The 70409-nt window shown below is 52.5% G+C and overlaps 1 protein-coding gene across 2 annotated transcripts; it reads right to left on the bottom strand.

The window, feature by feature from the left end:
• Window positions 1–28964: 28964 nt before the first annotated feature.
• Window positions 28965–69822, bottom strand: TOM1 (target of myb1 membrane trafficking protein). 2 transcript variants are annotated; one of them, XM_005206773.5, is made up of 16 exons: window positions 69717–69795; window positions 51824–51908; window positions 49179–49257; window positions 47895–48044; window positions 47480–47614; window positions 47223–47369; window positions 43900–44016; window positions 41567–41700; window positions 39531–39564; window positions 39043–39136; window positions 38263–38383; window positions 35639–35714; window positions 32202–32255; window positions 30947–31006; window positions 29976–30015; window positions 28965–29897 (listed from the first exon to the last, which is right to left on the bottom strand). In XM_005206773.5, exons 1-16 carry the CDS (start codon window positions 69766–69768, stop codon window positions 29743–29745), a joined length of 1533 nt encoding a protein of 510 aa, XP_005206830.1. In that variant the 5' UTR covers window positions 69769–69795; the 3' UTR covers window positions 28965–29742.
• Window positions 69823–70409: the final 587 nt, after the last annotated feature.

The raw sequence follows: 70409 nt of genomic DNA, 5'->3' as shown, positions 1-70409 counted from the left end.
AGAACAAGCAAGTCCTTAACCCAGGGAGTGTAGGGGGATGGGGTGGAACGGGGAATGCCACGGTGGTGTGCAGGCTACATAGAGCCCAGCCTTGGTCTCCGCAAGGTAGACGAGCCCCAAATCATGAAAACCATCCTCAGTCTGGACTGCAAAACACTGAATCTTTCTAGGTTGCAAGAGGCCTGATAAACAAGATTGACACCCCAGCGACAGAATGGGAGAAAAACGTTTGGACTTCTTGTAACAGACAAAAGATGAATATGGCTAATAAAAGGGCTCCTTATAGAGATGTATAACTGAATCACTTTGCTGTCCACTTGAAACTGACACAACACTGTAAGTTAACTGTACCTTAATATCAATAAAAACAAAGCGGAAAAGGAGAGGGGAGGGAGAGCTCCCAGAAGCAGGAAGACAGTCACCAGGAAATGTTAGCATTTAATAGGAGTTGATTATCATTTCCCTTCTGGGAGAACTGGGTACCCCCATGAAAGAGCAGGAGAAGAGGGCCTGCCCGGGCGCAAGATGAAACACTTGTTCATTCCTTATCTCTTCTTCTCCTCCTCCTCCTGATTTGGCTGATAAGGCAACTGAGGTGCTGGCAGCACTTCTCTGGTTAACACTCGTGATTAGCTCCACGTAGCCCTTGGGATAAAGTGCAAGCTTTTCAGTCTAGCCCTCTGCCCTCAGCCCAGGCCACGTCTCCAGTAGGAGGGATCCCACCCGTCTCGTTTCCTTACACCCTGTGTGCTAGTTTCAGGAATACCTGACTACTCCTGAACTACAGAAGCTCCCATCCCTCTGGGCCTTTGCTCCAGTGGTCCCTCTTGCCTAGAATGTTCTTTCCGGTGCTTTTGCTTGGCTACTCACCTTTCAAGACTCAGCCCAGAAATAGACCTCCAAGAAAGAGGTAAACCTATAAAGCATACAGAATAAAGCATAAAGGAAAAACTTACTGACCTCAGATTTGGCAAAGATTTCTCCAATACAACCAAAAGAAAAGAGCAGAAAATATTAAAAAAAAAAAAAAACAAAAACCAATAGGACTTCATTAGAATTTAAAACTTTTGCTTTTTTAAAAGACACTGTGACCGGGACTTGCCTGGTGTTTGAGTGGCTAAGACTCTGTTCACACCAAGTGTAGGGGGCTGGGGTTCCATCCCTGGTGAGGAACTAGACCCTGCATGCCACAACTAAGACCCAGAGCAGCCAAATAAATAAATACTAAAAAGAAAAAGATACTGTGATGCAAAAAAAAGAGGTGTCTTTTAATAGACACCTATTCTATTTAATAAAATAGAAGAGAATATTTGCAAAAATACATTCAACAAAGGATTTGTCTTTAGAATATGTAAAGAATCAATATGATTCAATAACAAGGCAAATAAGTGAATCTTTTAAATAGGTAGAAAGTTTCAGCAAATAATTCACCAGAGAAAATAGATGGATGCTAACTAAGCACATGAAAAGACATTGAAGTTCATAGGTCATTTTGTTGTGGTTGTTGTCCAGTTGCCAAGTCATGTCCAACTCTTCTCAGCCCCCCAGATAGCAGCACAACAGGCTTCCCTGTCCCTCACCACTTCCCAGAGTTTGCCCAAGTTCATGTGCATTGAATCAATGATGCCAACCAACTATCTCATCCTCTGTCGCCCTCTTCTCCTGCCGTCAATCTTTCCCAGCATCAGGGTCTTTTCCAATAAGTTGGCTCTTCACATCAGGTGGCCAAAGTATTGGAGCTTCAGCTTCAGCATTAGTTCTTCCAATGAGTATTTAGGGTTGATTTCCTTTAGGATTGACTAGTTTGATTACCTTGCAGTCCTAGGGAGTCTCAGGAGTCTTCTCCAGCATCTCAGGTCATTAGGGAAACGAAAGTTAAAACCGGTATGACATACCACTATAAACCGATTCGAATGGCTAAAATTAAGGGCTGACTCTTCCGGCTATTGAAAATGCAGACAAAGGAGAACGTTTACTGCTGGTGGGAACATGAAATGGTACTTGCCAGAGGCCAAAGGCCAGAGTGTGCCCCACCACACTCTGGTGTAAGGGTTATGCTACTTTGGTATAAGGGTTGTTTTGAGCTGAAGACAACTGAGAAACAAGAAATGTCAGAAAACCACTTCTCTGCTTTTCCCCTGATTTGTCTGAAAGCAGGCTTAGACAACTCTAGACTCGTAGCCTAGGGATGGCACCCCAAAGAACGGGCATAACAAACCTTTCCAAATTAACCCTTATCTTCCACGACTTTCCCTCGTATGCTTACCCTCCCGCTGCTTGCTGCCCCCAAAGCCTAAACTCTTTTTTCTTTATCTTGTCACCTCTCTACACCCTTATTCTGTTAAGATGCTACATAAGCCTCAGTTATAAGGATCTTTTGACTAATTCACCACAGTGTTTCTCCCACATGAATGAACCCTCTGCGTTTTAACACACTCTGCTTCTCTTGTCAATTTATCTTCCCTCAGTTTAATTTCCAGGGCCCCAGCTGGAGAACCTAGGAGGGTAGAGGGAAAGGTTTTCTTCCTCCTATACAGTACAACCACTTGGAAAAACAGTCTGGCAATTTCTTAAGAGCCTAAACATACACCTGCCATTCAACCCAGCCATTCCACTCCTAGGTATTTATTTGCAAGAAATGAATGCATATGTCCATACCTGTACATGAATAATCACAGTAGCTTTATCTGCAAAACCCCAGACTGAAAACAACCCATCTACAGGTAAATGGGTAAACAAACCGTGGTACGAACATGCACTGGATTATCAGCAATGAAACAGAATGAGCCACCACTGATCCATACAACATGAAAAAATCTCAAAAGGATTCTGCTGAGGAAAAGAAGTCAGACCTTCCCCTAAAAGAGTACTTACTGTATAATTTCTTTTATGTAAACTTATATATAAACAGGGCATTCCTGGTGGCTCAGATGGCAAAGAATCTGCCTGCAATGCAGGAGACCTGGGTTCAACCCTTGGGTCAGGAAGATCCCCTGGAGAAGAAAAATGGCAACCCACTCCAGTATTCTTGCCTGGAGAATCCCATGGACAGAGGAACCTGGCAGGCTATGTCCATAGGGTTGCAAAGTCAACACGAATGAGTGACTAACACTTATATATAAATTATATATGAAGTGTATATAGAAATACGTAAAATTCTGGGAAGTGTAAACTAATATAATCAGCAGTTCTCTTGTTGCAGGGGAGGATAACAAAGAACGGTGAGGAAACTTTTGGGACTGATGAATAAGTTCATTACATTGATTGTGGAGATAGCTTCCCAGTATACTCATGTCAAAATTCATCAGTTTGCATCCTTTAATATATAGAGTTCATTGTATGTCAGTTACATCTCAATAAAGCTGTAAAACAAACCAACTTGGCTCAGACTTTTCCTGAAGTTCTTCCCCTTGTCTTATGGGTCCCTGGCTGAGGTCCCTGTCCCCCAGTAGCCTCCATCCTGACTGTAAGATCCTTGAAGATAGCAAGGATCGTGACACTCCCTATATCCAGTCCCTTCATATTAAATGATCTTTTCATATTAAATGAAGGAGGCTTAGCAGGGTTAAATTTCCTGCCCGTGGTCACATAGCTCACCTGAGACATGAGGGAGGCCAGGTGTGTCTGGCTGTAAAGCATACTGAAGTTCTACAACAATGAACTGTCTAGAAATCCTGGGCCTGAGGTGGTGAGGAATGAAGAAAGACTAATATCTTTTTCTAACATTGCCCAGTCTCCATTAACACAGGTCCAGGGACTGAAGACCACAGCCAGACCAGGCAGCAGTCCAGTGTTAGGGAGCTCAGACTGCTAAAAAGCTTGGCCAATATGGAGCCTGACTATGGCTCCAAGACCTGGTTGGACCCGGTTGAGTCTGATCACAGCACTTCCACAAAGGACTGTAGTCATATCTGGGATTCATGACTTATCATGTATATATTTTTCAACACTAAGCTTTTATTTCCTTGTCTGGCAAAACAAGGAGTCATAACAGCATCAGCTCAAGGGGATGTGGTGAGAATTAAATCAGTTCAAGATCTGTAAGAAGCTCGAAGCTGGGCCTGGCACAGGAAGCCTGAAGTGAGTGTTAGCTGTTGTTTGGTCTGAGAGTGGCATCTAGTTCCCCTTTCAGGGCCCCCAAGAGCCTTTTTCCTATCTAAAAGTTTCTGGATGGTTCTGAATAGGGTCAGGCTCACTAATACCTGACAAACTTTGCTCTCAGTTGGGAGTTTTGAACAACAGATTTCTCATCTTTTTTCTCAAATAATCATCTTTGAAGTAATTCCAAATACACAGAAGTTGCAGAAATACTACAGAGAATTTCTGTATGTTTTCACGGAGATTCACTAGTTGTTAGGTTAGAATTTGGTCCCTTTTGTTTAACCATTCATTCTCCCTCTCTTTCCATTATATATATGCTCTTTTTGACATTCATCTATGAATTTTTTTTTCCTGGCTCATTTAGCATGTAGTATATCCAGAAGACTGTCTCTGGTAAGCTGCGATCCAATTATAAACATCAGGAAATGTGACTTTCACACACATTCATTATATTAAAGCTATGTTCAAATTTCAACAAGTGCCCTCAAAGGTCCTTAACTGCCCTTTCCCTCAGTCCAGGTTCTAACCCTTGCATTTAGTTGTCCTGTTTCTTTGCCCTCTGCCTTCCTGTGTTCCATGACCTTGTCTGGCCATGATCCGGACCAGCAGTTTCGCAGACGATCCAGCTTTTGACTAGAGCCCCATCTCTTAAAGAGGACCATCCCGCCGACCCCACTGGGCTCTGCAATCTAAAGTGTGAAGCCCCCAGAGCTGTTCCTGGCCGCAGGGAAGTGTTAAGTTTCCTAAAACAGGGATGGGAGGGAGGCGGGCTGGGGAGCCGCGGGAGGGGGGAAGGGGAAGAGGGCTTGCTGGGGGCGATTCAGCCGTCAGCCAGGACCGGCTTGATCCTGGGAGTCGCCGCTGCCTGCCTAGTAACTGGGACTTTGCCCGCAGGGATTAAGGCGGGAGCAGTTGGAAACCGTGACTCGGCGAAAACAGATCTCGGGACCGTGACTCAGCGAAAAGCTGCTGGGGACCGTGACTCAGCAAGACGTGCTGGGAAAGGATTGCTCAGCAGGGCAGGCGGAGCCCGGTCACGTACGCTGGCGCCCAGGCCGTCCGCAGGAAGGGGACAGCGTTCTGCCCTTGACCCCCTGACCCCTCCTTACCACCTCACCTTCCTGAGCTCAGCTAACACCATCGCCAAACGCACAGGCCTGGCTACTGGGAGGCTTAAATGAGCTCAGAATGGCAGGGGTTCACAGGGTACCTTAACAAATGACCTGGAGACAGTAACTTGGCCATTCACTGCCTCCAGCAGCGTGGGAACTGCTGGAGCCCTGGGAAGGTGGGGTTGGCACAAATGAGTGATCAGCGATTTCCTTCTGCCCAGTTCAGTAAACACTTGGTTGTCTCTCTGGGTCTTCAGTTCCTCCATTTTAAAACTGAGGAACAAAGATAAACTCCCTTCACTTAATGCCATTTCATGAATCTGTTATCATCTTTGAATTTTAAATAAATACATTTTTTTAAAGAATCTGTTTTTACCTATCAGTTATGAAAGTACTGAGCTTCCCTGGTGGCTCAATGCCTGCAAAAGCTGCCTGCCATTGCAGGAGATGCAGGTTCGATCCCTGGGTGGGGAAGATCCCCTAGAGAAGGAAATGGCAACTGTTTCCAGTATTCTTGCTGGGAAATCCCATGGACAGAGGAGGCTGGGGGAGCTACAGTCCATTGGGTCACAAAAGAGTCGGACACAACTACAGCAACATCTGAAAGCACTGCACGGCCACTTGGCTCACTGAAGTTTATAATTTCACACTTGGAGAAAATTAGAGTTAATATGCTAGGCAAAGTGTAGCATACTCACAAAGGAGTAAATATACAATATGATGAAAGGTAAAAACAGTGACCACAGTTTAAGAAGTAGGTGTCTTTCTTTACAGCCTTTTCCTATGCAAATTCTGTATGTTGTGATAATGTCTATTTTGTGCCTCCCCCCTTTAATTAACTGCTTTCTCAAATTATCACAACCCGCTTGTAAGCCTCATTTCAAAGGCTACACAAAAATCCACTGAGTGGGCATATTCATTCCTTCAAAATATAGTTAATCTAAATAGCCAGCACCTACAATAAACCTTTGGGTTGCTTTCTGTTTCTTTTCTCTTTCTTCCTCCCTGCCTCCGTCCCTCCCTCCCTTCTTTTCGTCAGAAGGGAAAGATGAATATTTAAAACAAACAAAAATAACCTTAGTGGATTTCACATCCTAGAGGAGGGGCATAATTCATATCAGAGATTTGCCTTTTTGATTTTTGAGCACACTTTGCCTGCCTCACACCCATCCTACAGGGTCTGAAAGGAAAAGGTGAAACAGAAGGAGAAAGAGTGAAGAGGGAGGGGCTTCTGAGAAGGTCCTTCAGCCTCAGCTGGAAAGTCAGCCCACGAAAGTCAGAGAACAGTCCTGCTGCCACATTGAGGTTTAGGGTGAGAAAGTGGTGAGTGGCCACTGGGCTTGTGGGCAGAGGCAGCAAATGTGCAACTTTAAGGCACTGCCTATGCTGTGTGCCCTGTAATTCTCTACCACCACCACAGATCCTCAGGCACAGGTTCAGGCACAGGTCTTGGTAGGAATGAAGGAGAAGAAAAGAGATGGCAGTCGCAGAAGCAGGAAAGAAAGGCAAGAAGGCTGGCTAGGGGGACTGTGAGCTCCCCCAACAAGCAGTGCCTTGGGTGGAGGGGGGCGGCGCTGGGAGCTTTGCATTTGAAAATTAGAAAATAGGGTGCTTCCATATAATCCAAGAAGTTGGGGTGTCAGGGAGGTACAGGCTGGGTTACCTAGCATTGTGAATATCAACAAAAGGAACATCTTTAGGCAAAGTGTTTCCTTATATAAAACAAGTAAATGACAAGGCCCGTGAAGCACAGGGACAAGTCCACACTGCAACTAGAGTAGCCCCCGCTTTCCACATCAAGAGAAAAGTCTGAATGCTGCAAGACCCAGCACAGTCAGAATAAATAAAGGAAAGAAAGATACCTGAATTATAACTAGGCTAAGAAGGTTCTTTGGGACACCATCTCGTCTGCTGGATTTTCAAGTAAAGTCACTATTCCTTGCCCCAGCAACTTGCTTCTTGATGTACTGGCCTGTTGTGCGGTGAGCAGTATGAACCTGAACTTGGTAGCACGTGGGGAATGTTGTGTCCCTCCAGAATTCATATGTTGAAGCCCTAACCCCCAGTACTCAGACGATGACTGTGTTTGGAGATGAAGTTAACACGACGCCTGGAGGGTAGCTGTAATCACTGTGACTGGCGTCCTCCTAGGAAAAGGAGAGATACACAGAGCCCTGGGGGCACGCAAAAGGAAGGGTCACCTGCAAGCCAAGGGAGAGGCCTCAGAGGAAACCAGCCCTGCCGACATGCCCTTCCAGCCTTCCGAACTGGGAGAATGAGTGTTGCCAGCCAGTCTGTGAACCACGGTCCTGGCATCCTTAGCAAATGAACACAGGGTCCCAGACTCTAAAACCCAAGGGACCCTGAGAGATCAGGCTTGTCCAGTTCCACCTTCCTCTACCTCTTCTCTCCCCATGCTCCCCTTGAAATTTTTTAAAAATGTATTTGGCTTTGTTCTGTCTTAGTTGCAGCACGCCAAATCTTTGTTGCTGTGCTCAGGCTTCTTTAGTTGTGGCAAGAAGGCTTCTCTCGAGTTGTGGCGTGCAGGCTTAGTTGCGTTGTGGCATGTGGGATCTCTGCTCCCTGGTCAGTTATCGAACTTGTGTTCCCAGCTTTGGAAGGTGGATTCTTAACCACTGGACCACCAGGAAAATCCCTCTTTCTCCCTTAAAAAATTTTTTTTAAGTCTATTTCTTTTAAGTCTTTATTGAGTTTTGTAAGTCTTTATAATATTGCTTCTGTTTAAAGTTTTGGTTTTTTGGCCAAGAGGCATGTGGAACCCTGGGGCCTTAGTTCCCGAACCAGGTGATCAAACCAGCACCCCCTGCATTGGGAGGTGAAGTCTTAACCTCTGGACTGCCAGGGAATACCTTCTTTCTCCCCTTTCACTGTGGAAGCATTTCAGACCTCTTAAGAAGCTGAACAGAACAGCATACCCTTCCCTGAGGTCACACACTGGTGACACTTTGCTGCTTTTCTTTCTCTCCCTCCTTTTCTCTTCTACAGCAGAACTTGGGAGATCTTTGCAGGTTTGGATCCGGATCACCACCATAAGGGAAAGATTGCGATCATGGGAGTCACGTGATTTTTTGGGGTTTTCCCAGTGCATATCAGGGGCTTCCCCGGTGGTGCTAGTGGTAAAGAACCTGCATGCCAATGCAGAAGACATAAGAGACATGGGCTTAATCTCTGGGTTGGGGGGATACCCTGGAGGAGGGCATGGCAACCCAGTCCAGTATTCTTGCCTGGAGAGTCCCATGGACAGAGGAGCCTGGCGGGCTACAATCTATAGGATCACAAAGAGTTGAACACGACTGAAGTGACTTAGCACGCAAGCTCGCACAGTTCGTATCAGGTTCTAGTTACACTGTACCGTAACCTGAGTGTGCCATAGCATTATGTCTTAAAAAAAAAAAAGATGTATATACCTTAATTTGAAAATTCTTTCCTTATCACACTAAGTGAAATAAGTCAGAGAAAGACAAATACCATATGATGCCACTTATATGTGGAATCTAAAATATGACACAAATAAACCCATCTATGAAACAGAAAGAGACTCACAGAGAAAATGGACTGTTGCCAAGGAGGGAGAAGGTGTGCAGGAGAGATGGAGAGAGAGGTTGGTGTTAGCAAAAGTAAGCTTGTACATAGAGAATGGATAAATGGCCAGGCCCTACTGTACAGCACAGAGAACTACATTCGATATCCTATGATACTGACATATGTACACTACTATGTATAAAATATGTATAAAATTTCCCCTGTATAGCACAGGGGAAAAAGAAGAAGGTACAATCTGTCTTTAGGACATAAATTCAGTTAACCTTAAAAATGCACTCCAGGACTTCCCTGGTGGTCTAGTGGTTAAGACTTCACCTTCCACTGCAGGGGGTGTGGGTTCAGTCCCTGGGTGGGGAGCTGAAATCTTACATGGCCAAAAACATAAAACATAAAACAGAAGCAATATCATAGCAAATTCAATAGAGACCAAAAAAATTGCACTTCAATAGACACTGAAATTGAATGTGTTAGTCGAGTCAGTTCAGTTCAGTTCAGTTGCTCAGTCGTGTCCAACTCTTTGCAATGCCATGGGCTATATAGCCTGACAGGCTTCTCTGTCCAATGGATTCTCCAGGCAAGAATTCTGGAGAATTTCCTTCTCCAGGGGATCTTCCTGACCTGGCCTTGCAGGCAGATTCTTTACCATCTGAGCCACCAGTGAAGCCCATAGACGTTAGTTGCAGACAAATACCGTTGGATTCCACTTCCACAAGATTCCTAGAATAGTCACATTCATAGAGTCAGAAAGTACATTGGTAGATGCGGGAGGCCAGGGGTGGGAAGTTAGTGTTTAATGGGGACAGAGTTTCAGTTTAGGAAGGAGATGGATGATGGCAAGAGTTTCACAACGGTGTGAATGTACTTAGTGCCACTGAACTGTACAGTTAAATATGGTTAAACAGTATGTTTTATATTATGTGACTTTTACCACAATAAAAAAATTTTTAAAAATCCTGTGATAAACCATAATGGAAAAAAATATTTAAAAAGGAATGTATATGTGTGTATATTTATAATGCTAATTTCTTAGCTTTACAAAAAATATATAATATATATAACATATATATATATAAGATATATATATATATTCACTCTGCTGTACAGCTAAGAAATTAACACAATATTGTAAATCAACTATACTTCAATGAAAAAAAAACTTTCTTTCTAAAAAATGCTAACCATCACTTGACAACACAGGGTTGACACAAACCTTCAATTTGAAAAAAAAAAAAATGCAGTATCTGCAATCCCAGTGAAAAGAGGTATGCCTGTACTTTTTTCCAGCACTGTTTATAAGTAATTGAAGATCTCATGACCCTTTATCTGTGAGAGCAAGGGGTCACAGTATCATTATCACAATAAAGTGACCACTGACTCTGTGACGTCCTTCGTCTGTCCACATTCCATTTCCCCAGGAAGCCCCCAAAACAGTTCTTTAAATTACAGCTTCCTCCTTTCTAACCCAGTCAAGGTCCACGTCTTCCTCTTGGTTGTCTTTTTAGTGTCTTTTGTGACATTAACTCACAAAGAATTGTTTTGAAGGGTCAGGTCAGTTGCCTTGAAAATGTATGTTTCGTGTTTTAGATTTGTCTTTTTTTCTCTTGATTAGATTCTGGCAAGAAAATTAGAGATACCAAGGGAACATTTCATGCAAAGATGGGCTCGATAAAGGACAGAAATGATATGGACCTAACAGAAACAGAAGATATTAAGAAGAGGTGGCAAGAATACACAGAAGAACCGTACAAAAAAGATCTTCATGACCCAGATAATCACGATGGTGTGATCACTCACCTAGAGCCAGACATCCTGGAATGTGAAGTCAAATGGGCCTTAGAAAGCATCACTACGAACAAAGCTAGTGGAGGTGATGGAATTCCAGCTGGGCTATTTCAAATCCTGAAAGATGATGCTGTGAAAGTGCTGCACTCAATATGCCAGCACATTTGGACAACTCAGCAGTGGCCACAGGACTGGAAAAGGTCAGTTTTCATTCCAATCCCAAAGAAAGGCAATGCCAAAGAATGCTCAAACTACTGAACAATTGCACTCATCTCACATGCTAGTAAAGTAATGCTCAAAATTCTCCAAGCCAGGCTTCAGCAATACGTGAACCGTGAACTTCCAGATGTTCAAGCTGGTTTTAGGAAAGGCAGAGGAACCAGAGATCAAATTGCCAACATGTGCTGGATCATGGAAAAAGCAAGAGTTCCAGAAAAATATCTATTTCTGCTTTATTGACTATGCCAAAGCCTTTGACTGTGTGGATCACAATAAACTGTGGAAAATTCTGAAAGAGATGAGAATACCAGACCACCTGACCTGCCTCTTGAGAAACCTGTATGCAGGTCAGGAAGCAACACTTAGAACTGGACATGGAACAACAGGCTGGTTCCAAATAGGAAAAGGAGTACGTCAAGGCTGTATACTGTCACCCTGCTTATTTAACTTATATGCAGAGTACATCATGAGAAACACTGGGCTGGAGGAAGCACAAGCTGGAATCAAGATTGCCAGGAGAAATATCAATAACCTCAGATATGCAGATGACACCACCCTTATGGCAGAAAGTGAAGAGGAACTAAAAAGCCTCTTGATGAAGGTGAAAGAGGAGAGTGAAAAAGTTGGCTTAAAACTCAGCATTCAGAAAACCAAGATCATGGCATCTGGTCCCATCAGTTCATGGGAAATAGATGGGGAAACAGTGGAAACAGTGTCAGACTTTATTTTTGGGGGCTCCAATATCACTGCAGATGGTGATTGCAGCCATGAAATTAAAAGACGCTTACTCCTTGGAAGGAAAGTTATTACCAACCTAGATAGCATATTGAAAAGCAGAGACATTACTTTGCCAACAAAGGTCCATCTAGTCAAGGCTATGGTTTTTCCAGTAGTCATGTATGGATGTGAGAGTTGGACTGTGAAGAAGGCTGAGCACTGAAGAATTGATGCTTTTGAAGTGTGGTGTTGGAGAAGACTCTTGAGAGTCCCTTGGACTGCAAGGAGATCCAACCAGTCCATTCTAAAGATCAGTCCTGGGTGTTCATTGGAAGGACTGATGCTAAAGCTGAAACTCCAATATTTTGGCCACCTCATGTGAAGAGTTGACTCATTGGAAAAGACTCTGATGCTGGGAGGGATTGGGGGCAGGAGGAGAAGGGGACGACAGAGGATGAGATGGCTGGATGGCATCACCAACTCGATGGACGTGAGTTTGAGTGAACTCCAGGAGTTGGTGATGGACAGGGAGGTCTGGCGTGCTGCAATTTATGGCGTCACAAAGAGTTGGACACGACTGAGTGACTGAACTGAACTGAACTGAACTGAATAATTTTGGGCATTGGCAAAAATACCATGTGGTCTTGTTAAACCCATAAGGTAACATAAGGAAACTGAGACCTGGCTAGTTGGTGTCAGAGTTTAGATACATCTTATTATCAGATTCTTAATTTGCCTTTATTAGCTCTATGATTGATTACATAGGACTTTCAGGAAGAGTGCCTTTGTGTCAAGTGGGAGATGCTCACTAAGCAAAGGAAAATAGGATTTATTACTATAAACGATGCTATTGCTTCCTTATAAAGCCTGATGGTTAAACATATCTAGACCATATTACCAATTATGAATTCCATTAGTGATAAGCTGCGTGATCTAGGCAAGTCTTTCATGTCTTTGTGCCTGGGTTTTTTTTAAATCCGTAAAATGAGGATACTAATAGTGTCTACCTCTTAGCTTGTGTGAAATGAAGTTATCCATGTCAGATATTCAGCATTGTGGCTGACTTGTTGCAATTGCTCAGTAAAAAGTAATTATTTCTGTGGATGTGTTTTTTTTTTAATTTTTAACTATTTTCTTTTTAATAAAAAATGACATTAAAAAAAGTTTTTAAAAGAAGCTTTTCCACATGATGGGTCAACTATTTTTTCCCTCAATCACCTCATTCTGGGACTTCCCTGGTGGTTCAGTGGCTAAGACTCGTCGTTTCCAATGCAGAAGACCCAAGTTTGACCCTTCATCAGGGTATTGGATCCCATGTGCTGCAACTAAGACCTGGCTAAGACAAATTAAAAAATCACCCCATTCCTTTAAGCTATTTTTTTTTAGGTTTAATATTTTTAATTCCAATATAGTTGACTTACAGGGTTGTGTTAATTTCTGCTACACAGCAAAATGATTCAGATATATATTAATATATATATAAATACACATTCTTTTTTAAATATTGCTTTCCTTTATGGTTTATCATAGGATATTGAGTATAATTCTCTGTGTTATACAGTAGGACCTTGTTGTTTATCCGTTCTATATATATGTGTGTGTGTGTATATATATATATATATATATATATATATATATATATGGTCACATTGTACACCTTTAATACAAATGTCTGTCAATTATATCTAAATAAAATTGGGGAAAATAAGTAAAACAGTGGAGTGGCTGAGAGGAGGGGTTGTTTCTTACCTCAGCGTCACCTGGTCCATCCTGATACCCCCATAAACATCGACACCCTTTTCCCAGGGCCTCTCCTCCTGGCGGCTGCCTTGTCTCTCCTTCCTCTTCGTCCTCTTCAGCCCACTTCTCTCCCATGCTGCTCCCCAAGTGCCTTTCAACCTTCACACCTGCAGCTTCCCACACACTCAGGGGATGGGACCTCAATTCTGCCTGCCACAAGGAGGACTCCCATGTTACAGAGGAAGAACCTGGTGAGGAGAGATGGAGACAGGAGACCAGGGGAGACAGGGGGTGTGGTGAGGGGCAAGGACCATGTTGCATTCGTCTGTGTCCCCCACAGAAGGGCACGTTTCTGACACCCGACTGGCCATCTCCTCAGTCTTCCCAATGAACCACCTGCTCCCCTCCCCACACAGGAGGGCCCATGTTGCTGCGCATCAGCAGAGCCCGTAGGGAGGTTCTTTAGAGGATTGGGGTGCGCCCTGGGCAGCACCCCTGAGATTCTAGATCTTTCTGGTCCCAGATGAGTTACTTACTGGGAAAGTCACTCACCTTTTGGGCTTCATTGAACTCTTCTGTGACACAGAGATTTTGGATTAGATGAGAAAACCTGAACTCAGAGGCCTCCAGGGGCCCGGGGGCGGTGCCAGTAAGGGAAGCTAAGGGGTTGGGATGATTGCCTATCCAAAGCGAGATGGAACTCAGCTCCAGCCAGCTCATCACGAGAGACATCCTCATTTATGTATTAATTTTTCAAAGACGAATGAGAATTTTCACTTTTTCATGTGTGTGGGGGGGGGGAACATTGACAAAAAACCCAGTTGAAAAAAAAATCCCCCTATAAAAGTTGACAAGGCCTACAAATTGCCAGTGTGAACCCCGAGTTAGCTGGGTGTTTCATTTCCTCTGGTCTCCATCCGGTTTTTTGATTGTTTTGTGGGTCTGTGATTCCTGGGGGGTCAGGTGGGGTTGAACTTAGATAAGATTTCAGAGATGGCAATTCCTGCCTCCTGTCCTTCGGCACATCCCCAGGCTGTCCTGCGTCACCCATTTCCAGGAGGCCACAGGCTGCACCCCACAAACATTCCAGGTGCTTAGTGTTCAGGAACCAGAATCGTCCTGTGCCGTTGTCATCATTTCAGCTAGGTGACGTCTTCAGGGCTGAATCATCGTGGGCCAGCCTTGCAGGCCTTTAGGGCTGGGCCAGGTTTCCTGTGGACTGGAGGCCTGTAGCTTTGTACCAAAAAAAAGAAAAAAAAAGAAGTCCTAGTGTTCTCTGTGTGTCTGGGACGACAAGGGCTCTGACTTATTCCTTGAGACATCTTTAGAGCCTCAGAGCCTAGCGCATAGTAAGCTCCTTGCCGGGGAGGGTCACAGTGACTGTACTCCCTTCAGGGCAGAGGCAGGACTTGAAACTGGAATTATAAGCCCAGATTTCTTAGCTGGGGGGACAAGACTGAACGAAAACAAATCAGGATCAAAGACGGTGAGGTGCACCGAAGGGTTTGCCTTAACTGTTAATTAGATTTTTTAGAGTAACCTTTAAATGGTCACTTTAAAAGTACTCCAAGTCACACAAGCTTATAAATTGTGAAGCCCAGAGGCAATGCACTTTTAAAAATTCTGATAAAAATACATAAAATTTACCATTTTAACCATTTTAAAATATATTTACTTATTTGTCTGTTTTGGGTCTTAGTTGCAGCATGGGGGGATCTTTGATCTTCGTAGTGGCATGTGGGATCTAGCTCCCTGGCCAGGGACTGAACCGAGGCCCCCTGCAGTGGAAGCGAGAAGTCTTAGCCACTGGGCCACCAGGGAAGTCCCTTTCAACCAATTTTAAGTGTAGCTTTTAATGGCATTAAGTACATTCACATTCTAGAGCAACCATCACTACCATCCATCTCCGGAACATTTTCATCATCCTAAACTGAAACTTTGTTTCCATTAAACAATAAGCCAATCAGATTTTATGGCTTAATGGTGGGTCAGTGTTGGAGATCTGGCCAAGTGACATGGGCTTCTGTGGGAAGTGGCAAGTGTCCTGTTACTAGGGTGAGCAAGCAAAGACTAGGTATCAGATTAGGGCTTAGCTGATGGCAGTGGTCTATGACTCCATACTGGTCTTTACCAGGATTCTGTCTGAGGATGAGATGAAAAATCTTACTTGTTGCTAACTGAGTTGGGAGGTTTTGTTGTGTGGGGTTTTTGTGTGTTCTAGGGGACATGATTTCACCTGCAGTTTTGTTGTTGTTCAGTATCTAAGTTGTGTCCGACTCTTGGATACCCCATGGACTGCAGCACGCCAGGCTCCCCTGTCCTTCACTGTCTCCCGGAGTTTGCTCGATTTCATGTCCACTGAGTTGGTGATGTCATTTAACCATCTCATCCTCTGCTGCCCCCTTCTCCTCCTGTCTTCAGTATTTTCCAGCATCAGGATCTTTTCCAATAAGCCAGGTCCCGATGTTCAAGCTGGTTTTAGAAAAGGCAGAGGAACCAGAGATCAAATTGCCAACATCCGCTGGATCATGGAAAAAACAAGAGAGTTCCAGAAAAGCATCTATTTCTGCTTTATTGACTATGCCAAAGCCTTTGACTGTGTGGATCACAATAAACTGTGGAAAATTCTGAAAGAGATGGGAATACCAGACCACCTGATCTGCCTCTTGAGAAATTTGTATGCAGGTCAGGAAGCAACAGTTAGAACTGGACATGGAACAACAGACTGGTTCCAAATAGGAAAAGGAGTTTGTCAAGGCTGTATATTGTCACCCTGCTTATTTAACTTATATGCAGAGTACATCATGAGAAACGCTGGACTGGAAGAAACACAAGCTGGAATCAAGATTGCCAGGAGAAATATCAATAACCTCAGATATGCAGATGACACCACCCTTATGGCAGAAAGTGAAGAGGAACTAAAAAGCCTCTTGATGTTGGTGAAAGTGGAGAGTGAAAAAGTTGGCTTAAAGCTCAACATTCAAAAAACGAAGATCATGGCATCCGGTCCCATCACTTCATGGGAAATAGATGGGGAAACAGTGGAAACAGTGTCAGACTTTATTTTTCTGGGCTCCAAAATTACTACAGATGGTGACTACAGCCATGGAATTAAAAGACGCTTACTCCTTGGAAGGAAAGTTATGACAACCTAGATAGCATATTCAGAAGCAGAGACATTACTTTGCCAACAAAGGTTCGTCTAGTCAAGGCTATGGTTTTTCCTGTGGTCATGTATGGATGAGAGAGTTGGACTGTGAAAAAGGCTGAGTGCCGAAGAATTGATGCTTTTGAACTGTGGTGTTGGAGAAGACTCTTGAGAGTTCCTTGGACTGCAAGGAGATCCAACCAGTCCATTCTGAAGGAGATCAGCCCTGGGATTTCTTTGGAAGGAATGATGCTAAAGCTGAAACTCCAGTACTTTGGCCACCTCATGTGAAGAGTTGACTCATTGGAAAAGACTCTGATACTGGGAGGGATTGGGGGCAAGAGGAGAAGGGGACGACAGAGGATAAGATGGCTGGATGGCATCACTGACTCAATGGACGTGAGGCTGGGTGAACTCCAGGAGCTGGTGATGGACAGGGAGGCCTGGCGTGCTGTGATTCATGGGGTCACAAAGAGTCGGACACGACTGAGCGACTGATCTGATCTGATCTGATCTGAGCCAAAGTATTGGAGCTTGAGCTTCAGCATCAGTATTTGCAATGAATATTCAGGACTGATTTCCTTTAGGATTGACTGGTTTGATCTCCTTGCTGTCCAAGTAACTCTCAAGTCTTCTCCAACACCGCAGTTAAAAAGCATCAGTTCTTCGGTAGTCACCCTTCTTTACAGTCCAACTCTCACATTTGTACCCTACTACTGGAAAAACCATATCCTGACTATACAGACTTTTTTTGGCAAAGTGATGTCTCTGCTTTTTAATATACTGTCTAGGTTTGTCATAGCTTTCCTTCCTACAAGTGTTTTTTAATTTCATGATTGCAGTCACCCTCTGCAGTGATTTTGGAGCCCAAGAAGACCTGCAGTTTACCCATATGAAAAACAAGCTGTCCAGTAAGGCTCCGTTATACCTCACACAGCCCACAATCTCCTCAGGCCAGTCTGAGTCCAGCCCTCAGACATGGTGAATTCATTCATGCTCTTGTATTGGAGTGGGCCATTTCCTAAGCCAAGGGACCTTCCTGACCCAGGGATCGAACCTGAGTCTCTTGTGTCTCCTGCATTGGCAAGCAGATTCTTTACCACTGTGCCACCTGGGACGCCCGCCCATTCCCTCCCCTTCCAGAAATAGATGCTAGCCCCCTCCACCCTGCAAGAGGGTGCAGTGTATGGTAATACAGCAGACACTGTTGACCGTCTATTCAACAGCCATCCCCGCCGTCCCCTCAAAGACAGACCTCCACTTTGGGATTCAAATGAAAACATACTCAGGGAAGGTGTGCCTAGCACCAGGACATGAATCATGATTATTCTAAGGCATGGATTCCAAGCCATCTTGTGATTATTCCATTCCTCTTTGCCAGTGTAATCGGTGTGGTAAATTCCACAATGAACGGATGACTTGGTCAGGACTGGCTTGTCTGAGGTGAGCGCTGAAGGGTGAGTGAGTTAACCCGGGGTTGGGGTGGGGTGGGGCAGTTCTAGAGAGGACAGCATGTACAAAGGCCCTGTGGTCAGTAGGGTGTGAAACTGCTGAGATGAGAAAACCAGCCTGGGTGTCAAGAGTGCAGAGGATCTGGAGACTGTGGCAGGGCCCAGACCCCAGGGGCCTTGCAGGTCAGGCCAGGAAGTGGGCCCTAACCTGAGAGCAAGTGGAGGGTTTCGTGTTTGTGTTTTGGGGTTTAGGAGTGCAGGTGTTATAAAACATGGACAGATTTGCCTTTTACAATTTATTTTGGCTGCATATGAGGAATTCACTGGGCGGAAGGCAGAGCTGCTGGGTTTAACACTCTAACTTTACGTCCAGTAAAAGTTCAAAATCCTCCGAAGTTTCAGAGATTCTTGGACGCTTATGTTTTCACCACTTCCCCTGTCGCTCTCGCTTCTCCCTGAATGATTTCTCCTCAGTATGGTGCTGACTCAGACATGAAACTTGGTCCCTTCTCCATTTCCATAAAACTCCCATCTTGACAAACACTTGTGAACGGAACATAAAGATCTTGGGGTCACCAAGAGGGGTGAAGTCCCACACAGAAGGCACTGCAGAGGGCATCTTAGATAGGTCTGTTCTCCTGGAACTTTCAGGGATACTCTGTTCCTTCCCCTCCCCCAGTCCAGTAGTTCATCTCCAGACCTTCCTCAACCCTTTGTCTGGTCACCCTGGCTCCTCTCCCTGGGCTTCCCTCCCTCTCCCCCTGGGCTCCCCTCTCCTCACTCTGGGCTCCCTCCCCCTCACTTTGGGCTCCCCTCCCCTCACTCTGGGCTCCCCTCCCCTCACTCTGGGCTCTCCTCCCCTCACTCTGGGCTCCCCTTCTCTTCACTCTGGGCTCCCCTTCTCTTCACTCTGGGCTCCCCTCCCCCTCACTCTGGGCTCTCCTCCCCTCACTCTGGGCTCCCCTTCTCTTCACTCTGGGCTCCCCTTCTCTTCACTCTGGGCTCCCTCCCCCTCACTCTTGGCTCTCCTCCCCTCACTCTGGGCTCCCCTTCTTTTCACTCTGGGCTCCCCTCCCCTTCACTCTGGGCTCCCCTCCCCTCACTCTGGGCTCCCCTCCCCCTCACTCTGGGCTCCCCTCCCCCTCACTCTGGGCTCCCTCCCCCTCACTCTGGGCTCCCCTCCCCCTCCCCCTGGGCTCCCTCCCCCTCCCCCTGGGCTCCCTCCCCCTCACCCTGGGCTCCCTCCCCCTCACTCTGGGCTCCCCTCCCCCTCACCCTGGGCTCCCTCCCCCTCACTTTTGGCTCTCCTCCCCTCACTCTGGGCTCCCCTCCCCCTCCCCCTGGGCTCCCTCCCCCTCCCCCTGGGCTCCCTCCCCCTCACTCTGGGCTCCCCTCCCCCTCACCCTGGGCTCCCTCCCCCTCACCCTGGGCTCCCTCCCCCTCACTCTTGGCTCTCCTCCCCTCACTCTGGGCCCCCTCCCCCTCACTCTGGGCTCCCCTCCCCCTCACCCTGGGCTCCCCTCCCTGTCACTCTGGGCTCCCTCCCTCTCCTGGAGCGGGCTGTGGACATTGGAATGCGGGATTTGTCTTCCTCTGTTAAACAGAGCAGCTCTGCTCTCCCCAGGCCGCCCTCCAAGCTTGCAGATCGGTCACAGTTCACAAACCTGACTGTGACTTTTGCTCATTTTCTCCAACCCCTGCCTTTGACGGTGCCCAAAGTCACCTTTGCAACCTTTTCGACACTTCCAGCAGTTTTGTTAACTTTCTTTTTACTTTTTATTTTTTGGCCAAGCCTCTGTAGCATGTGGGAGCTTAGTTCCCCAACCAGGGATGGAACCCACCCCCCTTGCAGTGGGAGCTTGGAGTCTTAACTACTGGAGCCCCAGAGAAGTTCCTCTTGTTACTTTCAAGCATGAAAAGGTTCAAAGTTAAATTTCTCATCCAATTTCCACTCCGCTCCTGCTCATCCCTCAGCTCCAAGGTCCTTGCTGCAGAGATTTGGAAGGGGTGAGGTGGCCTGCTCCTTCACCCCCCACTTTCCTCTGTTCTCTGGATCCCTTTCTTCTCTGGTGGGCTATAGTGGAGATGAGAAAGACAGAAAGGTCCTCATCTCTTGTCAGTGGCTGCTGCCGTGGTCCTTACCGTGTGATGTCCTTGTGTCTGTGGCCCTCACTGGGGGCCCTCGATGTCCCCTTGTGGCAGGCATCTATGCAGTCTGGATAGACGGTGATGGAAGGAAAGAGGCTATACTGGCACTTGTGTTGGATGAACAAATGGAGGGATGGTGTACGGACCAGTGGTGCATGGCTAGAGAGATGGAGACGAGGCTGGACGGCATTGGGCGTTCTCACCTGGAGGTCTCTGACCACCCTGCCTGGTCCTCAAGCACCTTGGCAGCATCTGAGAAGGCTCAGCAGCTTCAGTCTTGATCCTCAGTGGGTGGGCAATGGGTGGAGCTCTTGGTGGGAGAGTAACTGGAGAGGGGCAGAAGGGGTGGGGCTTCTCACCACAAGTCCTGGTCTAAATGCGGAGGTTCCCGAGTGTCACGGAGGGTAGGACAAATGAGACTCAAACAAGTTGATAGCCTGGGTTTGCAGGTGTCATGTGTATACGTGTGTTAAGCTGCTTGTCCAACTCTTTGCAAGCCCATGGACTGTAGCCTGACAGGCTCCTGTTTATGGGATTCTCCACACAAAAATACTGGAGTGAGTTGCCATGCCCTCCTCTGGGGAATCTTCCTGACCCAGGGATTGAATCAAAGTCTCTTATGTTTCCTGCATTGGCAGAAGGGTTCTTTACCTCTAGCGCCACCTGGGAAGCCCCTGCAGGTGTCAGAGAACAAATCTGACTCCATATTGGATCTGTTTCTTCAATTTAACCTCTGTGTTCTATTGCTTTTGCTACAAGTTAGTCACTAAAAGAATGCTGCCTGTAGCCTGAAATATGGGATAATCCGTTCTCAAGACTCTGACCTTTAAAGGTATAACACTTTTCCATTCATATAGAGATAAAAAGCTGCAGAACAGAGAATACATTTGTCTTGGGACTTCCCTGGTGATCTAGTGGCTGCTGCTGCTGCTGCTGCTAAGTCGCTTCAGTTGTGTCGGACTCTGTGCGACCCCATAGACGGCAGCCTACCAGGCTCCCCCGTCCCTGGGATTCTCCAGGCAAGAACACTGGAGTGGGTTGCCATTTCCTTCTCCAAGGCATGAAAGTGAAAAGTGAAAGTGAAGTCACTCAGTCGTGTCTGACTCTTAGCGACCCGATGGGCTGCAGCCTACCAGGTTCCTCCGTCCATGGGATTTTCCAAGCAAGAGTACTGGAGTGGGGTGCCATTGCCTTCTCCGGATCTAGTGGCTAACACTCCTCAATCCCAATGTAGGTAGGTGGCCTGGGTTTGATACATAGTCAGGGAACTAGATCCCACATGCCACAACTAAGAGTTTGCATGCTACAACAAAGACCAGCAAAGCCAAACAGATAATAGATAATAAAAAAAAATTATTAGCAAGAGACAGGCCTGGAAAGAAGGGTCAGGAACATAGTCTCTGATGACTGGGTCTGGAGGCAGGTGAAGGAGTACTTCCCCTAAAATACAAAATACACACAAAACAAACAAACAAGCACATTTGTTTTGTTGGAGGTTTATAGGAATATCGTGACCAGATGCATAAGCTAGAACAAAGGATTCCGGTACCAAGAAGTTATCAACACTCAAACACACCCCCTTCTCTTTCACTAAAAAAGAAGTCTGAATTCTAACTCAGGTAAGATGGTTCTTTGGGACACTAGTCACCACCTTCTTGGTCTGCTGGTTTTACAAATAAAGTCACTATTCTCTGTCCCGACAACTCCTCTCTCAATTCATCAGCCTGTTGTGCAGTGAGCAGTATGAGCTTGGACTCAGTAACAGAGTCGAGGAGGTGGGGAGCAGACTGTGTCCACGAGGGACGGGCCAGTGCAGAAGCCAGGGGTCAAGAATGGTCATGTGTGGCAAAGGTGAAGGCCAAGACCTGTGGGCGCCTGGCATTGTGCAGTAGTCCTCAGCTCCTGCTCTTCGGGTGGTGGGGCTGCCCCAAACAGTGGATGGGCCCCGGAGGGCTATTTCTGACTGGAATGAGAAATTGCCTCACTATGTGACACAGTCTGATTATGACACACAAAAGGTAAAGCATTTACTCCTCAATGCATTGCAAAGTGTTTTGTAGGCAAAAAACCGAGACCAAAAAAACTTGCAAGTCAGGTCCTGGAGAAGCAGTGATAAAGGAAGTCCTTGGTGAGTGGTTTACAACCTGCGGCCCAGTTGGTCTCTGAGGTTTAACATTCTGTGGGAGCTGGGGTGCAGGGAGGGTCCAGGAGGTGTTTCCACGGAAGGACTCCCAACTGTTGTCCTCTCCCCACTTCCTGCTGGGCCCGATCTGTGGGCGACCTGATTTCTAATCCTGGTTGTAGCACAGATTTGTTTTGTGACTTTGGCCAAGTTTCTGCATCACTCTGGGCCCAAGAGACTCTGCCTCACCCTGGCAGCCCCCTTCCCACAGGTGACCAGGACGCTCCTGCAGACTAAATGGTGCATCCAGCCCACTTTAGGGGCACATAGACATTTATTTGTGCAAGCATGCACATGTGATGCACACACACTTGCACACAATGACTCTTCTAGCCCCAAAGCAGCCCTAGGCATTGCCCCAGTATCAGAATAAAATGCACCTCATACGACCCCCAGTAGGACTCTATCCTCCAAGAAGAGGAGGACTCAGTGGGGGCAGTCCACTTCCCAGCAGTCTAACCCTGGATTGAGTAGTTGACCTTTGAGTCACTTCTCTCCTCCACAAGATGGACATTCTTTTTTTTAAATTTATTTTTGTCCGTGCTGGGTCTTCACTACGGTGTGCGGGCTTCTCACTGAGGTAGCTTCTCTTGTCACAGAGCATGGGCTCTCAGGTGCGAGGGCTTCAGTACTTGCAGCACGCGGGCTCAGTAGTTGTGGCTCCCGGGCTTCAGAGCACAGGCTCAACAGTTGCGGTGCACGGGCTCAGTTGCCTGGATCAGGGATCGAACCCGTGTCTCCTGCATCAGCAGGTGGATTCTTTACCACTGAGTTACCAGGGAAGCCATGATTCCTTTCCTTTCCATCTCAGGAGCCCCAGGACTGGGCTGCTCCCACCCCTACCCTGTGCAGCCCAAGGGCAGGTTGCTCTGCTGCACCACTAGCTTCCTCTTTTCAGGGGCTATCCCAGGGCTGGGGCGGTGGGGGTGGGGGTGGAGGGAGGGTGGTGAGTGCAAAGAGGTTTGTCACAGCTCGCAGCTTGGGTTTCACTTCCTTTCTGCCCCTGGGGCTGCCAGCTCCTGGAGGGCAGTTAGCTTGGCCCAGGGCCTCACCTACCTGCTCTGCTGTCCTGGTCGGCAGGTGTTTTCCCACTCGTGTGTGTCCTGGAGTAGGAGAACCCTGAGACCCCATGTGGCTACCTCTGTTATTAGGATTTCTAGCCTCATATATGTATTTTTTTCTTTTCAGAGGGAGGATTGTGGAGTCTGGGGGTTGAGGGAGCAGAAGAGCAGAGTGGGAGGGAGTCCCAGGATCACTTAGTCAGTCTCTTGGGTTGACAGCTGGGGATACTGAGGCCCTGGGAGGGAAGGGCTTGCCTCAGACCACACCGTAAACCAGTGGCGGTGTGAGCCAGCCACTGTGTCTGCTGACTTCCTGCCAGGGCTAGCCCTGCGCAGCCTCTAGCCTGACAAATAAGGCCTCCTGCCCTGGCCTTCCTGAGGTCCTGCGGTGGGCTGGGAGCTGCCTCTTCCTGGACAGGGAGGCAGTACACCTGCACAGACAGGCCCCCTCCCCTCTCTTGGCTGCTGTTTCCCTGTCGGTGATAACACAGTGGCCCAGCCAGCTGTAACTCGGCATGAAGTGCAGGCTGGCCTCGGGCAGGGGCTGGGAGAGGCCACGAGTCCTGAGGCAGAGGCAAAGGGAGACGAAGGGGCCTGGTCCTGGGCCCCCAGGGTGGGTGGAAGGGAACCCCACCAGGTCACTCCCTTGGATCTGCTCTAAAACACAGCAGGTGGCAATGAGGCCCAGGACAGCCCCTGGCCTAGGCTCTGGGTGTCTGTGGTCTCCTTGCTTCCAGCTCCTTCCCGCTCTGCTCTGCCCCTGGCCCCCACGGCTGCTTTCTTCGACCCTCAAGGCCAGACTGGCCCAAGGATGGATTAAACTGCCTTCGAACCCCTACCAGGGGAGGGGACATGAAGAGGGTGGAGGTGGGCGTGACACATGGTCACCCCTCTGCAGAGCTGGTGTGGGTCATGGGTGATCCTGTTCTGGGACAGGGGCCAAAGCAGAGCAGGCATGCCCTAGGAAGATGGCCAGAGGGACTCTGTATATCTGAGCACGTGGATTGAATTGTGTCTCCCTCAAATTCATCTGTTGAAGTCCTAGCCCCTAAGACTTCAAAATGTGACTGTATTTGCAGACAGGGTCTTCAAAAAGGTAATTAAAATAAAATGAGGTCACTAGTGAAGTGTGAGAGATTCATGCCTGACTTTTTGCGACCTCATGGACTGCAGACCTCATGGCCCTAATCCAGTATGACTGATGTAAGAGGAGATGAGGTCATAGATACACACAGAGGGAAGATGGCTGTCTGAAAACCAAGGAGAGAGGCCTCCAGACAAACAACCTGTTGGCACTGTAACCCCCACGGCCTGAAACTATGAGATAAAACACTTCTGCTGTTTAAGCCCCCAGTCTGTGGAACTTTGTTATGGCAGTCCTAGCACACGAACTCACTATGGATTTTTGTGTTTTGTGATATAAGAGGTAGGCAATGGTAGTTTGGAGGTGTAAATTCTAGATTTGTGCAAACTTTTGGATGGTTTGTGGGGACAATGGGACTCACACATCACCTTGGAGAGGCTTTCTCTGACCATCCTTTTTTTTTTTTTTTTTTTAAACCTTTTTGGCTGTTCTGCGTAGCATGCAGGATCTTAGCTCCCAACCCAAGATCAAACCCGAGCCCCTTGCAGTGGAAGCAGGGAGTCTTAACCACTGGACTGCCAGGGAAGTCCCTGACCATGCTTCTTAAAGTGAAATCCCCTCTTTCTCTTCCGTCCTGAGTAATTGATCCAAAGTCATTAGTATCAGGCAAGGCAGGAAGCAGCCGTGGGATGGGGCTGTGCTGCGGTGGCCCCAGGTAGGGTGGAGTCTGAGCAGGGGTTCTGGTGGTCCATCCAAGGATGTCGGGACGCAAGGAAGGTGAGGACACCTTCAGGGCTGGGCCGGTGCGGGCAGAGCGTGATTGGCTACCAATGGGCCTGAGCAAATAGGTCTGTACATGAAGGGCAGTGGGACCAGGCTCTGCAGTTAAAGGGGGTGCACAAGGAATAGAAAACTGGAGGCTATCTGTGGTGTTGGGTTGTGACTGTATAAACTTGTGCTATCATGCGTATACTGGTAGAACTAGAAACACACGTGGATCTGCATGCTGCGTCCACTGAGCGTCCACACAGGAGTGAGCGCACCCTGTAACTTCGTAGGAGGCACTCACAGCCTTGGGGAGCTCAGAGGGCCATGGCTCCGTGTTGCCCACCCAGGGCTCTTTTGCGGGTTCTTCCTCTTGTCAACTCAGAGGCGCTGGCCCCACTGGCCCTGGGACATGGAGTACTGCTGCCACCTTGTGGTCACTGTAGGACACTGTCCCGAGCCACAGTCACTCCCGGAGAGGGCGGGGATGAGATGGGGGGAGGGCTTTCCGAAGTGCCCGCCATGAGTCAGCAGGACCATCCAAGACCAGTGGGCAGATCCTGCTTCTCTTCCACTGCTGGGATCAAGGCACTATGGCCCCACTCAGGGGCAGCAGCTCAGACCCAAGAGAGGAGCCCGAGGGCCCTGTTGTGGGAACCCAGGTTGTCTGGGAGGCAGCCAGCACCTGTGAGAGCTGGAAAGGCAATACTGGAGGCTGAACTGGGGTCTCTGAAATTACAGGGCAGTGCGCCTGGCTGAGTGTCTGACGCAGAGGCCATTCTGGATGGAGGTGGTACCATCCATGACGACATGTTGGAACATTTCCTTGACAGATGTTATGCTACTGGTCCTCTTAATTAACCCTCGTGTAACAGCCCTATGAGGGAGCAACTGCCGTTAGCCTATTTACAAGTGAGAGAACCAGAGCACAGGGAAGTTAAGTTATTTGCCTAAAGCCACACAGCTCAGAAGGGCTGCACCGTGACTGGCTATTGTATGACAATTGGAGAGGTTAGATGTTGACACTGGGAGCGGGGAACTGGGGTCACCGTCCAGGCTCAGGGTTGGGTCTGGTGGGTCAGGGAAGCCAGGAGGGAGCAAAGGGGGTGGAGGCTCTGCCAGTGGGCTTTGAAGGCAGCTCTGGTCAGTACTTCCCCTCTCCCTACCCACCTAACTGGCTCCACTCAACCTCCCCAGGCCCCTGGCTGGGTACCATTTCCGAGGCAGTTGGGCTCAGTAGGAGCCACTGGCACCTGGATAATCCTGCCCCCACCCGCAGGTCAAGGCCCCCCCTGCAGATGGTCCTCATTTAAGTGGGGCCCCGCGGCTTCCAGCTGCTGCGACTGACCTGGGGCCTGCGGCCTCAAACAACGCCTGGTGCCAGGAGACCCAGCCTGGCCAGCGCTGGTAGCTTCTGCCAGGGTTCCCTCACCCATCGCAGCCCCAGACACCTTCTCTCTGGAGGGGCCCTTAAGGTGGGGCTGCCCTGTGCTGCCCCCTCCAGGGGAAGCCTGGACACCTTTGAGGCCAGGCTCTCTAGGGCAGGCCTCGGGCCCTGTCTGATCTCCAGGCTCTGTTCTTGGCATCGTTTTCTCCACGTCAGAGTAGGTGGTTCGTGTGGAGCTTACACCTGTGTCTACTGCCCCCTGCCCTCCCGTGGCCTGGCACATTCACCTCTGAGTTCTAAGTACACAGAACCACATCTGGTGTGCCACTGGGGGTACCCACACACAGGAAAGAATAGGTGACTTTAGCCATGCACAGGCCATGAGCCCCTGGAGCTCCCACTGAGGGTTTCCTGGCTCGCCGTCACTCACCTGGAGCAGCGGGGGCAGAAATGAGCAGAGGCAGCAGCGCCCAGAGCACTGGGTCCCACCCTTCACTCCTGGCTGACTCCACAGGACCGTTGTGAGGGGTGGAAAGGCCCAGGCCAGGGGAGGGCCCCAGCCTCTGGGGGACCCAGGTCAGAGGCCTGGAGGCTCAGTGAGCAGGTGGGACACCTGCCAGAGCTCAGCGGCATAGCTTCCCGCCCCCACCCAACCCCGCTCCGCCGTGTGTGTGAGTGTGCCTGGCAGCAGTCCCGTCAGGCCAAGGGTGGGGGGTAACCCACCTATTATCACCACAGCCCTCTTATCTGACCACCAGAGGCTCCCAACCTCATGATACAGGTGGGTATTATGAAAAAGATGGTCATAAAACGCAGGTGCTTTGGGGCCTTCCTTCCACACAGAATTCAGCTACCACCCCAGAGGCTGGTGGTCTGGTGCACTGCTGCTGAGCACTGGCCAGAATAGTCCAGTAAGGGGCCTCTGGAAGCCATCTGCTGTCCTGATAGCTGTTGGGGGGTGGCAGCCCGGCGAGTCGGGCTGTGGTCCCCAGCACCCGGCCACCTCTGCGTGACGTGAGGCAGAAGATGGAGAGGTGCTGGGGACTGTGTGCCGGCATGGTACACCAACTCTGGCTTCTCCCCCATTCTGAGTCTGAGCATCCTTGGGCAGGGCTGGCATGGGGGTCACTGCCAAGTAGCCAGGCAAGCCTGGACTGCATCCAGGAGATGCTTAATATTAATCTTTTGAGAACCAGAGCCTTCCCACTACCTGGGCGGACACAACTAATTTATGCAGGATGCAGGAGGTAACCTTCAGACCAGCTGAGCTTGGTGTGACTGAAGGGTGGGCGCCTCCATCTCCTAAAAAGTTGCCAGACCAGGCTGACACTGGTTGCCCAGGGACTGGGACACAGCTGCTCCCCAGGGGGTGGTGGGGAGAGAAAGGTGGTTCAGGCTGGGGAGACGGGTCAGAGGTCACATTCAACCGTCTTTCTCCAGGCTGGCTTCTCGTCACGCTCTGAACCGTGGCCTGGACAATGAGCCCCCTCCTCCCTGCCTGGAGTATGGACAAGCCTTTGGTCCCATGTACCTGCTTTGCAGCTACTCCCCTTGCCCCAGCTCCTCATGAAGGGCTGGCTGGGCCTGGTTTCCTGTGCGTCCAGCTCCAGGCCACACCTCAGAACACACAGCCTACCTGTTGCTCATGGGAGATGGGGGCTACTGAGGCCCCTGGACCCACTCTGGTCACTCAGCCCCCAGGCCCAGGCATTCCAACTTCTGTTCTCCTCCACAGGCTGACCTTTCAGGCAGGTCAATTGTTCTAGCTCCACACCAGCCCCCTTCCCTTCGACCACCGAGGGGTTGCTGGGTTGGGGGCTCCCATGTGCCTCAAGCAATGACTCTTGGAGAGCCTGGTATGAAGATTCCAGACCGGAAAAGGCTGTGCTCTAAGACCAGGGCACCTGAGCTGCCACAGAGATGAGAACTGACACCAGCACCTGACCTGTGGCCCAGCTCCTGAGCCGTGTGCCAAGGCCTCCACACTGAGCCTCAGTGTTGCCATCTGAAAAATGGGGATGATGTACTGATGCATGAGGAAGTGCCCAGCACCTGATAAACAAGTGCATCTGGGACGGTTCACAGGACCCACTGAGTCAGAGACTCAGCCTCTGGAAAACGAGATGCAACTTTGCTCCACCCAGGATTGTGGATTAGATGCCATGAGCTCACGGAAAGCCTTGCACCCAGGCCTTGGACAGGATGGCTGCGTCCTCCCTGCAGGCCGTCGCCTGCCACACCCACACCTGCTCCGTCTGTGATCACAGAGCTCCTGCTGCTGGGCAGGGGCTGGCCTGAGGATGCGGACAGGTCACCCACAGAGAGCAACGGGGCCGCCTGGCGGGCAACTGGTGGCGGAGCCTGTGCTGGTGCAGTGTGGCTGGGTGCCCAGTCCTGCCCCTGCATCTACCCCATCTGCAGATGTCTGTCTCGTGGGCGGCCCTCAGCCCAGCCCAGCCCAGCCCTGGTGAGGCCAAGTAGCTTCCTCCTGGAGACTGAACACTTTTAGGGTGCTCTTCTACCTTTATTGGGGATACGAAAGGCACCTCTCCCAGTCAAGAGGATCAACCGACAGGTGGGGGGCCCAGTGTCTGGTGGAGCCCTGCGAGGGAGAAAGAGAGGAAGGAGGGCAAGGCAGTGGAGGTCACGGTGGGGAAGGGGGGGGGTCCCAGGAGCCACAAGCATCGGTGGAAGCCCCCTGGCGGCCTCGGGCTGGCGAGGTCTCCCCCTGTCACATGCAGCTTATCTGGACAGTGAGCTCTCAGTAGAGAGCCACAGGCCCTGCCCTCAACAGCTGGCCAACCCTTCAGGCTCCATGGCAGGCACTGGGGAACGGGCCTGAGGCTGCGAAAGAGACTTCTGCTGTCTCCAGCCTCTGGCCAGGCTTCGACTGGCAGTGTGGGCTCTGAAGAGGGCTCATCTTGGGGGGGGGGTGGGGTCCCAGGAGGGGATCACCCAGGACAAGGGGAGTCACGTTGGGCCACCAAGCGACCAGCCTCTCCAGCCTGGGGCATTCCTGTCCTCAGCAAAGTTGCAGTGGTTGGTGGGGGTGGGAGGGGAGGCATGAGTGCCCAGGGCCCCGAAGTAGAACTGACTCACTCCCCCAGTTCATCCATCTGCCTCCCACACTCCCAGGCAGCACGGCCCCAACCTCAAGGGGAAGAGAAGGACTTATGTGACAAGCCACCCCCAAGCAGCCTTAACACCAAAGGAGGGACAGGCCCCCGCAACGGGGTGTGGGAACAACCAGGGCTCGGGCAGCAGGGCACCAGGCCCCACACTCATAAGGCAAACAGCATGTCGTCGTCTTTCTCCTGGGTCTTCTTTCTCAGGGCAGTGCCAGGTGGGGGGCCTGGGGGCCCCTCGGTTGAGGGACTGGAGAGGTTGGGCAAACGATCGGCCACTTTGGCACGTTCTTCCAGGAACTTGTCGAATTCTAGAGCAACGAGAGGGAGGCTGGGGCTGGGCTCCGAGGCTGGAGCAGGGGAGGGGGGGCAGGGCCAGGGTCTACTACCTTCACTGGTGACGCCCTTGGGCTCCTCCACGTCATTCCCCTGACAAGGCAGAAGGAGGGAGGTTAGCTGCGTGCACGGCGGGGCAGGACTCAGCTGCTGACCCAGAGACCTCAGCCCCACCACTCTGAGCCAATGGGCCTTGGGTGTCACTTGGCTTCTCTGAGCCTCAGTTCTCTGCTTGGTGACACTCACGGGGTTGTTGGCAACCTAAGGCGGAGGACTTCCAGAAGAGTGCAAGGTGCAGGGTGTGGTGCCCTTAAGGGCACTAGTTCCTCCTCTTCCGGTGTTCAAAGAGATGGGCAGACTCGCTCATGGTGGAGAGGCTGATACCCAAGTCTGTGTCAGCTACACACGCTCAACTAGGGGCCGGGGAGGGGGTGAGCCTTCACCCAGTAGGCAAAACAGATGGACCATGGGCAGAAACATGGTCTTGGCCACTTGCAGAAGGCGGCCTTGGAGCTAGGAAGTGCCCAGGCACTTGGTCCTTGGTGCTCAGGATGAGGGGTGGGCTGGCAGAGGCTGGGGAAGAAACCTGGAAGGGGGCCTGGACTGACTGCCCCTCCTGCACACTGGGGGCTCTGGAGGATGCTGGGCCCCCTTCTCCTGGCATAGCGCTCCTGACAGTTGCCCATCAGTTTCTGCTCTGCACAATGGGGCTCCCTCTGGCACCACTCCTTAAGCTACCCCAGGTGCCGAGCTCAGGGCTCTCATGTCCCTGCTGCCCTTGGGCGGCCCGTCTTGCCACAGTGGGCCCTCATGCGGGCAGCAGGCTTGGGCAAGGGGAGGCCCCAGAGGCTGCGAGTGTGAGGCTTCCCCCTCTAAGGCGAAGTACTGGGGAAGCAGCAGGGGAGGGGACACTGACCCTGCTGACGCTCTCTCACCAGCTGCTCGCCCTGCCCCCACACCGGTCACTTCCTCATGGGAAAATGGGAGCCCCAGGTGAGGTGGGTGAGGAGCGGGCCCCACTTACCACGTCCGTGGACAGCCACTTCTCGATATCCTCCATGAGGCAGGCCTGGGTGACGGGGATCTGGAGGGGAGGGCAGGGGTGAGGCGGGAGGGCAGTGCCCCTCACCACCCTGAGTCCACCGGCTATGGCCCCAGGGGAGTTACCTAAACTGAGCCCCTCACTCATGGGATGGGGCCAGTTGACCTGCCCAGCCCCCTCATGGCAGTCCCTCCAAGACAGCTCCGGCCCAGCTGCCTGGGACGCTGAGGTCTCCCTGAGTTCTGCCCACTGTGCCAGGCTGTGGGCGAGGAGGATGGGGGTCAGCAGGCTGAGCAAGGGATGGAGAGGGGCTCCTGACAACTGGCACATTATTCAAAGCCCAGGAAGTGGGCAGCCAGCCAGAAAGGCTGGGGCAGGGGCACGGCCGCAGGCTGTCCCCACAAGCCTCCGCAGACTTGGGAGTTCCTGGTGGAAGTTGGCAGAGGAGGGCCAGTGAGGAGGCAGGGGCCGAGCCGACCAGAGGAGGCCAGGCTGGTGGGCCCAGGGGCGATGTGTCACTGTGAGTTTGCCACACAGCCCTGCACAGGGTGGGGGCTGAGGGCTGGTGTGGGGTCTTCCCATTCGAAAAACATCTGAAGAATCCAGCCGGAGGTTAGGGGCAGATTCCGGGGTCAGAGAGACCGGAAGCTGGCTGGGTCCCTGCACCTGGAGCAGGTGACTTAGCTCCTCTCACCCTCACTGCTCATCGTTAGAGAGGATGACAGCACCTACCGTCTAGGTCCAGGTCGTTGTGAGGATTAAAGAGACGAGGAGATAAAGAGTGCACTCTGCGCCCAGCACAGGGCAGACGCTTGGGAAATGCAAGCTACCACTCAGCTACTCTGAGAAACAGAGGGAGAGCGAGTCCTCCTCCAACCAAAGCCAGCTCAGGCCCCAAGCCCTGTACTCAGCACCGAGACCCCAAGGGGGCGGGGGTACCAGAGAAGCGGCAGAGCTGACTTCCCAGCAGCACCAGCAGCAGCAGCAAGTTCTCTGGGCTGCACCCTCCAGCTCCCTCTGCCGGCACTTAGCCCAGACCCAGACACGCCCTGGGTACCTCCCAGCTGCCAGAACTTGCTGCGAGGCAGCACCGAGGGGCCGTGGAAGCGAGAGCAGAGGGAGTGGGACTGTGCTGGGCGCTGGGTGGGGCCCGCAGGCCTCGGTCGACCCTGTGCTCCTCTGGTTGTGATGCCGGCGCCACTTGGGCCCCCTGCGAGTGCGCCTGGCCCATCCTCACCATGCCTTGTCTCACCATCCAGTCACTGAGGCTCTTCTCACTGCCGCCTCCCATCTGGGTGAGAGAGAGTCACGCTGAAGGTGGTGGGGATGTCAGGCCACTGGTGTACTGGGAGCCTCATCCAGCACAGGCCTGCTACTGCCTCAAGAGGGGTGTGTGTGTGTGTGTGTGTGTGTGTGTGTGTGTGTGTGTGTGGTGTGTGCGTGTGTATGTGTAGTGTGTGTGTTTGTGGTGTGTGTGTGTGTGATGTGTGTGTGTGGTGTGTGTGCGCGTGGTGTGTGTGTGTGTGGTGTGTGTGTATGGTGTATGTGTGGTGTGTGTGCGCGTGGTGTGTGTGTGTGGTATGTGTGCGTGTGGTGTGTGTGTGTGGTGTGTGTGCGCGTGGTGTGTGTGTGTGTGGTGTGTGTGTATGGTGTATGTGTGGTGTGTGTGCGCGTGGTGTGTGTGTGTGGTATGTGTGCGTGTGGTGTGTGGTGTGTGTGTGTGGTGTGTGTGTATGCTGTGTGTGTGGTGTGTGTGTGTGTGGTATGTGCGCGTGTGGTGTGTGGTGTGTGTGTGTGGTGTGTGTGTATGCTGTGTGTGTGGTGTGTGTGTGTGGTATGTGTGCGTGTGCTGTGTGGTGTGTGTGTATGCTGTGTGTGTGGTGTGCGTGTGGTGTGTGTGCGTGTGGTATGTGCGCGTGTGGTGTGTGTGTGGTATGTGTGCGTGTGGTGTGTGCGTGTGGTGTGTGTGGTGTGTGTGTGGTGTGTGTGTGGTGTGTGTGTGGTGTGTGCATGTGGTGTGTGTGTGTGTGGTGTGTGCGCGCATGTGTGTGTGTGGTATGTGTGCATGTGGTGTGTGCGTGTGGTGTGTGTGTGGTGTGTGCGTGTGGTGTGTGTGAGTGTTGTATGTGTGCGTGTGGTGTGTGTGTGTGTGGTGGGTGTGTGGTGTGTGTGTGTGTGTGTGTGGTGTGTGTGTATGGTGTGTGCGTGGTGTGTGCGTGTGGTATGTGTGCACGTGGTGTATGTGTTTGGTGTGTGTGTGTAGTATGTGTGTGGTGTGTGTGTAGTATGTGTGTGTGGTGTGTGTGCACGTGGTGTGTGTACATGTGGTGTGTGTGCGCGTGGTGTGTGTGTGTGTGGTGTGTGTGTGTGTGGTGTGTATGGTGTTTATGTGGTGTGTGTGTGTGTGTGTGGTGTGTGTGTATGGGGTGTGTGTGTGTGTGTGGGTGTGTGTGTGTGTGTGTGTGGTATGTGTGTGGTGTGTATGTGTGTCCATGTTTGTGTAGGTGTGGTGGCCGGGGAAAGGGAATAGGAAAGGTGTCTTCCTGTGGGGACACGCACACACATCCCTGGATGGGTGGGGCAAAGCCTCGCCACCTACTTTCACCCCACAGATCCCGGTGGGTGTGCTGAGTAATCCTAGGATGGAGTAGGCAGCCCTCCACTGGCTCTCAGGGGGGTCTGATGGGCACCCAGTGTCAGGAGCACTGCTGTACCTGTTTCCCGTCATGTTTGTTGATGGGCAAACAGGAGATACCCAGGGCCCCAGAGCAGACGGATGGTGGAGGAAGCCTAGGGTCCTGGCTCCTGGCCCATCAGCCCGTGATCGTCTTCCCCAGCCAGACAGACCCAGCCTGGGGCCTGGCACAGGCCGTCCAGCATCCTCACCTCCCAGGACTCATCAACCCCTGGGGGCAAACACCGGCCGGCCACCTACAGGGTCAACGCTTGATTCCTTAGGTACTTTGCTGCCTTGAACCTGCCTGGAATTCCTTCGGTACTCAGCTGCCTTTGACAGCTGAGAGGGAGAAAGCCTTGGCCCTCAGCCAGATCTGAGTATCTTGTGAGCAGATGTTTATGATCTGCTTTATTACTTCCTTTGGAGGAAGTCGTACCATGATTGGTAGAACTCACTTAAATCTCAAGTCACCAAAGATGACTGGGCAGAACTTGTCAGCATCTGCTTTTCTGCAGGCAGAGGTGTGTGTGTTTCCGCCCCAAGGCTGACGGCAGGTGGGGCAGCAGCCAGGAGCCCTCGTCCCAGTGCTCGTCAGGTCCCTGAGCTGCTCTGTGCCCCTAGCAAGTGACATCTGTCCCCCACCACCCCAATTCTGTAACAAGAAGGCACAGGGCTGAAAGGCCAGTCTCTGCCCATGAGGACCAGGTGGTGGCGGAGGGATGTGCTCCCTACTGTCCGCACTCATCTGGATTCTTGGGAGCCAGACTGATGGCCCATGGAAAAGGAAGACTGAGCATCGGAGCAACTCTGTTCCTTGGAGCTCTGCAGGTCATCTGGGGCTCTCGTTACCAGCACTGGTTTCCACGCTGGACAGACCAACGGCTGTGAGATCGTGGGCAAATGACCTTGATTCTAAGCCCTGGTGTCTCCTCTGTAAGTGAGGACGACCACACTGCAGTGCTCTGAAGGTAAAATGTTTCACTATATGCCAGGCACTGTGCGAAGGACGTGAGATCTCTGGTTTCACTCACCCCTCTCTGGGACCTGGCTTTCTCATCTGCAAAGGGGACCCCTTCAGGGTTTGGGTAATGACTTAGTAAGTGGGGGACACAGAATGCTCACTCAGCAGGGGACATAGGGTCCAAGTGGGAGGCTCTGAGACTCAGGGCATAAACGCACTCCGCGTGGTGGCAGATCTATAACACACCCAAGGAGGCATCTGAGCCCTTCGCTGGTCCTGCCCTGTTCTGACTTGGGAATGACTCCTGGGACACTGGGGATGCAGCTGGGAATCCCTCCCGCATCTCCTGTGCCCCCCTTCCCACTCCAGAGGACAGGGCAGCTTCCACAGCCTCCTGACTGCTCTCCCAGCTTCCAGGCTGGGTCCTTCTAAAATGAAGCCAGATAAACGTCCCCCTGCCAACCCCTGCTCCAGACTGCCCAGGGCTCCCACCTCAGGCAGAAGCCAGTCCTCCCAGTTGCCCCTCAGGCTTCACCTCCTAGCACCCAGTCCCACCTGCACCTCTGAAGCCCTGGGCTGTGACCAACCCCCTCCTTGGCCCTGCTGTTCATTGCCCCTGCCTCTCCAGCACCCGGGTCCTGCACGTTCTAACCACCGCTCTCTGCCCAAAAGGCGCCCAGAAACAAATTCAAAGGCAAGGGAACTGTCCTTGGAGCTCCTGCCGAGGGGGCAAGTGGCTGGCAGAGCATGCTCAGGGTGGGAGGTGGCTTTCATTCCACATATGCCAGCAGTTAAATGGATACAAGTGGCACCTTTGGGTGCCTCCCTATGGTTTTAGGGTCTGTCCTCCAGCCCCTCTCTGTCCACATTCCTACAGATAACAGGGCTCTGGAGGGGCAGTGAGGCTGAATACTAGCTCAGCTCCAAGTCAGTGCTGAGCTTCTCCCATCCACACTCTCACACCTCCTGTCATAAACCAAGGGCACCACCAGGCAAGCACTGCCTAGCCTTCCTCTGGACAGGCCCCTCTGCTTACCGCTCCAGTGCTCTGCTGCCGGGCATCCAGGGCTCCAGCCAGGCCATCTGTTGCTTGAGGGGCTTCATATTTTACCCTGAAATACAGAGGCCACTGTGGCCATTACCTGCCACCCTCACCGAACCAGACATGCCAGCCGATGTGAGGAGGGAAGGGGTTGGGTGGGCAAGGGCTGGACCCACATCCTGTGTGGACTCAGAATGTGCCTGGGCAGGGGCCCTAGGAGGGGCACCAATCTGTAGGCCTGCCTTGAGATGGAGGAAAAGGTCTCCTTTCCTGCCTTTGGGAACTTGGTCAGACATGTGACCTGCATGACAGGCAAAGCAAGGCTGGAGAAGTGAGGTGTTGGGGGCCAGAGACCAAGACCACCGACCTCCTATTTCCGGATTTGGCCACACTACAGGGATGAGCACAGCGTCCCAGACTCCGTGGTCATGGAGAGCTTGTATCTAGACCCTCTCCAGAGCAGCTCCCACAGCGTCATTTCAGAATCTGTGGTTCTGTGAAGGCTGTGTGTGAACGGGGGAACCCCACTCTGCAGCTGAAAACAAACCTGCAGACGGCGGGTGAGGATCTGCATGTGCTCGGGGTGCCAGCCCTGGCGACTGGGAGGAAACGCAGTGGACACTGTACCCTCAGGGCAGAGGAGGATGGGGAGGGAGGGATCCGCTGTGTCTCCAGTGAAGGCTCAGGGGGAGTGGGAGGAAAGCCCGTGCTAACAAGCGGGCTGGTGTTTCTCTGGCTACTACAGAGGGGGATATCCAGGGAGGCTTGGGGACGTGGTCCAGCAGCTTGGGAAGAGCTGTCATTCTTGCCCTGAACTGCTGGCAGAGAGGAGGTGAGACTGGGTCAGTCTTTTTTTTTCTGGTGGTCATCCTGTGATATGTGGGATCTAGTTCCCTGACAAGGGATTGAACCTGTGTCCCCTGCATTGGAAGCATGGAGTCAATCACTGGACCATCAGGAAGTCCCTGGGTCAGTTGTTGAGGCGAAGATGAGAATCTTGGGATTCTTGCCTCAAAGGAAGGCCCTGCGCCACTGGGGAGGAGGGGTCTTTTTCCAGGTGGGGTGGGTGGGGAGCACCTCACACTCTGCTGGAGCTGGGCTGGACCAGCGCAAGCACAGCACATGTAGCTCTGATAGCGCCAACCTGCCTCCCTGGGGACTGGGTAGGCTGGCACTTAAAGGGGCCTCTAGAATAAACCCCGAAATTCTCAGGCAGCCTCTCTGAAGAACGGAGGTAGCCAGGAGGGCACGGGAATTGGCGAGTTAACCCTGTCACATGGCTCACCACGCAAGGGGGCTGCAGCCAACCGGAAAACTGGGTGTCTTGTGCTACCCCTGCCTCTGACCCTTTGCACGAGCTGATCCACAGCCCGGCGCTGCACAGCAGCAGTCCACAGGCAGGCTACCTCCCACCCCCAAGAGACTGCAGGCTCTGGAGGCAAGCTCGGGGTGTGCTTTTCTCTGGCCTTCAGGGCTCCCCAGAGTAGGGACAGCATGGCAGCAAACCTCAGCCGGGCCGGGGCTCTCAGGCGGCCACCTTCTGGTGGCAAGTCCCACCAGGCTCATTAGCCTCCAGTCCCCCAGCAGCCTCACCGCGCCCTACCTCCAAGGTGACCGTGAGCCGCTGGTCCCAGAGCGCCTGGGCTTGGGAGCACAGACTCCGCCCCAGACTCATGGTTCGGCTCACAGTGCAGGGCTGGTCGGCCAGTGGGTGGGGCTGTGAGCAGCCCTATGACCCAGGCTGGCTACCGCCTGTCAGGTTTCACTGGGACTGGCCAGTGTGGATGGCGGACCCCTGGGCCCTCTGGAGGCCCATCAACAGTTCCCAAGGAGACCAGAATGGAGTCTGCCGAGAAGTTCCCTTAGTCCGAGAAGTTCCTTGGTTGTACATCCTGGTTGCCCTGGGGTTACAAGCAAAAGGCTGACAACAACCCCAAGCAAACCCTGTCCCCGACCAACTTGTATGGAGCCAGTCCTGGGAAGCCAGCCTGGTGGACACTTGGCCACGTGGCCTCTGCTGCTGAAAGTATCTCCCTGAAAATGGACAGTCCCAGGAAGCATAGAGCCCCAGCTCGAGAGCAGGGCAGGCAGACTCGAGTGGGATAATGCGACTTCTGTGGAAATTAAGGCTGGTTGCAGAATAGCAGAAATCACTGGACCAGTCCCTGAGGGCTTGGTACATGGTGTACAGTGCAGTGGGGAGCTGGGCTGGGTTGGAGACACTGTGTTTTAGAACCAGACAGTCTGGGATTCCCAACTCTATCAGACATTAGCTGTCTGAGCTGGGGCAAATGATCAGCCTCTCATCCCAACTCTATCAGACATTAGCTGTCTGAGCTGGGGCAAATGATCAGCCTCTCAGAGTCTCTGTTTCCTCATCTGCTTGGCTTGTGTAAGATTCTGGAACAAAGCTGGTCATCACCCAAAGGGCGTCCCTCCCTCATCCATCCCAGGCCATGTAGGACTGACTCAGGGGGAAAAACTCTGCCATCCTGAGGGGGTGCAGGCAGGGGCTGGTGTGCCCACCCACACACCGAGCTCAGAGACCTGGAGAGAGGCCCTCCCCTGACAGCGGTTGACCCAAACTGCAGGAGCCCAGGGTGGGTTTCAGCACTCACTCTTTGCGTTGGTCAGCCAGTGAGCTGCCCCGCGTCAGCGCAAACATGTCAAACTCATCTTCCAGTCGGCCAGAGGCCTCCAGAGACTGCAGGCCAGCCCTCACGCTGCTGGAGCCCAGGTCTGTGGGGACAAAAAGACCACATGAAGGGTCTGCCTGGCTGTCCCTGGACACTGAGTTGCAGCTGGGCTGCTTCCTGGCAGGCCCAGGTTGGTTCTGGAGAAGCAGGGCAACTTGGAGTGGGGGCAGGGAAGGGCAAACGGATGGGACAGGCCACCTGCTGGCTGAGGGACACCGGGCACCTCACCTCCTCTCTCTCAATTACTTCTGAGCAGGCAGCCGATAACACTTAACAGATCAAGTGACGATGGTGCTGATGGCTGACGTGTACCAGGAGCCCATTCTGGGCCTGGCCTGGTCTAAGCCCACTCTGTGCGTAAGCTTATTCAGGAGAAAAGGGGCCCAGGGTGTCCACGTGATGTGTCCAAGTTCACCAGATGATCCAGGGGCAATCACACAACAGCAGGGTTTCTGAGATCTAAGCGGGCTCAGGAGCTATGGGGCTGGGAGGGAGAGTCTCCCGTGTTTTATCCCAGCTGTGCAGCAAGATTTGAGACCCACACCAAGATTCAGCAGGGGACCCCGGGGAGGTGGGGGCTGGGCCAACATTCTGCTGTGGGCACTCCAGCCCCAACTGTGGAATGAGAGGGCACCCCAAGAGCTGCAGGGGTACCCATGGTAGGTAGCATACCCTGGCCAGAGCCCCCAGTGCTGCACTTACTCATTTCTGCCAGCTGGGATGAGAGATTGCCGGTGGCTACAGGGTCAGGGCCCATGTCGATCAGGTCAGGGGCCGCCTCGGCCTCACTTGGGGCCTGTGGGGAGGGGAGAGGCCACCATCACCCTCTGACCGGAGGTGCAGCCTCATTCCCTTCTGCCCTGAAGCACTGGCGCCTGCATTCTTTGCCTGAGGGTGTGTCATTAGACTCCCTCCTCCCCTCCTCACCCCCAGCAGCTATGACTGGGAGTCAGGGAGTCTTTCTTCCTCCCCTTGGCCTCTAGTTCAGCTGGACCTGCTGGGAGGTTCATAAGACCCTGGGGCATCAGCTGGTGGCAGAACCTTGTTTACCCTAAAGGGACAATGACAAAAAAACTTAGAAGAAGCCTTTTCTAAGAGCCTGGCTAAGAAGACACATTCTGGCCAGGATACCTGGGGAGGGAGGTGGGCACAGCCCTTCCTGTCATTAATATGGAGAAGCTGCCTCTTACCTTGGTGGTCTGGCCTGTTCGGAGGCGTTCAAACCTACGGGACAGAAAAGACCTGGGTCAAGGAGACAGACCAGGCCAGAGCTTTGCCCACTGCAGGTCTCGAAACCCACGGAATGGGTCACAAGCAGGATGGTGACTGGTCAGGTTTGCCCCGGACAATCCAGTGTATGCCCTAGAAGAGTATTAGCAGGGTGCCTCTTACACTAGCAACTGTCCCAATTAGATGACCAATTATTTAGTTACAACTAGCATTAAACAAACAACAGGCATAGACTACAGAGGAAAATGGAGAAGGCAATGGCACCCCACTCCAGTACTCTTGCCTGGAAAATCCCATGGATGGCGGAGCCTGGTAAGCTGCAGTCCATGGGGTCGCTAAGAGTTGGACACGACTGAGTGACTTCACTTTCACTTCTCCCTTTCATGCATTGGAGAAGGAAATGGCGGCCCACTCCAGTGTTCTTGCCTGGAGAATCCCAGGGACGGGGAAGCCTGGTGGGCTTCCGTCTATGGGGTCGCACAGAGTCGGACACGACTGAAGCGACAGCAGCAGCAGAGAGGAAAAGGAAAAGGGGGTGCATGCACATAGTAAAGGTATGGATTTTTTGGGGGACTTTGTTTGATAACATACATTTGTGCATGTGGTGAGTGTCTAAAGTGGTGTAAGGAGGACACATATCTCTTACACTATTTCATGGAGACACTTAAACCACCCTAGACAGGCCAAGTTGCTGCTGGGTGGGCTGCAGACCTCGGTCTGGGATCTGCTCTTGTCCTGGTTCTGTCCCTCCCTGTGTGACCCCAGGTGAATTACATCACCTCTGAACAATTAACAAGGGGGTGACAGTGCAACCTGCCTCCCAGGTGTGAGGATCAAGCAAAGACACTGAGGAGTGATTATAAACCGGAAACAACCAGACACGAGGTCCGATGAGTGAGTGTCAGAGGGGTCCTGGTCACCTCGAGATTGGGCCCGTGGGCCACCCCCCAGCCCACACCCTAGTAGCAGGGGCTCTTAGCGCCACCGGTCCAGTGAGCAGGAAAGGCTGGGCAGATGTTATCTGCTGCAGCCCCATCCCCATCACTTGATTCAGAATCACTGAGCAAGTGTCTGCTGATGGATAAACATATGAAATGAACCGGGAGCTGGAGGCAGCAGGCTAGTTAGCACCCTGTGCAGACAGCCTGACTGACAAGGCCCTTACAGGAATAACTGCATGGGCTGTCGGTTATCTACAAGGGATCACAGCTTCGTTGTACAGACAGAGAAAAGAGTGGGGGTGTGCTGTCTCTGCAGGCCCAGCACCTACACGCTCCTCTGGGGAACTGCTTCCCATTTCCTGTGCCCCTGGTGGGCCTGCCAGGATCAAGGGGGCCTCTCCCTCCTACTGTGGGCACAAGGAGGCTGAGCCAATCGGAGTGTCTCCCGGGGTTCTGACTCTTGGACAGAATGATACCTCCCAAGGCGGCAAGTGTTTGGAGCCCACGTATTCAGGGTGACACCCTGGGATCATGGTCCAGGCATTATTGTCCCGAGACCCCTGAGCCATCCTGGCGTCTGCCCTTCTCTCCCCTTAGGAAGGCTCACTGTTTTATTCTTCTCTGGGCTCTGAAAGCTACCCATTCAATAAAAGCTGTTCTCCTAATGACTTTTTTCTGCTTAAGTTAGCCAGAAGCGCTTACCGAGTTTGCAATCAAGGAGCCCCAGAGCCAGGCAGTTGGGCGCGGGGTAGGGGTGGGGGAGCAGGGACAGAACGGGCCTGTTTGCCTGTGGGCCAGCCGCTCAGCCACCACCGGTGCTAGCCCGGAGGCGGAGGCGGGATGCAGACACAACACACCGGTGGCAGGAGAGGAGGGGTGGAGGGAGGGCGGGCACTGTGGCCTGCGCTGGATGAAGACAGTTGAGAGTGCGCACTGGGCAGCTGGCCTGGTGTTTGGGAGGGAGATGAAAGGTCAGCGGGTGTGAACAGAGGAGATGGCAGGGGCCTCGGGCTGGAGCGGGGCAGGCGGTGGGGCGGGGCCGGAGGCGGGGCTACCGTTCGTGGCGCAGGAAGACGTTGTTGAGATTGTCATTGACGATGAGCAGCTCCTCGGTAAGCTGCTCATTGGCGATGCGGGGGATGAGCTCCAGGACCCGCTGCTGCATGGAGCGGCACGTGCGGTTGAGCTCCTGCCGGGGAAGGAAGGGAGACAACTATGGCCACTGGACTGGGAGCGAGGCCGTCCCTTCCAGATGCCCGGTCCTTGGCGCGCCATGGAGAAGCAGCGGTCTCCACACTGGACTTGAGGTTGCAGGGAACAGCTTTTGGGGTTCTACGAACGAGCACCGGCGTCTCATTTCTAAGTGTGGAGCACACTGGACACAACCAAATGGGAACTGCGCTGTGCGTTTACCTGGCTCTGTGCCGACCTCTGGATGGAGCTCCTGCCACCATCTCCGATTTGGGGAAAGGTTGAGCTGGCAAGGTGGCTGGTGAAACACCTGCCACATGTCATGGGGCAGTTAGGTTTTTTGTGACCAAAGCATAAAAAATGTACTGGATGATCCAACTATTATCCACAAACCCCGACTCCAAATTTCTGCCTCTCTAGTCTAATTTCTTTTTTTAATGCCTTTTATTTTGGAAGAATTTTAAATATACAGAAAAGTTCCCAAGGTAAGAGAGCACAGGGGTTGCTGTAAACCCTTCACCCAGCCTCTTACCTTAGTTTGGCACTGTCACAAGACCTTAACACGGGTACACTGCTATTGACTAAACTACGAGCTTCACTCAGGTTTCACTAGCTTTTCCACTAATGTCCTTTTCCACTCTGTTCCCGAGTCCCACACTGCATTTAGTCACCAGGTCACTGACTGATTTTTAATCAGTTAATGTTATGCATTTAAGCTTGTTTGGGAAAAAGAAAAAAAAATGAAGCTGCAGCATCACAGGCTTTTCATTTGTAGGACTGAGCACTTCCTTCCTCAGGGGCCTGCCACCAGGTGGACAGGGGTCCAGGTTAGAGTCTTGAGGTCCCAACAGACAGCTGTTGGGCACTATGGACTCAGCCACAAGCCAGACTTTTCTCCAGGCATCATGAAGACCACTGACTTTGGTTCTTTGCAGACCCTGTTGCCCCTCCCCGAGTTAGACCCTCTCCTGGGATTTCTTCTGCCCACTGAGCATGGGGCAGGGCAGCCCGGACTCCAGCATCCCATGGGCCTCCTCTCTCCTCCCCCCATGACTAAGCTCACTGTGGCTTTGTTCCCACTCCCTCTCAAGAGAGGAAAAGCAGCAACTGGAGCCAGGGCCCTGGGTTCATAACCCAGCTCTGCTGATGACCAGCTCTGTGACCTGGGCATGTCCCATGACATCTCTCTGCCTCAGCAGTTTGCTGACCTGGGACATGGAGACAGTAAGGGTGCCTACCTTAATGGGGGGGAAGGGGAGGATTGAGTGAGTGACCCTGTACTACGTGTCCACATCAGAACCTGGCACATGGGACATGCTCAGCATCTGTCAGTTGTCCCAGGGTCACCCCTGCCTGCCAGCCAGCCTCCTGAGGCCACAGAATCACTCACCCCCGCATGGCCCTGGCATGAGACACCTGAAATTAACTGCACTACAGTAATCCTGTCGCTTCCCAACTCACTCAGGCTTCTGTCATTTACTCTTCATGTTTGTGGGTTCACTCAACTCTGAGACTCCGACTTCACCCCTCCCCCTGGCTCCTGTAGTAAGGTAAGGACCACATAGCTCAGGTGGGCCCGGGGACAGAGAGATGAGAACGACCCTGCTCCGCCCACCAGAAATGCGAGGGTCCAGCAGGAAAGTCACCAAATGAGTTGATCACATCAAGCCCTCTGTCCCCTCACAGGTTCAGGTGGCTCCTGGGCCTCGGGGTCCCCAGGGATGACCTCCATGGGGAGGGTGCCTTTCCCCACATACAGCCCCTTCATGCCCAGCTGGGGGTGGAACCCTGGGGATATCACCTGACATACGGGAGCCCTGGCCCGTAGATCCCAGCTCACGCCTACCTGCTAGGCTTCCTCTTCTGATGGCTGGAAACCTCACCTTCCAGCCTTCATCAAGACACTGATTGGGAGCTATTTGGAACCAGGCACAGGAAGGAGTGTTTACATGCAAAGCCTTATTTAATTCTCATGTCAAATGTATACCATAAAAGGAATCTTACATATGAGGAAACTGAGACAAGAGGGGCTTTACTGTTTATACCATCAAGTGGTAGAAGCTGAGTTCCAATCTGATGGAGCCCAAAGTCCCTGGTTTTAACCTCTCCCACTGTGACCAAGGAGCTCAGAGTCGCCATGGAAACTGCCCTGGTGGTGGGAAGCGGGGAGGCTGAGCCAGGGGCAGTGGCCACTCACCTGTAGCAGCTCCAGGTCTGCTGGCTCCGTCTGGGTGGGCACCAGCTCTGTCAGCATCTCTGACATCACCCTCACGTTCCCGCTCACCATCTCCAGCTCACTGCGCAGCTTCCCGATCTGGAATACATGGTCGGTCTTGCTGAGTGAGGCCAGGGTCCAGAGCCGCTGCTCCTCCCACAGCCTGGCACCACTAGCCCAACCTGCTGGCACCCTCTCCAGGCTCCTGGACCATAGTCTTGTGCCAGGAGGCCTGTTGGGGGCTAATTCCCATCCTCACAGACCAGCTTACAGAGGTGCCACCAACCGTTACCATCTCCAAGCTGGGGTGCCTGGAGCAGGGAGAGGCCAGGAGGAAAGAAGCTGAGCACTCCAGCATCTCATGGATGCTGGCGCCTAACGAGGCCCTGAAGGGCAGTTCCCCTGAGGGGAGAGGAGGGAGGCCGTCCTCCTAGGAAGATGGGGTTCTGTCTTGCTCCGGCCTGCTCTGGTGTCCCAGATTCTACCAAGGGTAAGTCCCAGTGCCACCCTCCACCTGAGTATGCATGTGAGCAGATTCTCAACGACCACGGTCCCAGTCCTGGCTTGGGAAACAGCTGCACATCAAGTCGCAGAGTCTTAGCACCCAGGTGAGGTGATGGAAGTGCCCTGGTGTAGCATCTCACACTGTGGGCTCTGCGGGGTGTCTTGTGTCCTCATGGACAACGTGGACACCGTGAACGCCCAGAAAGGGACCCTTGTGGACGTTGCCAAACATGACCTGGCTGATGAACCCTTTGATCACGGGCTATCTCATGAGACTAAGATTTAGTGGCCTACATTTTGGGAAATGCTGGATGTATTCTAAATTGGGTGACCCAGTTGATTTCAAAATACAAGTGTTATCATATAAATTCACGGTGCCTGTGAAGGCAGTTGCCATTCTGATCACCTCTTAAGTGACAAGCACTTATCGTATGTTGCTAGTTAACCCTGACCACAGTCTCATGAGACAAGTATCACTACCCCCCACCCCTTACAGATGAAGAAGTGGGCCTGCAGACACAGTCTACTGCAGTCTGCCAGCACCTTCCAGACCTGTGAAATGTTTGGTACATTTGTCCTGTTTAATGAAGGCTCTTGGTAGAAGCGAGTGGAAAAACGACTGATCACAAACCCCGCGTGTCTGGGTCAGATGGGACCTAATTACAAGGAGTATGGGAGTTATATCAACGTGTCTCAAAAGACAGAAGGGCCCTCTGAAATTAAACTACTCAGACTACTCAGTCTTGTTTAGCAAGAACCTCTTCCACTGGACATAATCAGTCTTAATCTACACAGAGGCCAGACTTCAGGCAAACTGGTTAAAATTATAACCAGGTTAGATCAGTTTTGTCACCCTGCTTATTTAACTTATATGCAGAGTACATCATGAGAAACGCTGGGCTGGATGAAGCACAAGCTGGAATCAAGATTGCCAGGAGAAATACCAATAACCTCTGATATGCAGATGACACCACCCTTGTGGCAGAAAGCAAAGAAGAACTAAACAGCCTCTTGATGAAAGTGAAAGAGGAGAGTGAAAAAGTTGGCTTAAAGCTCAACATTCAGAAAACTAAGATCATGGCATCTGGTCCCCATCACTTCATGGCAAATAGATGGGGAAATAGTGCAAACAGTGGCTGACTTTATTTTGGGCTCCAAAATCACTGCAGATGGTGACTGCAGCCATGAAATTAAAAGACGCTTATTACTTGGAAGGAAAGTTATGACCAACCTAGACTTGCCAACAAAGGTCCATCTAGTCAAGGCTATGGTGTTTCCAGAAGTCATACGTGGATGTGAGAGTTGGACTATAAAGAAAGCTGAGCACTGAAGAATTGACGCTTTTAAACTGTGGTGTTGGAGAAGACTCTTGAGAGTCCCTTGGACAGCAAGGAGATCCAATTAGTCCATCCTAAAGGAAATCAGTCCTGAATATTCACTGGAAGGACTGATGCTGAAGCTGAAACTCCAATACTTTGGCAACCTGATGCAAGAGCTGACTCATTTGAAAAAAGACCCTGATGCTGGGAAAGATTGAAAGCAGGAGGAGAAGGGGAGGACAGAGGATGAGATGGTTGGATGGCATCACTGACTCAATGGACATGAGTTTAAGTAAGCTCCAGGAGTTGGTGATGGATAGGGAGGCCTGGTATGCTGCAGTCCATGGGGTTGCAAAGAGTTGGACACAACTGAGCGACTGAACTGAACTGAGATCAGTTTTGGATCACAGGGTGATTTTACAACATTTATGCACCTTTTATTATTGGGCCTATTATTTATTAGGAAAACTTTTCTAGTAATATTTGTAACTCTGGGGATTGACTTCATAACTTGCTGCTGCTGCTGTTGCTAACTCGCTTCAGTCATGTCTGACTCTGTGCGACTCCATGGACTGCAGCCTACCAGGCTTCTCCGTCCATGGGATTCTCCAGGCAAGAACACTGGAGTGGGTTGCCATTTCCTTCTCCATCATAACTTGCTAGAAGTACGGAATTAAATAGGTTTGAATGTGAAGTTGTTGGTAAGCTTATTTGTTTCTGAGGCTAAATAATACGCAGACATTTATAAACACCTCAGAAGTGATACCCGTGGTGCACAGGCCACGAACGACTCCCAGCCACAAGTAAACTGACCGAACACCCAGAGATGCTGGGCATGGCCGTGGATGTCCCTCGTTGGGCAGAAGCAATGGCGCTGGGCTCAGGGGCAGGAGGGACAAGTGGCATGGTCTGAAGAAGGAAGCCCTGCAAAGCTACTCGTGGGGCGCCAGAAAAGCCTGCCCAGGACTGGCCTCCAGGGTCTTACACTACATACAATCCCAATCCTCTTCTTAGGGCTTGATGGCAAGTATCATGGTGTGAGACAAAGCTTTAACATTTTTTCGGTGCAGATGTTTGAGAATCATTATTTTAGCGAAAACCTCTATCAAATGAAATCTTGTGTGAGCACCTGAGCAAACCCTAGCAGGGAGTGGAGCTGCTGTGGATGAGGGGCCGTCTGCTGAGTTGTTCCTCTTCCTGGTGTTGCCCAGAAGGCTCCACAGAGGAGACAGTGTGGAGAAGGGCCCGGGTGCAGGACAGAGCCTGCCTGGAGTCACAGACTTGAGCTTGAATCCTGGCCCTGTCTTCATTGGGCTGTGTGGCTCTGGGCAAGTTAACTGACCTCTCTGAGCCTCATCTCCCAAATAATGAGCCCCTATGGGGCTGCCTGAGGACTGGCTGGAGTACCTCCACACTGCCAGGGCCCCCTCCGTAACGTGCGGGGAGGTGCTGAGCCTACGGCTGTGACCCAGGTTTGATTACCTGCTCAGGGGTCGGCGTAATGGGTGTGTCGCTGGGGAGTAGGGCCGAGGTGTGCAGGGGTGTGGTCTGTTGGTTGGAGTCCCCTCGGTGGCTGGTGTCAGTGCCCACGGAATTCTGTCCTGACTGTGTCTCTGAGTTGAACACAGTCTAGAAGGCAACAGGCTGAATCAGCAAGGCTGGAAGGTCAGGGCCCCACAGGAAACAGCCGCAGAACCCCCTCTGGAGTGACCCCCGCCACCCCTGCCACTGCCCCTCACCCTCTGGGGCGTGTGGATGGGCGACAGCATGTCCAGGTCAGTCATGGGGAACTCCAGGCCCTTCCTCCGCAGGTCCTCGTAGACGGCCACCACACCTGTCAAGTCGGGCGAGCTGCGGAATGCGTCAGCCCAGGACTGAGAGGGGACAAGGGGACAGGGCTGATAATCGCTCCTCAGTGGCTCCTCTGCAAGCCTGCCTACCACCCCAGGGAGCAGAAATTCCCTCCTGGACTCGCTGGTCCTTTGGCAGCATCACCCGGGCAGCCAGGCCTCTGCCAACTAGGCTCCCTCATTTAGAAGTCCCGTCCTCAGATGAGCAAGATGCTCCCAACGAGAGAAACCGAAGTAGACAAACAAAAAGCAGCACTGATGGGGGCGCCTTCTTCCCCGCCTGCCCCGGGCTGCCTGCACGCACCTGGATGAGGGTGAGCACCTTGTCGTGCACGATGGTGGGTGGGTTGTTTTTGGGCAGGATGGTCCTCACCAGCACACCCTCCACAAAGTCCTGGCTGGCCACCAGCACGTGGAAGCGGTGCCCACAGTTCTTGACGCAGGTTTCCAAGACCTGGATGCCGTGTGGTGCCCGTGAGCACCTGGCAGGGAGGGGGGGCACCCAGGACCCCACCCTCACCCCCGACCCACGTCCCATCATGCAGACCCCGCAGAGGGTGCGGCTCTCTCCAGTGAGACCCAGACATGGAGGAGCAGGGACGACGCTGGATTCAGGGTCTGGGTAGCTTGGGGTGAGCCTGTGGTGGGCAGAGGGCTGAGTACTGGCTGGAGATCCCTGGCTGAGTGGCCTTGGTGCCCACAGAATCCTGTCCTGAGGCCTTCTCTGAGCTGAGCACAATCTAGAGGGAGGTGGCTCTTCAGGTGGAAAGCAGAGAACTTTCACTGAAATGGTGACCCTGTGGCCTAGGAAAAAGGTGTTCAACTTTCTTCCCCACTCCTGTCCCCACTTCCTGGCAGGAGCTGCCTTTGACTTTCAGTTTAGTGGATTAATCCAAATGTAAGTACTGCCTGGGGGAGGCAGAGACAGAGTCCTTCCAACCCCACTCCCCAGCCAAACCCACCCTGACTGCCAGCTCATGTCTGTCCTGCCCTGCTGTGGGCAAGGACTGGCCTTGGCCTCTGACATTTGCATTACATTCATTTTTTCAGGGCCAATTAGTCCAAGTGTCAATTGGAACTCAACTTGGGTACTGCCCGCCAGAGGCCTGTGCGCACTGAGTCTCTGTGTCACCAGGCAGGTCCTCTGCCCAGGTGTCCCACGACAGGCCCTGGAGGGCTGTGGGCCTCCGTGTGTCTGTTCCCCACACCAGTAGGCTGGAGAGAACTTTTCCAAATAGCCTCTCTTGTCACTCCATGTTGGCCACCTGTGTAGACAGGCCAGTGCTTTGCTCACAGCCCCGTAGCTTGTTTGGTAAAGAATCTGCCTGCAGTGCAGGAAACCTGGGTTCAATTCCTGGGTTGGGAGGATCCCCTGGAGAAGGAAATGGCAACCCACTCCAGTATTCTTGCCTGGAGAATCCCACGGACAGAGGAGCCTGGCAGGCTACAGTGCATGGGGTTGCAAAAGTTGGGCACGACTTAGTGACTGAACTGCTACCACCTGGAAGAGGAGCCCCAGGGTGGCTGGGAGTCCCGCCAGGCCCCTGGTGGACTGTGATCCTCATGGATGGAGGGACGGGGCACTCACCGTGAGAGCTAACATCACCTCGTGGAAGTTCTTGTTTCCCACGATTCTCTTCTTCACGGCTCGGAAGGCATCTTTGGGACTGGGCAGAAGGACAAAAGAAAGGATGGGCGGAGGATCAGAACCTCTTTATCCAGCAGGGAGGCTGCGTGCCTGAGATCAGGAGGTGCTGGGAGACGGGAACGGCTCTTATCCACCCAGGGGGAGGCGGGTGGGTGGGTGTGGAAGCCAGGGAAGCCTCCTCCTTCTCCAAGGCCCGCAGCTGAGTGTGAAGGGTGGGATGGTGTCAGCTGGAAGGAGCAGGGAAAGTGGTTCAGGTAGTAGAGGCAGGAGTCTGGAGCAGGCCCAGGTGCGGAGGAAATGAGAGGAGGCCACGCGTGTGGTGGCAGGTGAGGGAGGGGCTGGCGAGGCCTGTGGTCATGGTGGGGAGGGGAGCGCGGCAGCTGCTCTCCCTGCTCCACCTGTAACCCCATGGCTGTCTGCACGCCTCACCCCGTGTCCTTGTCCCTCAGCCCTGTGCACGGGAGATCCACACTGCTTGGACTGCTCCGGCCTAAAAGCCTCTGTGGCCCACAACTTGCACACCTACTGAGTAAAAGCCCAGCTGAAATCCTGCTGATTCATGACCCTTTCCCAGTCCTCATCTCCTGGCTGCATTTGCCCCCCGGGGCTGCCCGGCTAGAGAGGACACCCCCTAGAGGCCGGGGGCGGCATTCTCCTCTGACACTTTGCCTTCCCAGAGCCCAGTGCACTGCAGGAGCTCAAGCAATACTTCTAGGCTGGGGAGAGTGGGGAGGGGGCTGTCCTGCTGTTGGCTGGACGTGTCGGGCTGTCAGTGCCAAATCCATCAAAGGCAATATAGGAGTCGGGAACCCTGACGGGGGCTCCGTGCAGGAGTGAAGGAGGCAGCCAAGGCTTCCTGGGAACAGACCTGCGTGGAGGGCGGTGGGGACAGAGGTGACACAAGGGGTGAAGGACCGAATGGCCCTAGCCGGGGAGGGACCCTGCCCCTGGGGTGTGAGGGCAGTCTTCAACCCAACGCCCTGGGGCAGCTCCTCAGCCGCCCTCGGGGCTCCAACCTGGGAGAAGCTGGTTTCTGTTCCTGGCTTGGCCGCTCACCTGTGGCCACGTCAGCACTCTGAAGGGATGAGTCTCCACTTCTTACCAAGTGACCAGAGAAGGCGCGCAGCACCGGGAACCAGCAGTTCTGGCCTGTGTCCTGTGGCTATGGGTCTACGAGTCTAGTTCTAGTCTATGGGCCTGCAGGTCTAGTTCTCTGCCAGGGCACAAAGTGGATGACAAGAAGGCTGCAACCCAAGGTGGCAGCAGACAAGAGACAAAGGCTTAGATGACAAGCTCAGTGAGGTCAAGGGTCATGTCTGCCCCGCTCACTGCTGGATCCTCTGGGCCTTGCGCAGAGCCTGGAACTCAGGAGGTACTCGCATCAACAGCACCTGAATGAGTATGACCCCAGTTCCGCCGATGTCTACAGCTAGATGGGGACTTGCTTCTCTAAGGACACGGCAGTGACCTCCAGCCTCGACATTCACGACCGGGCTCCGTGAGGTTTTCTGCCTCAGTGCTCTCGGGGACCCCACCACCTGCCCACCTCCTCACCCCCCGCCACACTCAGGAGTCCAGATGCAGGAAGGCATGTCCCCACCCAGCACCCTGGCGAGCACACGGCTGGGGAACTGGAAGGCTCTGGCAGCCACTGAGCGCTCCTGACTGGCCCTGACTGTGTGCCGCAGACGCCTACAGCCTCCTTAGCTCTGAGGTTGGTGCTGCCTGTCTGCTCCCTCCACAGGGTGAGGGAGCCCTTGCAGGGCAACTGGACCACTGCAGGGAGATATGGGGGGAGCGCTGAGAGCCTGCTCCAACTGCTGAGCCTCATTTTCCAGACAGAGGCCTCCTCTGGTAGTTCCTCCGGCTGGCGGTGGTCATCACACCCCTTCCATCTCATCCCTGGTTTTTCATGAGAAGGACAGTGACCCTGTACCCTTCTCTGCTCCCCTCAGGGCATTGGACAGAAAAGAGCTTTGTCTCTGAGGACAAAGACCTGGGGAGGTACAGTGATTTGCCCAAGGTCAGATGCTGGTGAGCAATGCTAGTCAGAGGCCAGGAACTGGGACCACGGTGCCTCTGCCACACCACGTGCTTCAGTGGGATGCCCTGACCCTGAGCAGGAGGCTGTGCCCTGTGCTCCAGAAACACTAACTCTGCCCAGTCTCTCTCGGTTCCGCTGCATGTTCACTGGCCTCCCTGTGATCCCAACCCTCCGTGCTGCTTTCAGATCTTAAGGAAATGAAAGTCTGTCCCTGCTCACGGGGGAAGCTAGGTATCCTTGATGCACAGTCCGTCCCACGGCATGCAGAGGGGGCTCGGGGCCACCTCCGGATTCTAGGAGCCTCCGGCTGGCTTTGTCCTGTGAAGATGCCACACAGGTGATGTCCCTGGAAGAGCCAGCAGGCTGTGCTGTGGCCGCTGGGTGGGAAGCATCCAGGGGCCAGCTGACTGGCTGCACACGTGGCATCTCTGGGCCTCTCACCCACCTGATGAGATGGTCAGACTAGATCACGGTTCTGAAATGTTTCAGATGAACTGCTGTGGCCGCCTCGCCCGCTTCCCTCTCCCCCTGCGGTCCTCACCCTTCCTCAGTCTCGTTGATGATGTCACAGATCTCCATGTTGAGCGCCCAGTCCTCGCTCTGCAGGGAGCCATCCGTGGCTTTCTCTGAGGACAAGAAATCACAGGTCACAGAGGTGTGCGGGGGTCCCGGATGGACAAACTCAGAGAGCGGGAGTGGGGAGGACAGCGCCTCTGGGCACTGAGGTGGGCCAGCACCATGTATATGGTATCACCTTCACTGTCCCATTTCGTCTCTTAATTCCTATAGTAGCCATGTGAGGCCAGGAGGGAAGCCCCGGCTGAGTCTACCACGTGGGCAGCGGATGGATTCAGAGGCCTGGCCTCAGTGTGCTTGTTTCTGACATGACAATATTGAGAACAGGGTTTGGTTTTATACTTGCAAATAAGTGTTCTTTCTTGACTTTTTAATTATCTTTGGACTTGGAAACACTTCTGAGGTTCAAAGTGTACAAAGTTCCAAAAACACATCGAATGGAGAGTCAATCTACCTGCCTTCCCGGCCCCTAGCTCCCTTTTCCTCAGTTTCCTCTCAATTCTCCCAGTGATGTTCTTTACCTGCACAGCCAAGGACACGGGGTTTTAAATCCTGACTCTGTTACCACAAGGCCTGGCCACGGCCTTCCCCTTTGTGTCAGCTCATCTACAGAGAGGTGGACTCTGAGGTGCCCTGCAGAACCACCCAGGGGAAGCTGGTAATGCAAACCAGCATTGACAGGATATTTGGTGCCAAACGGGTGCTTCTAAGTGGTGGCAGGTCTTTTTCTTATTAAAATTGAGGCAAAGGTCACACAAAGTAAAGTTCACCATTTCAGTGGCATTTAGCATATTCACAAAGGTGTCCAACCACTCTGTCTGGATCTTAGGGTGAGGTCTCCATGTAGCCGGCTACGAGACTCTCCAGGCCTGGAGAGGCCGTGTTTAGAGGTCCTTTGCTGTAAAATCTGCTCAGTGTGCTCCAGCGTGAGAGGTGGTGGGTGGACAACGAACGCAGGAAGAGAAAATCCTAGGACGTTCAAAAACATTCTTTAAGAGCGAAGTGCCAACCTGCGTTCACACTGCCTGTTTTCTCTGACCTCTGCACCTTCTAGGTTCCATCCACATACAGACCTAGCTTTAAAAAAGCTCCAGCGGACTGCATATACCCTGCTTGTCTCAGGCAAGAGTCTGCCCTGCGCGTTATCCCTGCATTTCTGTCAAGCACGCACCTGAGTGTTTACCACTGGCTGGATCACTGGCTGGGACACTAGTCAAGATCCCCTGTCATGGCTGAGTTCTCAGCTTGAGAGCCCAGCTCCAGGCTAGGAGTGCTCCTGTCTGTAGCCTCGGTGCACCCCCAGGCACTGTACAGCGGGGTATCTCCCAGGAGCCCCCGTGGACCAGGCACCCAGAGCTTATTACACACGATGGTGCAGGGGAGGTTCCCGCACCACCCTGCTCATGGGGTGACATGCCAGGCCTGCTCTGGGCACCGGGGGTGCAGTGTGGACAGATGGATATGGTCCCTGCCTTGTGGCGCTCAAAGAGGCCGAGCTCTCAGGACAGATGAGTAGGCTCTGTGAGACTGGTCATGGCTCTCCTCCAGCCAGCAGGCAGTCCTATCCTGTGGGGCAGAGCCTGGGCTGGGCTGGCATAGTCAGATCCCTAGAACAGTGGCTTCCATGCTCTACGTTTGGAAACTAGCCTGACTTCAGCTCCACCCTGGGCCCCCTTGGGTCCTGCAGGCTATATGGAGGCCTGGGTAGCTCAGGACACGGGCCAGGCAGCCAGGCATCCAGGTATGGACCTGGCAGCAGGCAGGTTGCTTGGCTCCTGGCTTAGGGCTGCGAGAGGGGTTGACAAAGGGCTCCCTTTAAAAGGGTGGAAGAGGGACTTACTCATCCCACAAGTATGTCCTGGGTGTGGCTTCTCTGGGCCACACTCCCTACCCCTGGGACTACACGCCTACTGAACCACATATGAAGAACCAAAAGAGCTGACAAGTGACCCCCGGGCAAGGGAGGGCTGGGTCTTACTTTTGAGGGTCTGGGGGGCAGTGGCTGATCAACCATGCAGAATAGCACCTCCTTCCGAAGCCACGTCTCAGTAACCCCGTCCCACGGCGGGAAGGGCTCATCAACCCAAGTCCTGACTGCCTCTAATGATCCACTGAGTTCTGCCAGTTCCAGCCCTGGACGCTCTCTCCATCCCAGCCCCTCCCTTCCCCGCCCTGCTCTCTGCCAGCCAGGGCACCTCCCCGCCTTGCTCCCCTCACTCATTCTCCATGCTAACCCAGAGTGAACTTTCTGGAACCTGAAAGTGATTGTGTCCGTCCATTCCCAAATCCTTCAAAGGTCCCTTAGTCCCCGGCTGGACCTACAAGGCTCTTCCACAGTGGTGATGTTTTCACTTCCCAAGTTATATTGCTAGGTAACACTCAGCTGTTTACATCAAGAAGGTGACTGGGGCCCTGGCAGCTATAAGGTGCCACTACTGCCCTTGTCTAACTAATGGGGAAGCTGAGGCATGGAGAGGTCACACGGTGGTGAGGGAGGGTGGCTATGGCTGCCTCTGCCCTTATCTCCCATCGGGCATTAGGCACTCTGCTTTTCCAGAAGGATGCGCCCAGAGCACTCAGCCCATCTGCCCCCTCCTTCCGGACCCTGGCTCCACCAGCAGCCCTTGGTGGTTCCTTCATTGGTTCCTCCCTATGACCTCCCCAGGGACTGCTGAAAACCACGGCACCTCCCTCCTTCTGGGGGAGAGAGCGGCAAGGTCTTAGAAGGGATTATGATCATTTAGAAAGGCAAGCGGCTGTTGAGGGGGCAGATGAGGCATTTATGAGCGAGAGAAAGCCATCCTGAGGAACCAGGGTGGGTGCAGTGGGACCCCTGGAACGCGAGTCTGACACCAACCTGAGCACAGGGCCAAGCTCTTTAGTCCTGAGTGCCAGCTGTGGGCGGAGCCATTCGGAGGATGGAGCTTTTTGTAGGGGGTTTAGGGTAAAGGGGGCTCTGCAGTCAGTCTGAGCAGGTAGGAGGTAAGGAAGAGGCAGAAGGGAGACAAGAAACATCTGAGCAATTCCAGCAGAAGGGAGGTGCGCCCAGACCCCTCCCTTCAGGGCTGGGACAGTTCTAGGACTTCCTCAATAAAGATGTCCAGAGACTTCCCTGGTGGAGTGGTCCTGTGGTTAAGACTCTGTGCTGCCAATGCAGGGGGCGTGGGTTCTATTCTGGTCAGGGAACTAAGATCCCATAAGCTGAGCAGCTTGACCAGAAGATTAAAAAAAAAGAAAAGAAAAAAAGGTGCAAAACGGTCCAAGGGGTAGGCATGCTCTATTAAGGGCAGAAATTTAAACCCACAGGAATCTGGGGATGTGTGTTTTATTTTTGGTTTTAACCGCAGAAGCAACTCAGCTGGTTATTTTAAGAAGGCGGAATAAAAACACTGACAATGGTTACTAGTTCCAAAAGAATGACAGCTGACTTCTCGAGCTCTCTGCTGTTGGTTGTGACCTTTGGAGGCCCTGGGGCAATCCTACCCTTGTCCCCCAGCTCTGGAGGAAGCCGGGCCCTGTGAGTCACCTGCTGTCGTCCGGGCGGGCAGGTGGAGGTTGGGGATTTTGGGGCGTTTGTCTGTCTGCTCAGCAGTCTGTCCTCTCCATGTGGGGCTGGTGCCGGCACAGCCAGAGTGGTGGCATGGCTTTGGAGTGGGACAAGCCTGGCCTCACCTCTGAACTCGGAGACTATGGGCAAGGCTCTGAGCCTCAGAGTCTTGGTTTCCTCATCTGTGAAGCTGCAAGAAGACGGCCGCCCCTACAGGTGATGGGACTTTTCAGCCTGACAATGTGCAGTGCGTCAGCTGAAGAGCAGTGGCAGGTTGCTGCTGAGTCCCACGACCATGACCCGGGATGAGAGCAGCAGACAGTGGCCACCGCAGTCTCCAGTTGCAGGCCCCTGGAGCCAGCCTGCTCGACCCAGGGGCACCCTGAGTTTCTGGAGAGCCCACCCTCTCAGCCATGGGGGAAGCCCTGCTTCATAGGAGGCCATTTCTGTGGAGCTCAGGGGACCTGTGGGTCACCGTTGTGGGTGCCCGTCCCCCTGACTGCCTCCTGCCAGGTCAGCCCGAGGGCAGCAGCCTAGAGCTGCCTCCCCACCACCCTGCACGTTCCGTCACCAGGTCCCCAGGGGCCCGGCTGCTCAACGTGTCTCTGAGGTGCCCACCTCTGTCATCACGGTCGCAGCTCTGGTTCCGGGCCTGTCTCCCACCTAGCCCTGTACCATCACCTTCACACTCTCCTCTCCCAGCATAAATCCAACCAGTGCTCTTCTCTGTATAAATATTGTCTATGATACCCCACTGCCCGAGGATCAAAAACCAGATCTCTTTAGGGGCTGAGAGGGACATCTGAGGCTGAGCCCGGCCACAATCCGCTGTGGTCTCCTCCGTCCCTCAGCTGCCCTTGTTCTTTCATGCATCAGGGCTTCTGCTTGGGGCGCCTGGCTCCCCTCCAGGCAGGCACCAGGTCACAGGTGACGGTCAGACCTCAGCCCTCACCACCAACACTTGTCGGCTTCTCAGCACAACCAAGCCCCGGGCCCTGCACTTCTCGTCAGCCCCACTGCGCTCACCACAGCCCCTAAGGCAGAGGGCGGAGACACTGAGGAGCAGAGAAGCCAGTGGCTTGCCATGGTCATACAGTGTGCGTGTTGCAGAGCAGAGGTTCGAACCCCAAGAGTTTCTTAGCTACTAGGCTGCGTGCCTCTCAAACATACTGAACACGTGTCATCCAGGCCCCGGAAGACACTGGTGAGCAGAGCTGGCCAGGTCCTGCCTTCAGGAAGTCTGCAGCCTGGTGGGCAGCCACCATGGCATCACAGAAGGGAAAAACCCCTGGATAGAAAAGAGCAGGTGCTGAGACAAGCACAGGGGTGTGCGATTCAGATGTGCCAATGGGAGGACCTGTAAGGCCCTACCCCAGTGTTAGCTCCGCAGCGTACCTCCAGCCAGGTGAACCGTGCCAGGCTCATCCTGCCCCTCCGCACTGACGCTGTGGACAACAGCAACCAGATGACCGGCCTTCCCTGCCCGTCAGCCTGGGACCCTCCTCTCCTGTCACCACCCTACAGCCCATATCACGTGCGGGGACAGCTCACACCCACACCCGGAAGTGGAGAGTGGGGATGCAGAGCCGGTCTAGGGGGGTCTGGACCTGTGAGCTCCCCCTCTGTTCCGCTCCCACCTGCCTCAGCTGGATGCCGAGCTCTGGAGACATCTCTGTCTCTCCGGGCCCACCATCTGGTGGGACAGAGAGTAGAGGTTCAGCCAATGTTTGTGGAAGGACCAGCCGAGGCTCCAGGGCACCTCGCTGCAGAGCACCCGTCCCCACTCTGTCCCGGGGAAGACTCCTCATGCTTCACTGACCTAAGCTCCCTTGTCCACTCTTGAGCCCCTCTGCTGCTAGGATGTGGCTTACAAATAACGACCTGTCAGAACTCGGTAGATTTTTCTTTCTAGATTCAATGAAACATGGTTTGCAAACAGTAATGAAGTGTCTTAAAGGGCGAGGCCGACAGCTCAAGTCCCACCTTGACCGTGACCACGCCTGGGGCAGGGCTCACCGACCTGGGATAGAAGGTGAGGTAGCTGACCATGATCAAGCAAGCAGTGACATGAGGCGCCAGCTCGACCCAGAGCTCCCACGGGCTCTCTTTCCAGATCCTCCTCCTATGACCAGATCCCCTGTGAGGGTGCCCACAGGCCACCTGATCTTCAGGAACTGTCACCTTTCCAGTGTTCAAGGCCACCTACTCATATCGCTCAAAGGAGCCATGGTGAACCCTTGAGATTTCCCTTCTAGTCTTCACTGTTTTCAGGATTTAAAAAACACATCAGCATAATTTTTTTAAAGATGTGTAATGGTACTGTGACTATGGCTCATTTGTTTCTAACTACAATTCCTGTTCCATACCCTTAAAAGACACAGAAATATTTATGAATGAAATGATATGCTGTTTGGAATTCACTGTACCCACCCCTCCCTCTGATCCCTGCCCCTCTCCCCACCCACGTCTGCCTCCATCGCTGGCCCAGCGCCCCTTTGCCCCTTCTGCCCACCTCTCCACTGCCTCCCAGGTGCCCTCTTCCTGCCCTTCTCTTCTCCCTCCCACGACACACTCTGAGCGGCTCCTGTTCGTCCAGTCCTGCACCAGGTGCCAGAGGGGCAAAGATGAACAGAATCCCTGCCCTTGGGGAGGCCCAACAGCAGTCAGTGAAAACAGCTGGAGAGATGTGTTTAGAGGAAAAGGACAAGTGATGTGACTGAAGTCAGTCCAGGGCACCGGGGAGCCGCGGGGAGGGGTCAGCACCTACGGGAAGAACCGGGAAGGTTCCAGTGAGGAGGTACCTTCTGGGCTGAGCACAGGGCATGAGCTGCTGGGCTGGAGGAGATAAGGAGGGACATTCCTGGGAGAGGAAGAGCATGAGAGTCTTGCAAAGACTCCAAGATGAAACCTCAGGGGTGAAGAGGAGAAAAGGAGCGACAAGCAGCTTGAGGGTCAGTCTGAAGGGCCCGAAGGAGGGAGACAAGGCTGTTCTGAGACCAGGAAAGATCCAGGAGCCGGAGGTGGGCTGAGGGTCCTGGAGGGAGCAAGGCAGCCAGAGGAGAAGGGCAGTGATGCCAACGGCCTGGAAGACCAGTCCTCGGAGCAGGACAGAAGGAATCAGGCATGGACACCCCTAGCCTGCCCCCTAGCAACTCCTCCCTCGTCCCCACCCAAAACAACAACCCCGCTACCCACTGGCAGTGCCCAGTCCAGGAGTGGGCAAGCCACCCAGTCCTGATCCCTGGGGAGCATGGGGTGTCTGCGGGGCTGCACTGGGGAGGGGAGAGCTTTGTCTCGCTCATTCCTTCCTTCGCTTCTGGGAGCCAGCACAGGAGCATGGTGCCTGGAGCTCAGGCTGAGGGGGGACACACTCAGGAGACAAAGCTGGCACGTCCAGGACCAAGAGTCTGGGTGTTGAAAGACATCTCTGAGCTGTCAGACCAACCCTGAAACCTCCCACCTTCCGACTTTTTGCCAGGTAAGCCCAGCATGTGGGGCCGGCTTGGCTGTGTTGGCTGGGTATCTGTCTGTCACTTGCAGCCAGGGTACTCCAAAGCTTGGTGGCGGGATGTGGTGTGGAGCCTGGTCTTCTCCCCGCTTCCTCCTCCCACTGCCCGGGCCTTGTGCCTGGGCCCTGCTTCCTATGGGGCCTGCCTGGACCCCCAGAGGGCCTTGCCCTCTGTGCTAGGCCAACAGGACTCTGCGCAGACAAAACTACAAGCTCTGCTTAGTGTCACGGTAACTTTGCAGTATTTACTGCTTTGTTCCTCCGTCTCTTCCATTAAGCTGTGAGCTCCAGGGTGGAGATTGTGAGTCATGGAATTCTCTACATCAGACCGGATGACCAGGCCTGTGAAAAACCTGCAGGACGTGTTTGATGAATGACTGAATGAAGGATGAGGCCATATTCACAGGACAATAAGCCCTTAGAGCACTTTAATTTAAATAAACTACTCCCACCCTTTGGCCCTCGTAGACCCTTTAGTAGCGGCTGTGTAGAAATCCTAATCTTCCTTCCACTTGGCAGTCCTATGAACTTTTAATTTTTTTTTTTTTTAACTTTTTTGCCCATGCCACGTGGCATGTAGGATCTTAGTTCTCTGCCCCCGGCATTGGAAGTGTGGAGTCTTAACCACTGGACTGCCAGGAAGTCCGAGTCCTATGAATATTTTTAAAAACTACCTTGCGTGTGTGCTCAGTCACTTCAGTCGTGTCAGACTCTTTGTGACCCCATGGACTGTAGCCCGCCAGACTCCTCTGTCCATGGGATTCTCCAGGCAAGGATACTGGAGTGGGTTGCCATGCCTCCTCCAGGGGATCTTCCTGACCCAGAGATTGAACCTGTGTCTCTTATGTCTCCTGCCTTGACAGGTAGGTTCTTTACCACTAGTGCCACCTGGGAAGCCCTAAAAAGTACCATGTCCCTCTTTAATCTGACCTCCGCGCTACATCCTCAGTTCCTGTGACCACCCCACTCTGGATGTGACCTCCAGAGCCTTCACCATTCCCATCATCCCCTTGGGACACTGGCCAGCTGTGCTGTCCTCCTGGAAACGCAGCGTGGGAACTCACGTACCTGTCCACATGGGAAGTGGTATCCGTGTTAACTCACCCCGGGACTACATGAGATGTTTACTCACTCCACTGTATGGACCTGACCCCCACAGAGTCTGTTGCTGTGAAAGACACTCTCCACTGCTGTACTCTGTTTAGGTGTTCTAATCTCCCTTGCAGTCAGAAGAGGCCCTGTGACCCAGTGCTGGCCTCTGACGTTAGTGGAACTTTCTGGCGGCTCCCAGCGAAGGTTTTCCTGCCCTGATAACAGAGGCAGTGCTGGCAGGTGCTAACCGTGCTTTGTCACGTGCAGTCCAGCAGGAGGAGGAAACCTACGCGCTAAAGGCTGGGGGTGCGTGGGTGCAGAAATGCAGAAAGAAGAATACGAACAAACTCAAACTACACGCATTCTGGACCCACACATTTCCACTGTAAAGGAAACCTGCCGGGTCCCTGTCAATTCTAAGGGGAAGCAATCAGGTGGCAAAGTTAGGAGAGTGGGATCTGGACACAGACAAACCCCAGTTCAAGTCCTGACGGGAGCACTCGCTGACTGTGTGACCTGAGTGAATTCCTTAACCTCTCTGTGCCGAGTTCCCCTCCTGCAGAATAGAGGAAAGGATAACTAAAGCACCAACCCTCAGGGTTATGTGAGGAGGAAATGAGAGAAGACACTTCATGTGCTCCACATCCCACCCAGCACAACAGCCAGCCCCCAAACAAATGTTACCAACTAGAAATATCAATCCCCAAATCATTGCTTGAAAATTTCAAGCATCCCCCAAAAATAGCTTTTTAAATCACATACATGCAGAAGCCATTCTTTTTTTCCCCCAGCCAGCAAACTGTCCTGAAGCCCACTTTCCAGTGAACAGCTCTTTCCAGACTCAGCATGGAAAGTTCCATCATTCTCCTGAGTTGCTGAGCCATCCTTCCCCAAAACCCTGGCTGCCTCTCCCCTGCCATTTTGTAACCACACGCCACAAGAAGAACTCGAAAATACCTCACCGAAGGCATAACTTTGGCAACCCACAATTTTAAAGTTGATACAGCTAACTATAGTACCTAACTGAAGAAAATTCCAGTTTGCTGAAAGAAGGCTTTTGAAAAACTATCCAGGTAAGAAGGAGCAAAACTGTGAAAACAGAGGTTTGAAGGGACTGGCCAAGGCATATATGACATTCTTTTTTTCTTCCCCCAACTCATGAATGCAAAAGATGTATGTATGACGTATGTAGGCATGTACATTATTATTTATGTACCTATCTATCCATAGAGAGATTTAAGGGATTTCTTGTGCTATTGTGGAGGCTTCAGTATCAGTTCAGTCGCTTAGTCGTGTCTGACTCTTTGCGACCCCATGAACCACAGCACACCAGGCCTCCCTGTCCATCACCAACTCCCAGAGTCCACCCAAACCCATGTCCATTGAGTCGGTGATGCCATCCAACCATCTCATCCTCTGTCATCCCCTTCTCCTCCTGCCCTCAATCTTTCCCAGCATCAGTGTCTTTTCAAATGAGTCAACTCTTCGCATCAGGTGACCAAAGTACTGGAGTTTCAGCTTCAACATCAGTCCTATCAATGAACACCCAGGACTGATCGGATCTCCTTGCAGTCCAAGGGACCCTCAAGAGTCTTCTCCAACACCACAGTTTAAAAGTATCAATTTTTTGGCGCTCAGCTTTCTTTATAGTCCAACTCTCACATCCATACATGACTACTGGAAACACCATAGCCTTGACTAGACGGACCTTTGTTGACAAAGTAATGTCTCTGCTTCACCCATTCCAATCCATCTTAGTTCGCTGATTCCTAGAATGTCGATGTTCATTCTTGTCATCTCCTGTTTGACCACTTCCAATTTGGACTCATGGACCTAACATTCCAGGTTCCTATGCAATTTTGCTCTTTACAGCATGGAACCTTTCAAAATCTGCAGGACAGACAAGCAGGAGACAGATGCAGTTCAAGTACAGAGGTCATCTGCTGGCAGCATCCCATCTTCTGGGGAGGCCAGTCTTTCTTCTATGCAACTGGTCAGATGAGGCCCATTCACATTATAGAGGGTAATCTGCTCTTCTCAAAGATGGACTTAAATGTTAATTTCATCTAAAAAAATACTTTCACAGAAACATCTAGATTAATGTTTGGCTAAATATCTGTGTGGGCTTTCCTGGTGGCTCAGCCAGTGCAGGAGATGCAGGTTTGATCCCTGGGTTGGGAAGATGCCCTGGAAGAGGGCATGGCAACCCACTCCAGTATTCTTGCTTGCAGAATCACCTGAACAGAGGAGCCTAGTGGGCTATACAGTCCATGGGGTTGCAAAAGAGTTGACACAACTTAGTGACTAAACAACAACAACAAATATCTGGGTACCGTGACCTGGCCAAAATTGACACATGAAGGGAACCAACCCAGGGTTTATCCTGCATCAGTGTATTCAAGCTCCAGGTGAACAGAGGACATCTCTGCCTGTCCTTCGTTCTCCTGGTCTCAATCTCTGTAACCTGGCTGGCTCCTCCCTCCCGATTCCCTCCTTCCCTTTCCTGCTTTCCCCACAGGTGTAAAGCCCAATTCCTCCCATGGGTCCTGCATAGCTGCTTGGCTCTTCATGGCACTCTGGGGTCTCTACCAGTTCTCAAGTCTTCCATGTCCATGGAAGCACAATCCCCTTGGAGGTTCTGTCACTTGCCTGGGGACATGGCTGGGGAGGGGAGGAGCTGGTACTTGAACCCAAATCTTCTGATGCAGGGTCTATGTTCTGAGCCTATTCAGACTGCTTACATCTGAGTGGCTGAAATGTGCCATCTGGGATCACGAGCAAACCTGGGATCAGGTGGGATCATGAGCAAACATAAAGACATTTTTAGAGTTGCCTATTTAATGTCGAGCAGCTTGTCAAAGTCATGACTTCAGGATGTAATTACACAGGATAAGGCCAACTTTAAAAAGGTAAGTGAACAAAAGGAAGACACTATGAAAATACAACTAAAGGTGGGACACAAGGGCAGAAGTCTGGAGAGAGCCAGCTTCGGCAGAGACTTCCGTGATAAGGAGGTAAAGAGTTAACTTGTCCTGAATCCTCAGAGTGATGGCCCCAGGCTAATTAGAAGACTGAGGGTTTTCGTTTTTTTCTGAAACCAGAAGGGCGGAAATGTGGGACTTGACTCTTATTTCTTTGAGCTCAGGGAGGAAACAAAACCTATTCACCAGTTCCATCTGTACAGTCAGGCAAAGGCTTTAATTCCCAAGTGAAAACCGGCTCCACCCCACAGCCTGAAACCTGACCTGTCTGTGACTGTGGCTGCCACCCAGCCTGCGACTGCTCATTCCCAGTAACACCAAGACCAGATAGAGGCTGTGCTGGGACCAGGGCCCTAGGTGGGTACCCTGGCTCCCCGGTGACCTTAGATTCTGCCCCATCAATGATAATAACACCTGGGGAAAATCACAACAGCTGACAATTATGAACAATTACTGTCTGGTGGGCAATGGGGTGCTTCACAACGTGACCATATGAGAACCTCCCTACATGGCTGAACCTCCCAATCCTGACTGATCCCTGCTATTATTATCCTCATTTTTAAGACAGGAAATTGGAGAACAGAGAGGTTAAGTAACTTGCTTCAGGTAACAAAGCAGACGATGGATAAACCAGGATTTGGACCACCTGGTCTGACTCAGGAACACACCCCGTGTGGCCATCTGACTCAAAGCCCTTTCTAGATATTAGTCCCTGTTATCCTTAAGAGACAAATTTTGGGTTCTAACCTGGTGCCAGCACTTACAGATCAAGGAATCGGAGCTTCAAGCTGCAAGGGCTCCACATAGCAAAGAGTGGGAAGTGGTAGAGATTCTGAATCGGGGGATCCAGAATTGGAGCGTTCTCAAGCATCTCTAACAGGGATATCTTGGGACCCCATTTTGAAGCACAATGCCCCCCATCATTCTGCCTCTGGCCAAGAGGTCAGCAAACTATAAACTCATGTGCCAAAAGGAGTCTGCTTTTGCATGGCCCACAAGCTTAGTCTCTACAGTTTCAAATGGTTGAAAAAGAAATTCCAAAGATCATTTCATAACATGAAAATTACATGAAATTCCCATTTCAGTGTCCACAAAAGAAGTCTGAACACAGCCATGTCCCTTCACTGACACTGTCTGTCTGCTTTTGTCCTCTGAGGGCAGAGGCCAATAGATTGCAGCAGAAGCCATACGGCCCACAAAATTGAAAATATTTACTCTCTGGCCCTTTACAGAAAAAGTTTGCAAATCCTGGTCTAGTCTACCCTGCCAGCCACGCAACATCCTGCTTACAGCCTCCCTCCCCTCCTCACCTCCAGTGATGGGGAGCTCACTACCAAACTGCGCCCAGTCCCGCTGTGAACCGTGCTGGCACTGAGCTCCTCGGAGTGATGGAATCGGTTCCATCACTCCTCCCCAGTACCCAGCCATTTCTTTCTTCTCTCTAATATCAACCTTCCCCTGTCCTCACCGTCCCCTCAGTTGTTCAGTCCTCTGTGAATGAGGGAGAGTGATGGCCCCTAACAGAAAGTGGTGAGAAGGAATGAGACACAGTCAGGAGCGAACGTGAGCCGGACCCAGGTCTCCTGCCACCTAGCCTGGCATTCCCTTGACAACACGCCTGAATGTCCGGTTTGGTTTCCACTCATTGCTCCCCAAAGGGCAGCCCTGAGGGCCTGTGGGGCTCTCTTCCTGCTAATGCCTGTTGTCTCCCACCTATGATGCCTTCTGGTAGCCCCCTAGCTTGGCCTTTGTGGGGCTAAGAGCGGCTCTCCCTGACCTTTCACCTCTCCTGTCCACCCCAGGGCTCAGTCTTAGGCTCTGAGCTTTCCTCCTGCCCCATGACTAGGGGGTAGTCCCCAGGCACTGCCTGTGTCTAGAGTCTCTGCTGTTTGCAGCTGGCTCTCCTGGGTCAGCTGCACCTCCAAAGTGCTGGGGTGAGCTGACAGCTGGAGGTGGAAAATTGGGTTTTTAAAACAAGGCCAGCCAGGGCTGTCCTCAGAAAATACCTCAGATGGGTTTTTAAATCCTTGGAAGAAAAGGGTTGAGTCAACACCAGCTAGTACTCACTATCTGGGGTTCTTTCAGCCAGAGGCTGCTGCCCACTGGAAGCTTTCCTGATAGATAAAGCATCACCCACCATTTCAGTAAACAAAAGCACTTGTGGCCATCAAGCCGTTGGTTACAGCGGCACCCTCCCTTCACCAAAGTGCACCTGAGCAGAGTTCAGGATGGAGAAAAAGAATATACTGGGCCTAGATAGTGAAGATGCACACCAAAGGAATGACTTCAAAACGCCCAGACTCTTGCCTCTTCCCACACAGAGAAAAGCACTAAAATCATTCATTTGTGGTGTCTGCTTTTTGTGATTAGCAGTCATCTTTTGCTGTCTGACTGTGTGTCCCCCCACCCCCCTCCACCTGCCTTCCCCCAGCAAAAACTCCTATATCTCCTGGCTCCTCCCTGACCTCTTTGGAACGGTGCCTCAGAGCTATCTGAGAGACTGCCTCCCGGGCTGTAGTTCTCAGTGTGGGCTCCAGACAAAACAAAATGCTCAACTTTTAGGTTGTGCATATTCTTTACTTCACAGTGGATTCTTTAGTGACCTGGAGGAGGAAATGGCGCCCCTCTCCCGTATTTTTGCCTGGAAATCTCATGGACACAGGAATCTGGTGGGCTACAGTCCACGAGGTTACAAAGAGTTGGACATGACTGACTTGACTGAGCACGAGTGACCTGGAAACATTCAGGGCCCAGTAAGCGCCACAAGCAGAAAAGCTGGTCTATGGGTCAAACAATAACTGTGGCTGCTGGAGGGCTGGGTTGCTCCAAATTCCAAACAGGTATTGACCAGCCAGGGGCAGGGTGGTGAGGGTGCAAGAGAGGACCTCAGTTCTGCAGGCAGAGAGACCTGGGTCTGGGTCCTGACTCTAGGAAGCTGGGAAACCTTGGGAAGTGACACCTTCCTTCAGATTTACTTTTGATGATTGGAAAAAATAGCAAAACCCTGTAGGCTTGAAACCGACTCCCCCTAAAACTGAGTTCCTCTGTCAAGTTCATATTAATTTCTTTATTCAAAACTTTATTCCCTTTCTTGTCCCACACCTGTTGCCCCCAAGACTGAAGAGTATCAAAGAAAAGGGGGCTTTGAAAACCACTGGTATCCTGCAGGGCCCTTCTGGGTACGAAAGCTTTTCAGTGTCCCCCGTTTCTTGTTTTTGCGGAAAAGGCGTCTGTCTCCTAAATCTTCCCTGAATTCCAAAGGGCAGATTCAGTTACTCATTAGGGGAGGGAGGGAACCCAGAAACAAAGGAAAAGCAGTCAAGAAACAAGAGTGCAGCAATAAAAAAGAGTCCTAGTTCCTTCTCAAGGGATTTACCTGACAATCTGATACACATCTCTGAGTTCTACTATAGGAGCTGGGGCCCCACCCAGGTGGATGATGGTGACTTCAGGTCTGCACAAGCAGGGAGACCCCAGACTAGATGGAACCAGAAGGCTGATGCCTAAGATTCCTGGAGCCCCACCTTGTTACCTCCCACAACCAATCAGGAGAAATTTACAAACCCTGGAGTTCCACCCTCCTCCTAATTTTGCCTTTAGAAACTCCTCCCTGAAAACCAGTGGGATTTTGGGTCTTGTGAGCATGCATACCCCAATCTCCTTCCTGGGCCCTTGCAATAAACTTTTCTCTGCTCCAAACTCCCGCTGTGGTCTGTTTGGCCACACTGCACACCCAGCACACAAACCTGGGTTTGACAACAGGACTGCGATGCGAGTATGGCACCTGGTGTTTGCTCACAAACTGTTACTTTCCTTTTTTCCTTTCTTCCCTCCAGTCATGTGTCAGCATGATGCTAAGTACCCAGGGTCTGGATCAGTCAGATTCAGCATCTGCTCTCACAAAGCCTAGTCCAGCAGGGGAAACACACGCACAATTACTAACAGAATGCCACAGCGCTTTATTAGTGTGACGGTGAAAATAATAAAAATGATGACGATGTTTCCTGCAAACTGATAATGTGCCAGGCCCTCTCCAGAGAGCATCTCACTTCACTCTCACAACCACTCTGAGAAATGGATGCTGCCATAACCACCATTCCACCCAGGAAGCAGAGCCCAAAGGCAGACAGGGAGTGAGCCTGAGGAACTAGGGTGATGGGAGGGCACAACAACAATGGCTGGATCTGAAGGGGTCAGCGAAGGCCTCATGGAGTAGGTGATGATGCCTGGAGCTTTGAAGGAGGCACTGGCAGCAGGCATTCCAGGCAGAGGGAGCAGCAAGCAGAAAGGGGTGTGGATGGGTGACTGCAAACTTTCTGAGTCGAGAGACACTGCGCTCTGATTTACACCATCAGGACCTACTGTGCTCAGCGCTGCCAACTGGACAGGGCTCTATGCTCAACTGGGGGATGAAGTTGGCAGGCTCGAGAAGAGATTATTTCAATCCTGCAGTTTATAGAAATGCAAGCAGCTCATACTAGGTCATTAGTAATTACAGCTGATCAGGGCTGTTGCTCCCCCACCCCGGGAGTGGAGGTGGGGGGAAGAAAAGAAAAGGAATACTGAGGGTATTAACTCAAATAGCAGACATTATTCATTTAATCGTACTTTTAGAGCCTCTTCAGCTTTGGTTCAGATTTCAGGGACTCAGAGGGGTCCCTGAAATCTCAGCTTTCTGACCACGTCACTGGGGTCTTGGGTGAGTCCTATTTTCCACCTTCCCTCTCTTGGCCTCAGTCTCCAGTGTAGAATGAAGGGGATGGGCTAGAATGGAGGTTTTGAATCTGGTGGCCACCTCAGATCTACAGTCATAAACTCTGGGGGGGTGGGGCCCAGCCTTTGATGCTTTAACAAGTCTTCCAGGGGATTCTGATGATAGCCCTGGATTAGAAGAGCCCCAGGATAAGGACTGTTCCTGCAGTAAAACATGGTCTGTGCTCTAAGGGACTAAGAGATTAGTAGCATGCTCTTCGGATTGAATATTTCTTGCCCAAGACAGGTAACCCTTCAGGGTAAGAAGAGAAGCTTTTTTCTTTGACTACCTCAAGCCTGGAGTCCCAACGAGCTTTTCTAGAAAGCCTCAGGCATATTTGGCTGACTGTGAACCAGAATTTTTTTCTTTTTTGGGGGGTGGGTGGGTAGGAAGTCTCAAACTTGACATGTGATAAAAGCAGAGGTTTCTGCAGTTGGAGAAATATAGACAAGAGATGAGCTGCCTTCTCTTCAGCTTCCAAACAATGACTCATCAGTGTGTGTGTGTGTTTGTGTAGCAGGTGGGTGAGGGTCCTGAGAGAGCAGCTGCCCCTCTCAGGTCCAGGAGCTTCCTGGTGTGTAAAGTCTCTACTGACAGCATCCTCTCAAAACATTTGATTACAACACCTCAAAAGAGCCACAAACAGCCGCAGGGGGCGATTTCAACACAGAGCTGGGTTAACAGACTTAAGTGAGGTTTGACTTCTAAGACAGCAAGAATGAAAAGAATGTCTTGTCTAAAAGATCCAGTTTTCCCAGTCTGGACTTAAGGCTAAAAATCATCAAAAAGATAGAGAGACGCTTTCACAGTACTTCCCTCGGTTTATTCAGGCGACGAAGCACACCCAGACTGTTCTGGTGAAGTGTCCGGGCCATGGCCTGTGGGTCCTCTCTGAGATGGTGGGCAGGAATGAGTGTCTGTGAGACCAACTGTCCAGCCATTCTCAGGATTTTGGAACCCTCACTTGGTGGTGTCTCAGTAACAATAATAAATATTACCACCTTCTTTTAGAGAGCATCTGCCACGTGGAAGGCACTAAATCCTTCACACTTATGAACGAGTTTAACCTAAACAACAACCCCAAGGAGGCAGGGATCATTATTATACCCTCATCACTGGGGGAGGGATCCTCTCTAGACAGCCAACGCCGCACCATTAGTAAGTCTCGGGTCAACAGGTGCCAAGAGAATCAGGAGACCTGGGCTCTGAGTGAGCCTGTGTCTCGCCCAGAGGGCTTGGCCCTCCCAGCTGCTGAGAAATGAGGGAGGCCGAATCAGGTGGTTTCGAAGATGCCTTCCAGCTCCGAGTCTGCGACTCCACGCGGTCCATTCGGTGCCGGCCGATGAGGCGGCTACGGCCGGCAGTTCTGAGGCGTTGGCCTGGCCTTCTCGTGGGGTGGGCTCCCCAGCGTCCAGCCCCGGCTTGGCGGAGGAAGGGCTCCCAGCCGCCTGCCCGCAATATGCCCGCCCGGCCGCCAAGCCCCAGCCTCCTGGTCCTTGAGAATGGACTTCCAGCCCTTCTCAGGTATCAGTGTTCGCAGCTCCAGACGAGCCAGGAAGGAAATGGCAAGAGCCCAGGTGGTGTAACCCGTGCAGGGGAGGCGACGACAGAAACCATCGAGGGACCCAAGGACTGCAAAAACCACGCAGTCCCTTTAACCCCCCAAACTTTCTGCCTGGATTCGCGACCCCAGCAGCTGCACATTGGCTGAGCCGCGGCCACGCGGGCCCGCCTTCTCTCTTTATTTATTGGCTGCCGTGGGCATCCATCACAACCCGAGGCCTCCTAGTGGACAGCGGCTTTTGTCAATCAAAGCAGGCGGGAGGCAGGGCGGGGCCGGGTCTGGGAGAGACACGCCAGCCTCACTCCCCTCCCTGCCTCCCTCCGGTGTGTGACTCGGGACCTGGAGGTACCCTGGGAGGCCGGGGTCGAACGCGGAGTGGTGCGTTGGGGCTGCGCGGGGCCCCGGGGACTCACCGATGCGCTGTCCCACCGGAGAGCTGAACGGGTTCCCCAGGAGAAAGTCCATCGCCACTGCTGCCGCTGCCACCAAGCCGGGGAATCAGCTGACAGCAACCGCCAACACCGCGGACCCGTCACGTGACGCGCTGGACCGTCCTCGAGGAGGCGCGGCTGGGGCGGGGCAGAGGCAGTCTGGAGCCGAGCCGCAGGCCCCGCCTCGGACGTGGAGTGTCGGCTCCCTGAGGCGGAGGGTGATGACCTCACTGCGGTTAACTTGGCGTCGGTGGACATCACGCAGTACGTAGGGCGACTGCGGACCAGGGGGCGTGGGTTTCGCTAAGCCACGCCCTCCATGCGTGCTTAAGGACTTAGGGGCGTGGTCTTTGAGCTCTTCACGTCTGGAAAACCCAATCTCAGACCCGGGAAATGACTTGGGTAAGGTTACCCAGCAAGCCGAGACCAAAGCTCTAGCTCTTAGTCTAAGCTCCCGGGACCTCAGTATGACTACACACCCGGTGCTGGGGTTGACAGCCTCTCTGGCCTGTTGCCTCCCTACCCAGAGAGGACGCTTCCTGTTTGAGGCTGAGGTCTCCTGGCTGCAAAATGCGTCATGTTTGCAGCCCAGATTCCCTTACCTCAAATAGAAGGCAAGAGCCAAGGATTTTCGAGACCTTGACACTGAGAGACAACTCAATGAATTGCAGCTAG

Source organism: Bos taurus, chromosome 5, assembly GCF_002263795.3.
Source record: "Bos taurus isolate L1 Dominette 01449 registration number 42190680 breed Hereford chromosome 5, ARS-UCD2.0, whole genome shotgun sequence".
Taxonomy (NCBI): Eukaryota; Metazoa; Chordata; class Mammalia; order Artiodactyla; family Bovidae; genus Bos; species Bos taurus.
Note: the sequence above shows the minus strand (reverse complement) of the source record. Positions and strands in the feature narration are given on the sequence as shown.

What these genes read in the sequence shown, in the direction of transcription:
- TOM1 (XM_005206773.5), bottom strand. Translation starts at nt 69,768, where the DNA reads ATGGACTTTCTCCTGGGGAACCCGTTCAGCTCTCCGGTGGGACAGCGC. An exon ending in GAACAGGCCAGACCACCAAG is followed by an intron (nt 39,137 to 39,530) that starts GTAAGAGGCAGC and finishes CCCTCCCCACAG; the next exon opens with GCCCCAAGTGAGGCCGAGGC. An exon ending in GGATGGTGAGACAAGGCATG is followed by an intron (nt 31,007 to 32,201) that starts GTGAGGATGGGC and finishes CCTCCCCTCCAG; the next exon opens with ATCCCCGTCACCCAGGCCTG.